The sequence below is a fragment of the Chionomys nivalis genome, chromosome 8 (assembly GCF_950005125.1).
Source record: "Chionomys nivalis chromosome 8, mChiNiv1.1, whole genome shotgun sequence".
In the NCBI taxonomy this organism is placed as follows: domain Eukaryota; kingdom Metazoa; phylum Chordata; class Mammalia; order Rodentia; family Cricetidae; genus Chionomys; species Chionomys nivalis.
In genome coordinates, this window is record NC_080093.1 from 43,725,788 (window position 1) to 43,797,876 (window position 72,089).

The window sequence follows — 72,089 nt, forward strand, 5'->3', positions numbered from 1 at the left end:
TGACAGCTTTAAAATGTCATGTAAATTAGAAGGTATATTTGGAAACTCTCTGAGTATTTGATAGTGATCTTTATCAAGATTAGTATCAAAATATTTTAAAATATCTTTGCAATGTGCACATTTTTCTGTGTGTTCCTCTAAAACCATTCCTCCATTATTTTACAGCCCCTGAAAATCCAAAATTTGCATTTTTCATCCTCATTATTTTATGGCTCTCCCAAGAATGCTTTCAAAGTTCACTCAAACCTTGTAAAGAATACAGTTGATTATGAATGCCTATATGACCTGCTTGTGGTCCTGATGTTGGGACCATTTGGAGTCCTGGCCTCCAGCTGCTCTTCCCTGCTAGAGACCTTTACTTTTCCTTCTGATTTGAGTTACTGAAAGCTGTGTCAAAGTTATTTACCAGCTCTGCTTCAAGAGCATGTGATGCCTTACCTTGAGTATACGAGGATAAAGTTTTCACCTCTTGGCCCACTTGACTGTTGGGTATATAAGCCTCCATGGTGCTATTGAATAAAAGGCTTCTTACAAGTGAATAGAAGTTCGTGTCTTTGTCTCTCTGTCTGTGTGAATCTTTGTGTGTTTCAACCTCCAGCACCTTGCCCGAAGGTCACAAACTGTAATGGTAGCACATAGAGCTCAGACAGGCGTTGTGCGCTGCAGTCCTGATTATAAACGTTGTTAATTACTGTCAAAGCAAGTTGATAAACATTTTGGTTACATCTATATTAATTTCTTCGAGGCAATAGGATATCTATCTCAATTGTTTCATATATCTGGCTCAGTGTTTGTCTTTGTTTTCTAATTTTAAACCCTATAACCAGGTTTTCAAATGCCATATTCAGGAACTATTTCTACACTCAAGTTATTTTATAATTAGTTTAGTCCATGGTGACTGTGACTTTTCTCTGTCTAATGATTATGTGGGTCTTTTTGTTTAGCACATACAGTAACTTAAGCCTTGGTTTCGATAGATTCAATTGATCAATGTTAAAGCTTTATAAAAAATTTAAATTTTACTTTTATGGAAAGAAAATAAATATCAAGAAATTGAAATCATTTAGATACTCTCACACTAATTTCAAATTTGTTTCATTCCATTAGGAATTAATTCTAAGGAAATTCACCAAAGAGAAAGTGAACTTTGCTGCTAAGATGTTGCTGCCACAGATGACTTTGGGAGGTCTCTCAGAGATATTTTTTTAATCTTCTTACAGCAGATGGTATAATGAGGGTCCACAAAGTTTTTGGTCAGCCTCATACAGAGAGAAGGAGACATTGTGTGATGCCTTCACAAGATCCACAAGACAGTAGGAAGTGTTTTTTATATGCTGACACTCAGGCAAAAAAAGGTTTCTAAAAATTGGTGTCTGGGATAGAAATGAGTGAAAAGGATATCCATCCAAGCCATACTATCATGGAATCATTCAAATTTAAGTTATGACTGGGAAGGCCTATAATTTTCTCAGTAATATAAAATATATTGTGATATAATTACTGAGTACTATCTTGCCTCATCTAGTGACATTTTTGAATGTCCTTAATGGGATTTCTTGAGAACTAATGAGTCTGTCAAGAAGAGGTATATCCTTAGTGGAACGCCTTAACCTTCATGTAACTGCAGAAAGACAAAAGTTAAATAATTTCTTCTATGTGGCCACTATAAAAAATTGCTGCCTTGGGTTTCAAGGCAGGTATCTTTAATGTCTGTCTTAAACCCAACAGGGACTTGCTGTTGTTACATTCCAGGTATGAAAACTCATGAGAACTCCTGAAAGCAAATATTTCAGCCATCTTTAACTTTGAAGTTTTGTGCACGTATACAACACTGGCCTTGTTCTGCAGATCTAATGTCTTAGTTGTGACTCTGGTATGTGGTGATTGCTATTGTCAAGTCTATAAAGAAGTACCTAAATGGGCTTTGTTATCCATGATAACAAATCATGATAGAAGATGTTGAATTATATGAACTCTATGAGTCCATTATATTTACAAGTAAATGGATTGTGATGTATTTGTGAAAAGCAATTTATGAAAGATTTTTCCATGAACATTATTTCTGGTGTTTGGTGAATTTTTCCTTATCCTATATATTTTCTTTTCTAGTCAAACCTCTTCTGCTAATTTTTAGCTATTTTCTCTCTCTCTCTCTACCTCATTATTTTGATAGCAACCTGGAGTTATACTTATGATCTGAAAACCCAATTATCATCTGTTCTCTGCCTCCCAGAGCACTGGAGTTATAGACATGCACGGTATGTCCAATTTTTCATGGGAATTATGGTATTCAAGGCAGTGTCTCAAGCTTGCACAGCAAGGGCTCTTATTCACTTAGTGATCTCCCTGAACCAATATCTGAGTTGTTAGTCACTGAAGCTTTTGTATTTTTCCTTTGGCTTTTAGAACTGATAACTATACCAAAACTCTTAGCTCAGCTATACTTTTATTTGTCACCTTTATTTTCATCTTTTTTCTACTTTCATATTTAAATGTATGTACTTACTTGTAGACAGAATTGTCTGTTTTGTCCAGTCCTGCAGCTGTTCAGTCCCAAATAAACACACAGAGGCTTTGGTTAATTATAAACTATTTGGCCTATTGCCAAGGCCTATTACTAACTAGCACTTACAACTTCAATTAACCCATAATTCTTATCTATGTTTAGCCTTATTGCTTGGTACTTTTTCTCAGTAAGGCATTCTCATCTTCTGCATCTGGCTGATGACTGCATCTCTGCATTTCCTCTTCCCAGAATTCTTCTAGTCTTGTTGCCCTGCTTATACTTCCCCCCTGGCTCTTGGCCAATCAGTCCTTTCTTAAACAGGAACATTATCCCACAGCATTTCCCATTTTTTAAAAACAAAAACCCCAAATCTATTCTTCTTTGTTTAGAATTTTCCTGGCTATTATCCGTAAAAACTTGTAAACAATACTCTAAACAAGACGGACATCCATAGTAGGTTTTTATTTCGTGTGTGTGCGGGGGGGAAGGAGGTCACAATTTTCTAGGCTAATTGGGACAGTGGTAATCTTTGGTGAAACCTGAGAAAAATTAAGATTATGGTCAAATCTTGACTGGAGTATTCTGTGAGGGTGAACTACCTCAACTAATCACCTCCAGGTTATTCTGGATGTAGAAATCAGAGTAAACTGCAACAGAGGTCTTTTGAGACATTCGATCACAAGGGCCATCTTTGCCTACTCTGGGGGTCTTCCTGGTAAAACCCTGGTTTTTCCTAACCCAGAATAAATTCACAGCATCTCATTTCCTGTGTAAATAAAAGAAGAAATTCTTTTCCAAAATAATATACTTTGGGCTTAAATTTTGAAATCAAGATATTTTAAAAATATATGTTAGTTTAATCTAGCAATATTTATAATCAAAAGTCTTTTAGCACCTGTTTTTCCTTTGTCAGCTGTCAAATAATTCAGAGACAATGTAATAACATTTATTATCTAGACCCTGTGTATATTTTACATCTTTCTGTGGATTTTTTTATTACTCCATTTCTTTTTTGAGAACTTTATCAGTTTTCTTTTATCTCCAAGATCTACAATATATTTTTATACACATTGTAAGCTGTTTAGAGGTTTTTTTTCCAACTGAATCTAATTTTTTTTGACACATAAAGCTGTTTAATTAGGTTGTCAGTAATTTAGAAAACCAGTTTATGAGGATACATCCCGTTCGTCAGAGAGAACCGAGAGCGCAGGTAGCCCTGCAGCTGAGGAACAGCTTTGATCTTTGGCAGAATCTGCGAGTCCACTGCTTTCTGATCAGCCTTGACGCTGCTCTGTAATTTCATATTTCTCCTTCTCTGTGTCAAAGATCTCGCCCTCCTGATGCCTGGGCTTACGCAACTGCTTTTTCTTGAAGTAAGCATCAGTCAGGTGTTTGGGGATTTTAACTGTGCTGATATCAACTTTTGTAGAGGTGGCGATGACAAACTTCTGATGTGTTCTTCTCAAAGGAATCTGTTGAGGGCAAGAGGTCCTGTCACAGCAGTAAACCACTGCCCAGCTGCTTCAGGAAAACCACTCTCTTGCCCCTGTGGCGCCCAGTAAGGATGATGAGGACAGTCCCAGGAGAGATGCTGGCACGCAGGCGTCTCATGTGCTGACTGAAGGGCTTTTTGCCATGGCTCAGCAGCTTCCGAGGCACATCTTCGGTAGAATAATACCTGGGCATTTTTCGAAGCTTAACCACCCGGGTACCACCATTCTTGTCACCACAAACTGGTTTTGTGACAGTGGCAAGGACCTTTTCCTTTTTCTTCTTCTTTTCAACCTTGGTTTTTGCAGTTGTGTATTTCCTTTTGTACATGGCCTTTTTGGAATACATAGCAGATCGGGAGTACCTGCCAATTCCTCTAACAAGGACTGGATTTCGGCTGCATTGGGGCTTCCCCTTCTTGAGCCTTTTAGCCTTAGGGTCACCCTTTTTGGCTGCACCAGCGGCAGGGGCATCACCGCCAGCCTTCTTGCTGCAGGTTTCTTCTCTTTTGTATCAGGTTTTTCGGCTTTTTCACCCACCATCTTGCAAGATCCAACTGAATCTATTTTTACTGTATATCTCTATCTTTTCTGAGCACATTAGTATTTAATTTGCTAAGTGACATGGCTAGCATTAAAGTTGCAGCTTTGGTTACTGGCTCAGCCCCATTCCTTGGCTTCCTGAGAGCAGAAGTGGTAGAGGTGCTGGCAGAAGCCATGTTTATTTCCACAATTCTGTGGAGTTTCTGGGTCCATGCTACCACCAAGAAGCATGCCACAGGCTGCTCATAAATACTATACAAGTATTTGGTATCAGGGCATATCAAAAGAGTCACACACTGTTTACCACTAATAGCTGATTCATGAAGTCTCCTTTAAAGAAACCACACTCTGCTTGCCTCTAGCAAACAGCACCCACCTGAGAAAATGTTGCTACCAAGAAGCCATTTTTTTTTACTATGTCCTTTTGAGCCTAGACTCCCTTCCCAAGCTCCCTCATGTTTTATGTGGATGTAGATGCCAAATATTTGGTGCCATTTGTAGATGGAATTTTCTGTATCACCTGGTTCTGCAGCTGTTCAGTCCCAAATAAGCAAAAAGAGACATATTTTAATCATAAACTATTTGGTCTATTGCTCAGACTTATTACTAACTGGCTCTTCCAACTTCAATTAACCTATAGTTCTTGTCTAACCACATAGCTTGTTACCTCTTCTCAGTAAAATATTCTTATCTTGCTTCCTCTGTGTTTGGCTTGTGACTATGTCTCTTCCTTTCCTCTCTCTAGGATTCTCCTAGTCTGGATGTTCCATCTATACTTCCTCCCTGGCTACTAACTAATCAAGATTTTATTAAACAAGAGCATTATTTCACAGCACTTACATATTGATACTATTAATTTTATACATGTGTAGTGACTCTATCTTATATCCAAAAGTAATTATACTTGCCTTTTTTAGTATTTCACAAGTATTTATTGAATCACTTTGTGGACCATTTGGTTCTCAAGGTTTGGATGTATTAACAAGAGCAGATTATGTATTGTGATTATATTTCTTGGTAGAGGAAGACAGGTAAGAAATCATAAAAAAGAATAGGAGTAAACAATTGCATTTCAGAAAAGGAGAACACAAGTTACCTGAGGCAAAATTCCAATGAGGAATGGAATCAGGGTGAGGTAACAGTAGCAAATATGGAAGGTACTAGTTCACTTAAGGTACTCAGAAAGGCCTATGAAGGAATAGTCTGTGATCTGAGTAAAGGTAGATGTAAACTGTTTTAAGACATGGGTAGGGCAAAGCAAAAACTCCTTCATGAAACTAGATATCAACATTTCAAATATACCTCTAAAAGAAAATGTCTCTCAAATATATGCAAGCAAAAATGGTTTACTTTTACATCCATGCTAATGACTAATCCAGAATCAATACAAGATCCCAGAACATGTACAACTGAAGGGTATTTTATTTCATAGGGTGGCTATGCCAAATTTATTTTTATTTTATTTAAGTTCTTTGATAATCTCTCAGTTTCTTGAGTTCTCTAGAATTAGTCACGACACATTCAAATTTATAACTAAGAATAGTTCATGGAAAATTGCGAAGATAGGTCTGAGCACAGTAGTCTGAAATATGTTCAGGTAAGTGATTATAAGGATAGGGCTAATTATGGAGTTAGGAAGAAACCTGGTTCCAGAGAATCTCCCAGGTATCCATAAGGATGACCCTAGCTAAGACTCCAAGCAACAGTGGTGAACTGGCTTTCTCTTGTAATGATATTAGTGACTACCCTAATTGTCATCATGTAGTCTTTGTCTAGTACCTGGTAGAAGTAGATGCAGAGATTCATAGTCAAGCACTGGGCTGAACTCCAGGAGTCCTGTTGAAGAGAAGGTGGAGGGATTATATGAACAAGGGGGCTGTCAAGATCATGGTGGGAATGCTCACAGAGACAACTGACATAAACTTGTAGGAACTCTGGACAGACATCTAGAGGGCCAGCATGGGCCTGAACTAGGACTTTGGCATATGGATGGCAGCTATGTAGCTTGGTCATTTGTGGGGCTCATAGTAGTGGAATCAGAACCTGTCTCTGATACATGAGATGGCTCTTTGGAACCTATTATATATGGTGCTATGCCTTGTTCATCGTTGATGGAGGGTTGAGGAACTTGGTCCTGCCTCTATTTAGTATGCCATGCTTTGTAGATTCCCATTGGAGGGCTTAATTTATCCAATTGAGAGAGAGGAGGAGTGGATAGGGATGGGGTAGAAACGAGGCAATGGAAGGGAGAAGGGGGAGTGGATGGGGGGAATGTGGTTGGTATGTAAAATAAATAATGATGAATAAAAAGAAGCTACCAGTTTCAAAGTGGGGAGTATGAAAGGTGGTGAAGTGAGAAGTCTTGGGAGGGGTGAATGGAAGAAAGGAGGAAATTATGTATTTATATTTGAATTAAAATGCTTTCAAAAGAATTAAAGGTCAAAACAACAAGCAAATACTGGTAGGACTAAAACCATTGTTGCCTGTTCAAATGATTAATCAATGCCATGTACATTTGATCATTTAGCATGTGTTAAAAATGCTGACACATCAGAATGGCTAAAACCAAAAACACCAATGATAGCCTTTGCTGGAGAGGTTGTGGAGTAAGGGGTACACTCATCCATTGCTGATGGGAATGCAAACTTGTGCAACCACTTTGGAAATCAGTGTGGCGATTTCTCAGGAAATTCGGGATCAACCTACCCCAGGACCCAGCAATACCACTCTTGGGAATATACCCAAGAGATGCCCTATTACAAAAGCATTTGTTCAACTATGTTCATAGCAGCATTGTTTGTAATAGCCAGAACCTGGAAACAGCCTAGATGCCCCTCAATGGAAGAATGGATGAAGAAAGTGTGGAATATATACATATTAGAGTACTACTCAGCGGTAAAAAACAATGACATCTTGAATTTTGCATGCAAATGGATGGAAATAGAAAACGCTATCCTGAGTGAGGTATCCCAGACCCAAAAAGATGAACATGGGATGTACTCACTCATAATTGGTTTCTAGCCAAAAATAAAGGACATTGAGCCTATAATTCATGATCCTAGAGAAGCTAAATAAGGTGAACCCAAAGAAAAGCATATAGTTATCCTCCTGGATATTGTAAGTAGACAAGATTGCTGGGCAAAAGCTGGGAACTGGGGGTGGGGTGGGATGGGGGGAAAGGGGAGATGGGGAGAGAAAAGTGAGAAGGGGAGGATGGGAAGAACTTGGGGGAATGGGATGGTTGGAATAAAGGAGGGGTAGATATGGGAGCAGGGAAGTATATATCTTAATTAAGGGAGCCAATTTTAGAGTTGGCAAGAGACTTGACCCTAGAGGGGTTCCCAGGTGTCCAGGGAGATGTCCCAGCTGGTTCCTTGGGCAGTTGAGGAGAGGGAGCCTGAAATGTCCCTACCCTATAGTCATTCTGATGAATATCTTGCATATCATCATAGAACCTTCATCTGGCGATGGAAGGATATAGAGACAGAGACCCACATTGGTGCAATGGACTTCACTTCCATGGTCCAAATGAGGAGCAGAAGGAGGGAGAACATGAGTAAGGAAGTCAGGACCACGAGGGGTGCACCCACACACTGAGACAATGGGGATGATCTATTGGGAGCTCACCAAGGCCAGCTGGACTGGGTCTAAAAAAGCATGGGGTAAAACTGGACTCTCTGAATATGGTAGACAATGAGTGCTACTGAGAAGCCAAGAACAAGGGCACTGGGTTTTGATCCTACTGCATGTACTGGCTTTGTGGGAGCCTAGGCTGTTTGGGTGCCTACCTTCCTAGACCTGGATGCAGGGGGGAGGACCTTGGACTTCCCACAGTACAGGGAACCCTGACTGCTCTTCAAGGCTGGAAAGGAAGAGGGAGGGGAGTGGGGGAGGAAGAGGGAAATGGGAGGCAGAGGCGGGAAGGAGCCAGAAATTTTTAATAATAATAAAAAAAATACTGACACAAAATGGGTTACTTAAAAATGTTATTGAAGGCAGAAAAACTAAAGTCCAGAATAGAGAGAACTCTGGGGTATCTTGTCATTTGAGTCTAGAATGAAGACATGGACTTACTAAAGGAGAGAGAGGGTGGCAATGAAAAGGTGGAAGGATTCCCTTTCTTTTAATTTTAAAAATAAATTTTATTGCATACATTTAACTTTTACAAAATAAATATTTGGGATACATATAAACTGGGATACACTTACATATTTGGGATACATATAAATTCATTTTCCTCAAGTATTGCATGGCAAGAACAAAAATTCCAGTATCTTATAATTTTATTAATTATATGAGAGGAATATTTAAATATGAACAATGTGCTGATGATTTCTGAATTGATTTCTGAAGCCATAACTTTCCTTATGCCCATTTGATCTAAATGTCCCAAAGTTTACAAACACAACACACACAAAGAATCAAATGCACTTCCTTCTTCTTTAATCATTGAAAACTGAATGTAACTCCCACCAAAAAAAGACATACTTTTTAGTTTTCTCTACTGAATTCTCTATAGGCTTCCTCATTTCATAAATGAAATATTGCCATTCATTGACCTCATACTCAGTACACATAAATTTCCATTGTTTAATCTTGAAAAACATCTGAACATTAGTACTTGATGTCAATGTGATAATGGGAGGCAAATTAATCATCCCTCTAAATTAGAAAATTTGCTTTCTGTTGGAAGATAGGTATATTAAAATGAAACCCTGGAAACCTATCTCTCCTCAAATTTTTCTGTGACTTTGCATTTTACTCTGAAAGAACTCAGTTTTCACTATGATATATATCACCAGTATCTTGATTCTGAGTAAATTACGACCTGATAAGTTACCATCCCACTGGTTTGTCGTCTGTCATGTTTTTGACATTCAAACAACACAGACTTCTTGCTGTACTTCAAAGAACAAAATAGAGCCGAAAGAATGATGAGATGCATGGGCATAGGTGCCTCTGCCTGGTTCTAGTTCTGACTAACCATTTTACTAGATTATTTCCTTGGAGAATTTTATGCTTTCTATATCTATCAGTCCCAATATCTATAAATTGATAAGCAATTTCCTCCTTCTGAAGGGTTTGTAAAGAAAGAAACAAACCATAGTATAAAATCATCAAATGTATTAGTTATCAATATCATTCAGGATCTGATCATCATCACCATCACTATAGTTATTATCTCCTCGATACAACCACCATTATCACCTCCATTGAAATGGCCATTAGGTAACATAACCTCTACTGGTAGATAACAACAACCACCAACACAATTAGTCTTAATCATTGGTATTTATCACCAAGTCACCATCATTCTCATTCTCCTTGTTTTCTTTCAATCCTTTTATCTTCTCTTCTTCTTTCCCTTCAGTTTGTGTCAAATGCACAGTGTGAGACAGGGATAAAATAATGGCTACAGTTATTCCTTTCCAAAAGCAATAAAACAAAAGAAAATATGTCTCCTTGAAGTTAATTAAGACAGTCTTTTGTTTCTAACATATGAAATTAATAGATGAATATGGGACATGGATTTGATTGAAATACATTATATACATCTATGCAATCATAAATAATATTTTTAATGAATAATTACAATAAAGTGTATCAAATTATGTGTGGTCTCATGAGCAATTCACATTTAAAATATGCGCATGTGTTTATTGCCCAAACATGCACATACAATGAAACATGCACAAACACATGTTTATATTAATACCCCCAAACATACATATACAAAGAAACACACAAAAACATTCATTGGAATGGAATTTTGACTATGTGTGAATTAATTTAAAATAGAACATGAGTTTTTAAATTTTGTAAATATTGTTATCCTTAAAATTATAAAATTCACAAGTAAATGAGCACAGCTAGAAAAAAAGTCTTCCAGGGTGAAGTAACATGGGTTTCAATGGACAAATATTGTATATTTTCTCTTACTGGTGCATCTTAGATATTAATCATTCTATCAGCATGCTTCAGTTTTTATAACCAAAGAGATTAGATATAGAGTAAATGAGTAGGTGAGCTATTTCCCTACAAAGGGAAATAGAATATATAATTATGGAGAGATGGTGGGGAAATGAGAGTGCTGACAACTTTAGTTAGACATCAACTTGAATTCTCCATGCTCAATGTGTTATGTAAAAGTTGTCTTCAGCAATTAAGTTACCTCCTAACTTTATGTTCAGTGTACTGAAATACACTCTGTATAGTACAAGGGAAGAAAGGTAACTACAAACCCACTTACAAACCTTATGATCTACAGTGGTGACCTGCCTGCATGATATGCTTGAGCAATAGTGGCATAAATGTAAGACTAACCAAGTACTCTGGTGGGATTTAAGGCCTATTTCATAAAATTAAACTCATTCCTGGCATTGTTCAGGTAGCTAAAAACCTGAGAATGATTATTTCATAGGCCTAGAAAAAATCAAATACTATTCTGGAAAGGTAGCAAAGCCAATAAGTCCTACTGATGTTCTGCTGTACTTGTTTATCAGTCTTGATCAGCCATCACCAGAGAAACTTCCTCTTGTAGTATGTTGCAACTGATACATAGACCCGCAGCTATGCAATGTGCAAGGATTGAAAGACTTAGGAACACTCAGTTCAATCTAAAATGGATGACTTCAAGAATCCTCTCCTTTTAGGTCTCGGGAAATTCTGTGAAAGAGGACGAAGAAAAGCTGTAAAAGAAAAAAGAGATAAATTGCTCCAATAAAAATATGGTCTTTCTGAAGCAACCAAACTAATGTACATATGAAACTACAGAGATTGTGGTAGCATGTACAGAGCCCACATAATCAAGCAGATGGGGTCCTAATGCTGAGAATAAAATAGACTCCTATCCCTAACCAAGAAACAATCTCCAATTGATATTGACTTGCAAAGTATTTAGTTATCTCTAAAGGAGGCTCATGGATTATATTTACTACTTTTAATAATAGATGTCAACAGAAGTTTCTATTCTGCCCAATCACAGCCATTTAGTACCAAATAAATATATAGAGGCTTATATTAATTCTAAGCTGTTTGGCATATTGCTCAGGCTTATTACTAACTAGCTTTTACAACTCAAATTTACTCATACATCTTGTCTATGTTTAGCCTCATGGCTCGGTACCTTCTTTCAGTAAGGAATTCTTTTTTAATTTTTTATTGATTTTTATTGAGCTTTACATTTTTCTCAGTAAGGAATTCTTATCTTGCTTCCTTTGCATCTGGCTGATGACTGGATCTCTGCCTTTCCTCTTTCCATAATTGTTTTAATCTGATTTCCCAGCCTATACGTCCCCCTGGCTACCAGCCAATCAATGTTTTATTAAACCAATATGAGTTACAAATCTTTACAGTGTGGAAGAATATTTTTCCACAGCAAGTAGGACCTATGTCTAGCATTACATGGCCAACAAAAAATAAACTCACAATAGACTTCTTGTTTTATATTAATTTTTCACCCTTACTAGTCTTTCATTTTGCAGTTTCTGATTGATTGTGTGTTTTAATGGACTTTGGGATACATGTGTGTTTGTGTGTGTGTGTATGTGTGTCTTGTGGGTTTACTATTTTATTAATATGTGTGGGAATTGCCTATATGTAAAACAGAACATAATTTTTATCCATTAATTTAAATACCATTTAACTTAAAAGTATAACCCATTTATGACTTGAGCAATATTATTATCAGAAGATTAATATTTAATTTTATAAAAGTAAGTAACATACAATATAGATAGACAATCACTTAAAGACAGAACATTAAAATGATACTATTACTTGGGAGTTGTGCCTCTTCTCTGTATTCTCAGTCCTTAAAAGTCTGAGATAGACAGATTGCAATTGCAAGTTTGGGACCAGTCAATGTTCACATGAAAAAAAAAAGTATAAAAAAATATACTAACAATATACTATTAGCTAATTTAAAGTTACAGCCATCCGCTGTGATCCTTAAGATGCATATTCCTTTTGAAGTCACGTGGAACATTCACCTGATTAGATTTTGTGTCATGAAGCACAACTCCATGCTCCAAACTGCAAATGATGCTAAGAATGGAGCACCTTGTAATTAGCATGTTCCCTGCTTAAATTATATACACAGCTCCACACAGAAAAGGAAGGAAAGGAAATCACTTTAGAAACCATCAGTACAACATTGACTCTATTAGAACAGTTTTCCAGCCTCCTAGATCTGGCAGTAAAGTACATCCCTTTATTAAGAAGAAATTATATTGTCTAAGACTTATTAACTAAGCTTAGTTATCTGAAAATATTGGGTAAACTCTTTTGATCATTCTACTGACAGAGTCTTTTATTATAATACTAGAAAGGACTTTTGAAAACTTACATAAAATATCTATGTTTCAGACATTTGTTACAAAATATGTGCATTATCTATATTTCTTGAACACTGAAAACACTTAATGATAACATTACTAGTACCCAGAACATTCAGATAAATACAAATTCCATTCCTAATGAAAAAAGTATTTAATAAACATTTTAAGAAAATTCAATTAGTAATGTTTGTTATTTTTACATATAATACTATAGTAAATAACTTGAGGCTTTCTGTTGGTTGATAACCCTCAAACTCCCTCTCACCACAGTTTACATCTCTCAAGAATGACCTTGTTATAAAATCACACAGATACAACCTTCTCTTGCCAACAGTTGGTTTCCAAAGTACAGGATTAAGCAAGAGATGCAAAAGACATGTGGTACTGCCCTCTCTGATTTCTCTTTGTGTCATTTTGCTGGTTAAAAGTTTCTTTAACTGAATCAAAACTACCATTCCTGGAATAGATTCTATTCTGAATCTTGTTTTCATTGTTGTTTTTTTTTTTTTTTTAAAAAAAAAGGTGTACCTTTTCTTACTTTTTAGGTGTCTTTATGATAATGTCCTCTTGCAGTCAATAAGGATTAAATGATTTTACATTCCCTGACTCCCAAGTACTGCAGACAAGCCCATTATTTTTATCGTTTTATCTAAAACTAATGGAATAAGCAACTACTATATACTATCTATCTAGTTATATAATGTCATATACTTTACTAGTACCAATATTTTGTGCTTATCTACATATAATCATATAAACCAATCACCCAGTCTAAAACTAGCACATAGTAAAGAATGTCACCATATAAATGAAATATTTTTGTAATTTAGGTTCCTTGCTTTTTAGGGACATCATTTCTACATCAGTTGAGACAATACTTTTGTAGAGACACAGGGATTTGATTTAGCTAAGACTAAATTTTGCTAAATTGGGTTTTTCCTATCATATGAGTTTTTGGGAAAGATAATTCCTGGTAAGAATTTTTCCTATGGCCCCTTTCATCTCACTGTTCCTCAGAGTGTAGATAAGGGGATTGAGGAATGGGGTTCCCAGTATGTACACGAGAGAGATGAATTGATCTTTCTTGGGGTGGTAGTTGGAGTTGGGGCGCAGGTACATGAAGGCACAGCAGCCATACTGCAGCAGCACCACAGTGAGGTGAGAGGAGCAGGTGTTGAAGGCTCTGCGCCGACCAGCTGCTGAGTGGAGTTTGAGTACAGCATTCACTATCAAGGCATAGGTGGTAGCAATGAAAAAGAAAGGCACAGCAATAGCTAGTGTGGCTGCCACTAGCACAGAGAGCTCGTGAATATGACTTGTGGCACACACTAGTCGCATGACTGGTGGTGCATCACAAAAGAAATGCTCTATTTCCCTGTTCTGACAGAATGGAAGACAGAAGATGAAGACCACAAGCTGTAAGGACAGGAACAGGCCAATGACTACAGACGCCACAACCAAGCGGATGCAAATAGTTACAGTCATGATGAGAGGGTATTGCAAGGGGAGACAGATGGCAACATATCTGTCGTAAGCCATGATAGCCAAGAGGAAGCAGTCAGCACTGCCAAGTCCAATAAGAAAAAACATCTGAGTAGCACAGCTCAACAAAGTGATAGTGTTCTCTGACTGTAGGGTGTTGACCAGCATGTGTGGTACCACCACTGCAGTGTAGCATAGTTCTATCCCTGAGAGGCTACCCAGGAAATAGTACATGGGTGTATGTAGGCGGGATTCTGTCTGGATGGAGACCACAATGAGGATATTCCCAGAAATGATTAGTGCATAAGCCAGGCTGATTCCAGTGAAGCAGAGGGTACGTAATTCTGGGACTTTGGGATAAGCCAGGAACACAAACTCCATCAGTACTGAGTGGTTCTCCCAGGTCATTGAATCCACAGGTGTTCTCTTCAGAGTGGAAAAATACCTGTCAGATTTCTAATTTATCTTATAGACAATTATTTTACTTTACTAATAAAATCTACATTTAAATGCACAACAGATAAATACCTGATCTTTTTAATTTTTATATTCATGAAATAGGTTCTCTCGAAAACCCACATGTTAATTTTTATCTTCAAAAAGTTTGGTAGTGAGATACTATTAAGCAAGAGCATCAGAGCAAATGTATTGGATACACAAAGGTATTTTCAGAAAGCATGGAACAGCAATTAAATTCTTTCAGTAAATTCATTAGTAAGCATCACAGAACTAATTAGTCAAATCAATTCAAGTGTGTTAGGAAAGAATTGCTTCAATTTATTCTTTCATACGCTTATTCATTATAGATTTAATTTATTTGTGTATGTATTTCATTGTCCTTAATTCAGTGACATGTCAATGTCATATTCACAGATTACTGTAAAATAGAAATTTAAGGAAAGAATAAAGCAATAAAGGAATTATAAGAGAAGTGATCATGGACAAAGTATTGTTCAAGTTAGACTTGACAGTGGTACAAATAAGATGCAGATAATGGTATACATTTTTTTTTTTTGTTATATCTAGGCTGATCCAATTAGGACAGCAATGACACCAGTACAACCTTATTTTATCTTAGGTTTCATTCTAACAGTAAAAACATGAACCAAACTATTGAATACCCTTGAAAAATATTCTTTGACTTTACACAGGGCTTTAGAAGGCATAACTAGTATCCTTTCCCACATTTAACTTTGCTTCCCAAGAGAAAATGTGAGATTGAAACTGGGGTATTGTCCTTTGCTAAAAAGTCAAAGCAAAGCAAAGAATATAAAGTGACCTCAAAATTTCAGCGACTATTGACAGTTCTAAAGAATACTGTTTCTGCTTCTTTTCTTAAATCTATATTTAGGAAGGCTGAAGAAAGGTATCCTGTAATGTTAATTCAAATTACTCAACTTTACTATTAGCCATTAGTCAGTAAGGTCTGTCAAAGAAATCTTTTTCCAAATGCCCTTTCTCAGCAGAAATATCATTTGCAGAAAGCAATGCTGCTGTCACATATATCTTAGTCATGGATGGTTCTCTATGTTATTCTTAAAGGTAAGGAATGGTCATTGCTTCATTCCTTTTTCTTCTTTCTCTGAGTTTCAAAATGCTTGAAATAATTTCTCATGACACTTAGCACTCTGTTTCACTACAGAGTAAGGAGGAAGGGTTAAGTGTGAATACAAAATTCATGCTGATTGTGCATAATATGACATGTATAATCCTACTAACTGGCACTACAATGCCAGGAAATTTAGAACCTCTCTGAATTTCAATTTTCTTTACTTGAAATAGGTGGATGATAATTATACATAAGTTAAAAGTATTATTAGGAATTTAAGAGGGATAGTAATGTAAAATATCTATCAGAATCTATAAAACATGATCTCTTAATCATCTGTTGGTTCAAAGATAAACACCTGCACTATTAATATTTTTATCTTTCTATGACAACATGAAAAATGATAAATATATTTATACATAATAATTACACATTTATAGATGAATATTCTTTCAAAAATTATAATTTTATTTTTATTTTGAGATTATTTCATAGTGAAATATTTTTCAGTATGCTTATTAAAATAACTTATATCCTATACTTGAACTGCACTCTGAAAACATTTAATTACTTAAATATTTATTATTTCGGTGTTTACAATAAACAGACATCTAAAGGTAGCCTAACACCTGTCTGATGATGGAAGGCTTTGAAATTCGTCCTAGAATGATGAGTTCTGAGAATGTTATTGAAATTCAGCAAAATTGTACCTTCTTAATAGTACAATTAACTAAATATTCACATGGGAATTATGTGAGGTCATGAGTTCTTAGTGTTGAAAGGAACATCATAAACTACCTTGTGTAGTTTTCACCAGATACATGAACTTAAGAAAGGATTAAAATTTAAGCACATAAGAATATCTTCACTAGACAATAAATTCACTAAATTTCTAATTCTTGATTAAGTATTGGAAGGGAGGATTCTCTGAAATTAAATTCTGTGCTTAGCTGAAACTGGCCTCTATGTGACTTCTATCTATTCTAGCTCTTTTAAACAGTGGTATATTTTCTTTACAGAAATATTTCAGACACTGTTACTATTCCTTTAGTGTCAAATATTCTTTCCAATTTATTTTTAATACATTTAACACCATGGGTTTGATGTGTGTCACAAGTTAAATGTTCCTCTCTGTCTTATATCTACAGAAAGCACAACATCATTAACCAGGAATTACGTGAGAAGGTTTTCTGTGCACTTTCATGAGAACCCATTAGTCTGCATTAGAACAGCATACTGCTAGTGTCTAGTTAGTGTTCCATAAAAAATAGATCATACATTTAATATTCAGAAGACCTAAGTTAGACACTTAACAGCATAATCCCTTGAGAAGTCTATCTCACAAAATTTTCTTTCTCCTTTTGCTTAAAGATTTAAATACTAATATTAACCTAATAGTTTGGAGCTTATTCCAACATGGGATTACAAACACTTGACTTGATGTATAAAACCCATGAAGGTGGGTAATGCCCATTTTCTTCTCTCATTTTTTGTATCTCCTTTAGGTATTCCATTAACACTATCCACTTAGCAGAAGAGGATTGATGGACCCAAAGAGGACAAGATTTCTAATAAATTGAAAATTACCAATTTTAAACATTTACTATATTAACATTTATTAAAGATTGGTTATTAATATTAAGTGAAAGTAACTAGACTGTGAAGAGAATTCAGAGGAACACTGAGTCCTGGGCTAAAGTATTTTTGACATCCTAGAATGTATTCGCGAGAATCTCAGTTTTCTAACAAAATCAATAGTTTGAATATCAAGGGAGGAAAAAGACTTCTCTTACCTTCAATGTGAAGAGAGAGAGGGCTTAATAAGTTTTTAGGTTTACCTGCAAGAGACAGGACCTAAAATATGGTGACTGACTATTCTTGTGAACTAGCAGGAGAAGACATCTTGGGGAAACTGTTCCTTTGGGACTGAGCCTTAATGTATCATCCCCCACAAAACCACAGAAGGAGCAAATTGCTTTGCCAATTCATCTTGTCTCATATGTTCCATCTCCCTGAAGAAAGCAGTTCAGTGTTTGCCCATCTATTTTCTTGTTATCAAAATTTCTGAGGAACTTACTGATTAACCTATTTAAATAGGCAAGAATAAAGTATGAGAATTCATAGTGAACTGTCAAATCAGTATCACCAAGCACTCCAAAGAGCACCATTTTCCTAATTGTGTGAAGCCTTCTTCCAAGACTGACACAGTATTAGGAAAAATATTCCAGGAATTAAAATGGAAAACTTAGAAAACTAAAGGAAAGAAGAGCGGGCCATGATGACATGAGAGATTAGTATGAAACTTAAATAAATGAACTGTATTTTTGAATCAAGTTTGTACCACTGGAACAAATCATAACACTGGAAAGTGCATCTTAATGTGTGTGAGAAGAACGTCTACAGTGAAAGTAGTGCCTTAGATATCTCTGAAAAACACTTATTAAATCTCTGATGGTAGAACAATTGATAAACTTGTAGGAAAAATGAATGTGCACTGTATTTCATGAATTATAAAGCAGTTTAGATATATCTAATGTCACGATTAACTCAAAACCTTTTGTTTCTTTCTCAATACATGTTTGAATATATATATTTCATTTCTAAAATTTGTTTTATTTTTGAGATTATAATACAATTGCATAATCTCTCCCTTCCATTTTCTCCTTTAAAACTCTTCCATATTTTCCTCCTTGCTTGTCTTTCAAATTCATGGCTTGCTTGGTTGTGTAATGTTACTTTAATGTGTGTATTCAGGACTGCTTAGTTGATCTTAGATAACAAATTGATGTGCTTTTCCCTGGACAAAACTATTTCTCCGACTCTCAACACTGCTTAGATATTTGTAGTTCTTTCATGTGCAAGAGTTGAGGCTTCTTGGATTTTGTCTGTCCCCATTAACATGCTCAAGTTTCTAGGTTTAGTAACATAATTGACTCTTAGGGCAATGTATTTTTAGCCTAAAATATGAAAGAAGTGATAAAATGTTTGATTTATTTGTTTATTTTCCATATGAAATGTTTAAAATTATAAATGTCAAAAACAATATATAAAAATATACAAGGCAGATGAAATAATTAAAAGGCATCTCTCCCATACAAAACCGACATGCTTTGGATTTATCTTCCATAGTCCTAGTTTTAGTTGAGTTATATTACAGTACATTACTGAGATAAATCCTTTGTATTTATAGTACCTTATGAAAACAAGGATTTATTTCTTGCCCATATTGTCAAAAGTGGTTTATTGATTCAGTGCATTATCATCAAAACTTCAATGACTCTATACAGAATAAGAAAAAGAACTCTAAAATTCATACGCAAATACAAAAGCCATAATAATGAAAACAGTCTGGGAATGACAAGAGAACTACAGAATAAACATCAAAATAAAGTATTTATAGGACTGCATAATAAAATCCATCAAGCTGTGGTCTAATAATTAAAAATAAAAATCATTAATTTTATAAAATAATGGGCCCACCACATAATTCTGTTTATAACACTTTTCTGTTTATTCTCAGATAAATACTAATAGCACACTACAGAAATATCTCCACACTCTTATTTATTACAGCACTATTCCAAATATCCAAGTTACGGACCAATTGGAGGTACTTCATGATGATGAAACATGTAAAGAATATTTGCTATATGTATACAATGGAATATTTTTATGTTTAAAAAGAATTATATAATATCATTTTCAGGAAAGTGGAATTTCCTGGAGATCATCATACTATATGACACAATTAAGGGTTATAAAAGCAAGTACTGAATGATTTCTTTCACGTGTAGAGATATAATCTGAAAGAAAAGACATGAAGTTAGAAAGGAGGGTATTTGAAAACTTGTAGAAGGAAGGTGGAGGTAACAAGGTGACAGTGTTTATAATATAATAAAATGCATTGCAAACATAAATAAATTCAAAATTTTGTAATTCAATATACACTTATTTAAAGCCACAAATAAAAGCAATGTATGGAGTACAGTCTACACGTACTTTATACTTTATGACAGAGCTTTAACAGCCTGCTTAGCATTTAGCTAGGTCCAGAAATATTAACATAGTTTTCTATGCCTGGAAATGTAGTTTCTTATTCCTATGTTTCATGTGCTTACTCTTTGCATTCCAATGAATTCTTAAAATAAATAACTTTTTAGCATAATGATTTTGTTTGAAAGGACTTTGTATAAATAACTTCAATATAATGATTTTGTTTAATAGGACTAGCTTGCAATTTGTAGAAAGTGTCATCAATAATTTAAGGTTTCTAATGACATCTTGATGCTCTTTATAAGCTTTAACACAACTGATACTTTAACTATAAATTTATCAACCCTGTTTTATTCTATACTTTAGTATCTGAAACTTCTCAAATGATAAAAATATTACTTTTGAAAACTTAATATATGTTTTCAACATTCTTTCAGAATAAACATACCTTTGAGGATTTAAATGTATTTTCCCTACTATGTGAGCTCAGGTTGAATATTTTAGTGTCCTGCACACAAGCTTTGATCCATCTACTTGGAGATATTATCATTACTGTTTTAGTAATTATTGGCAAGATAATTTTTTCAGTTAAATAATTATTTAAAAGAAAATAAATTTGGTTTCTTTTAAAATGTATAGTAATACATTTGATGGGAAGATAATTTTCCAATGGAGTATACAAAAAATTGTATCCATGGAAGCTTCCATATGTGTGAGCTTGATCTAACAGAATAAATGTCTGTTAGAATATGCTTCCTTCACATGTGGTGCTGAAGATGGTAAAGTCCTTTCACCAAAGAGAGGAAAAGCACTGGCATGGGATATTGTATATCCAATGACTTCTCGGCTTTGATGCTGAGAATGCTCAATTTTCTTGAATGAATATCTATCAAGTGAAGTTACTTTTTATCTTATTTCTATCTCTTTTTTTGCTGTAAATGTGGCAATCTGCGTGGGTTGGCTTGGAGATTTTCCTTCTGTCTAGCATCCTTGAAGTTACAATATGTACCAGCCTGAGAATAGGCTGTCTTATTTCCAAAAAAATCTTAAATTTGGGTTATGGGGTTTATGAGTAAAAATTATTATGGAAGATAAGTCTGTTTATCAATGATGACTAAACTTGGGTAAATGATTGTAAAAGATAACTCTGTTATATCACAGATTATTAATGATGAGTATACTTATGACCCCAGATGTGCAAGAGATAAAGATAACATGTGTCCAGAATAAAAAATGATACAGTATGTGTTTTGGAACACCATGACTCTATCCCTGCTTACTACATAAGTAAAGAAGCATTCTGACTGCTAGTTAGATAGGTTTCAAGATTCTTTTTTTTTTTTTTTTTTTTTTACTTATTTATTTATTTTTATTCTTTTTTAATTAAAATTTCCACCTGCTCCCCATTTCCCATTTCCCTCCCCTCCTCCCAAATATTGCCCTCCCCCCACTTCCCTCCCCCTATCCCCACTCCTCTTCTCCTCCCCCCACTCCATTCCCCCTCCCTCTCGATACTGAAGAGCAGTCCAAATTCCCTGCCCTGCGGGAAGACCAAGGTCCTTCTATCTACGTCCAGAAAGGTGAGCGTCCAAACAGGCTAAGCTCCCACAAAGCCAGTTCATGTATTAGGATCGAAACCTAGTGCCATTGTCCTTGGCTTCTCATCAGTCTTCATTGACCGCCATGCTCAGAGAGTCCGGAATCAACCCATGCTTATTCAGTCCCAGACCAGCTGGCCTTGGTGGGCTCCCAATAAATCAGTTCCACTGTCACAGTGGGTGGGTGCATCCCTCGTGGTCCTGATTTTTTGCTCATGTTCTCCCTCCTTCTGCTCCTCATTTGGACCTTAAGAGCTCAGACCGTTGCTCCAAATTGAGACTCTGTCTCTACCTCGATCCATCGCCAGATGAAGGTTCTAAGGTGATATGCAAGATATTCATCAGTATAGGATAGGGTCATTTCAGGTTCCCTCTCCTTAGTTGCCCAAGGTACCAGCTGGGGACATATTCCTGGACACCTGCGAACCCCTCAAGAGTCAAGTCTCTTGCCAACCCTAAGATGGCTCCCTTAGATAGGATATATACTTCGCTGCTCCCGTATCCATCCTTCCTATATCCCAACCATCCCAATCCTCCGAGCTCCTCCCATCCTCCCCTTCTCATATTTCTCATCCCATTTCCCCTTTGCCCCATGCCACCTCACCCACAAGTTCCCAGTTTTTGCCCTGGAATTTTGTCTACTTCCCCCTCTCCATGCGGATGACTATATGATTTTCTTTGGGTTCAGTTTCTTATTTAGCTTCTATAGGATCACACATTATATGCTTAATGTCTTTTATTTTATGGCTAGAAACCGATTATGAGTGAGTACATCCCATGTTCCTCTTTTTGAGTCTGGGATACCTCACTCAGGATAGTGTTTTCTATTTCCATCCATTTGCATGCAAAATTCGAGAAGTCATTGTTTTTTACTGCTGAGTAGTACTCTAATATGTATATATTCCACACTTTCTTCATCCATTCCTCCATTGAAGGGCATCTAGGTTGTTTCCAGGTTTTGGCTATTACAAACAATGCTGCTATGAACATAGTTGAACAGATACTTTTGTCATTTGATGTGGCATCTCTTGGGTATATTCCCAATAGTGGTATTACTGGATCTTGGGGTAGGTTGATCCCAAATTTCCTGAGAAATCGCCACACTGATTTCCAAAGTGGTTGCACAAGTTTGCATTCCCACCAGCAATGAATGAGTGTGCCTCTTTCTCCACAACCTCTCCAGCAAAGGCTATCATTGGTGTTCTTGATTTTAGCCATTCTGACAGGTGTAAGATGGTATCTCAAAGTTGTTTTAATTTGCATTTCCCTTATCGCTAAGGAGGTTGAGCATGACCTTAGGTGTCTTTTGGCCATTTGAATTTCTTCTGTTGAGAATTCTCTGTTCAGATCAGTGCCCCATTTTTTTATTGGGTTCATTAGCATTTTAAAGTTTAGTTTCTTGAGTTCTTTATATATTTTGGTGATCAGACCTTTGTCTGTTGCAGGGTTGGGTTTCAAGATTCTTACTACCAGTAATGGCCTGCCTCACTCATTCTCGCTCTTACTCTTTGCCTACAGATGAATTTTAGTTGGCCTTAATAATAAAAACCCAAGAGTCAGATATAGGGGTTAATGATGAAGATCAGAGAAGCCAACTACTATAGAAGTCAACTACTATAGAGTATTTTTACCTCTACCAATGTTCATACCAAAGTCGTGATCCTGTCTTCAAACTGTTTTGTCTCCACCAAACCTCAGACTGCACGACTCCTCAGACTCTTCCCACCTACATTTCTCTCTTTGATCCACTATATCACTCCTATTTCTACTCCCTAGTGCTGGGATTAAAGGCATGGAATCATAAATGCTAAGATTAAAGGTGTGTGACACCACTACCTGGCCTCTATAGCCATAACTAGTGTGGATTGCTTTGCACTCTGATATTCAGGTAAGATTTATTTGTTAAAACATAAAATATCACCACACTTGCCTCCTCTCGGAAATCCATCAGTCATCAGGATAGGCCCTGACAACAGGTATCAGAAATATATGAAGAAAGAAGTAACGACATATTTCTAGCAAACAACAGGGAACTATAGATCATATTTAGAAATTTCTTTAAAGTCCTAGGAAAAAACACCAAAATCCAACGAATACATTGTTTAAGGTCAGCTTCATTACCAGGCCACTAAACTATCATAATTTCATTACTAGACATAAATGTTAGGGCTAGAAACATGGCTTGTTGGTTAAGAGTTCTTTCTTTCTTTTTTTTTTATTGAAAAAAAAATTTTCCACCTCCTCCCTGCCTCCCATTTCCCTCCCACTCCTCCCGCCCCTCTCCCCCTCCCCCCACTCCTCTTCTCCTCCCTCTCCAGTCCCAGGAGCAGTCAGGGTTCCCTGCCCTGTGGAAAGTCCAAGGTCCTCCCCCCTCCATCCAGATATAGGAAGTTGAACATCCAAACTGTCTAGGCTCCCACAAAGCCAGAACCTGAAGTAGGATCAAAACCCCGTGCCATTGTCCTTGGCCTCTTTTCAGCTCTCATTGTCCGCCATGTTCAGAGAGTCCGGTTTTATCCCATGCTTTTTCAGTCACAGTCCAGCTGGCCTTGGTGAGCTCCCAATAGATCGGTCCGACTGTCTCAGTGGGTGGGTGCACCCCTCGTGGTCCTGACTTCGTTGTTCATGTTCTCCCTCCTTCTGCTCCTCATTAGGACCTTGGGAGCTCAGTCCAGTGCTCCAGTGTGGTTCTCTGTCTCTATCTCCATCCATCGCTAGATGAAGGTTCTATGGTGATATGCAAGATATTCATCAGTATGGCTATAGGATAGGTTCATTTCAGGTTCCCTATCCTCAGGTGGCCAAGGAACTAACTGGGGACATTGCCCTGGGCATCTGGTAGCCACCCCAAGTTCAAGTCTCTTGCCAACCCTTAGGTGGTTCCCTTAACTTAGATATGAGTTTCCCTGCTCCCCTATCCAACCTTCCTATATCCCCAATCATCCCGTTTCCCCAAGTTCCCCTCATCCTCTCCTTCACACTTTTCTTTCTCCATTTCCCCTTACCCCCATCCCACCCTACCCCCAAGATTCCAATTTTTTGCCCGGCATTCTTGTCTACTTCCCATAGCCAGGAGGATAACTATATGTTTTTCCTTGGGTTTGCCCTCTTGTTTAGCTTCTTTAGGACCACATATTATAGACTCAGAGGTCCCCTATCCATAGCTAGAAACCAATTATGAGTGAGTACATCCCATGATCTTCTTTTTGGGTCTGGGTTACCTCACTCAGGATAGTATTTTCTATTTCCATCCATTTGCATGCAAAATTCGAAAAGTCATTGTTTTTTACTGCAGAGTAGTACTCTACTGTGTATATATTCCACACTTTCTTCATCCATTCTTCCATTGAAGGACACCTAGGATGCTTCCAGGTTCTGGCTATTACAAATAATGCTGCTATGAACATAGTTGAACACATGCTTTTGTCATATGATAAGGAATCTCTTGGGTATATTCCCAGGAGTGGTATTGCTGGGTCCAGGGGTAGGTTAATCCCAATTTTTCTGAGAAACCGCCACACTGATTTCCAAAGTGGTTGCACAAGTTTGCAGTCCCACCAGCAATGGATGAGGGTACCCCTTTCTCCACAACCTCTCTAGCAAAGGCTATCTTTGATGTTTTTGATTTTAGCCATTCTGACAGGTGTAAGATGATATCTCAAAGTTGTTTTGATTTGCATTTCTCTGATCACTAAGGAGGTTGAGCATGACCTTAAGTATCTTTTGGCCATTTGAACTTCTTCTGTTGAGAATTCTCTGTTCAGTTCAGTGCCCCATTTTTTATTGGGTTAATTAGCATTTTAAAGTCTAGTTTCTTGAGTTCTTTATATATTTTGGAGATCAGACCTTTGCCTGTTGCGGGGTTGGTGAAGATCTTCTCCCAGTCAGTAGGGTGCCTTTTTGTCTTAGTGACAGTGTCCTTTGCTTTACAGAAGCTTCTCAGTTTCAGGAAGTCCCATTTATTCAATGTTGCCCTTAATGTCTGTGCTGCTGGGGTTATACATAGGAAGCGATCTTCTGTGCCCATATGTTGTAGGGTACTTCCCATTTTCTCTTCTATCAGGTTGAGTGTGTTCAGATTGATATTGAGGTCTTTGATCCATTTGGACTTGAGTTTTGTGCATGGTGATAGATATGGGTCTATTTTCACTCTTCTACAGGTTGACATCCAGTTGTGCCAGCACCATTTGTTGAAGATGCTTTCTTTCTTCCACTGTACACTTTTAGCTCCTTTTTCGAAAATGAGGTGTTCATAGGTTTGTGGGTTAAAATCCGGGTCTTCTATACGATTCCATTGGTCGACTTCTCTGTTTTTATGCCAGTACCACGCTGTTTTCATTACTGTAGCTCTGTAATAGAGTTTGAAGTCAGGGATGGTAATGCCTCCAGAAGTTCCTTTATTGTATAAGATTGTTTTTGCTATCCTGGGTTTTTTGTTTTTCCATATAAAGTTGATTATTGTCCTCTCAAGATCTGTGAAGAATGCAAGCATAAAGATAAGAGAGAATCAAGACCCTAACACTCACATAACAAAATGAGTGTACTGCCATTACCTAGAATTCCAGCTCTAAGGTCACCACAGCAGGAAACTTGCTCAGAAAACTCAATACAATGTCCAGTGCAAGATTCCTCCTCAAAGGAATAAGCAGAGCATACTAGAGAAAGTCAGCTGGTCCTCTGTTCTTTTTCAGCCTCTGCATATTCAGAGGTGAGCGTACCTACACACACATGCACACACACAGAGATGCATGCACGTAGGCATGGATAAATGAATGAATAATAAATAAATAGTCTTTGGAAAATTCAACCTAGGGCTCAAGATACAGATCAATTGTATAGTAGAGTAACTACCTGGATAGCAGAAAGTAGCATGCTTAATCACCAGAATGACATAAGCCAAGTAAAACTGATGGTACAAGCTGTAATTCCAGTAATCAGGAGATAGAGCCAGAAGGATAAGGAGTGCAACATTTTCCCCAATTTTATAAAAAGTTCTAGGCCAGGCAGTATTAATAAATAAAATCTAAATTTTGAATATCATTTTATAATATGATGTTAAAATACAGGGATGGGGGATATTGATACTGATGTCTGAATCTTGTTTTTTAAAAATAATATTAATATTTGTAAATTTCATGGATATACACAATGTATTCTGATCTTATTTATGCCTCATTAACTCACTCATACTGCTCTCAGGGCCTACGAATAAATCTCTCTCCCTCATGACTCTGTCCTTCTTTTTAGTTATTGTTATTATTAACAACCTCAGATGCCGGTTAGAGTGTGTGACAAACATATGAGTATGGAACAATCCATTGAGGCATAGAGATACATACAGCTAATACTAATGTGTACAAACTACCCTCAAATGATAGGGAAGCCTTGTTAACCAATTATCTTTAACAGGTGGGACCAAGTTAGGGTGAGGTTTTTCTGGGACCCAGAGAAAAATGGCCTGCAACCCAGGTGCGCTCTCTCTGTGAGTGTTTTCCTCATGGCACAACTGAGCTTAGACTTCTCATTCCTGTTTCATGGGATTTCCCCTTATAATAAATAAAAATATAATCATTTTATCTTTTTCTCCTCATGTCCAGTCTGTATGTTATTCATTTATTTTTTATCTAAACTTTTGTTTCCAAATTCCCACTCCCTCCCCTCCTCCCATATTCCTCCTCTCCCTCCACAGACCCTCCCACCCCACCCCCTCCAATCCTAAGAGAGGGTCATGCACCATGCCCTGTGGAAAGTCTCAGGCCCTAACTACTACATCTAGGTTGAGCAAGGTTTACATCCATACATATTAGGATCCCAAGAAACTGGTATATGCAGTAGAGACAAATACCAGTGTCACTATCAGTGGCCCCACAGTCTGGCCCAACTGTCAACTCTCTTCAAAGGGGCTAGGTTGTTCGCATGCTCATTCACTCAGAGTCCAGCTGGAGTTGGTGAGCTACCATTAGCTCAAGCAAATTGTCTCAGTGGATGACCCCCTCATGGTCTTGAATTCCTTCCTCATAATCTCCCTCCTTCCACTCTTCATCTGGATCTTGGGAGCTCAATCCAGTGCTCCAATGTAGGTCATTGCCTCTGTTCCCATCTGTTGTTGGATGAAGGTTCTATTTAAGGTGATATTTAAGATAACCATCAGTCTGACTACAGGGTAAGGCCAGATCAGACACCCTCTCCTCTATTACTTAGGGTCTTAGCTGGCGTCATCCCTGTGAGTTCTTGGGCATTTTTCCAGAGCCAGGATTCTTGCTTACTCCATAATGGGTTCCTCAATCATATCTGTTTTTCCTCCATCTCAACTATCCCATTCCTTCAAGTTCTCCTCAACCCCCCTCTCTCCCCTTATTTCTAGCCCCCTCTTCCCTCTGCTCTAAAATTTTTGTTTGAGTCCAATTTCCAGGTGGGTCTATATATGTTTTTCTCTGGGTTCACCTCATTACCTAGTTTCTCTAGGATCATGAACTATAGGCTCGATGCCCTTTGTTTATGGCTAGAATCCAATAATGCGTATACCATGTTCATTTTTTGGTATCTGGGCTACCTCACTCAGGAAAGTGTTTTCTAATTACATCCATTTGCATGCAAAATTCAAGATGTCATTATTTTTTACCCCTGAGTAGTACTGTAATGTGTAAATGTGCCACATTTTCTTTATCCATTCCTCACTTGAGCGGCATCTAGGTTGTTTCCAGGTTCTGGCTATTACAAATAATGCTACTATGAACTTTGTTTAACAAATGTCTTGGTAGAATGATTGAATATCTTTTGGGTATATGCCCAAGAGTGGTATTTCTGAATCCTCAGGTAGGTTGATTCCCAATTTTCTGAGAGTAGTAAGAGAGGCGAGCAGGCCTGCTTTTCATCACACCCAGCTCCCACACGGCTAGCTCAGCCCCAGAAATAATAACACAGAAACTGTATTCATTTAAACACTGCCTTGCCCATTAGCTCTAGCCTCTTATTGGCTAAATCTCACATTTTGATTAACCCATTTCTGTTAAATCAATGTATCACCACGAGGCTGTGGCTCACGGGGAAAGATTCCAGCCTACGTCTGTCTCCAGCCAGAGATTTATGTCATCTGTCTGACTCTGCTTCTTTCTCCCAGCATTCTGTTCAGTCTACTCCACCTATCTAAATCCTGCCCTATCAAAAAGCCAAGCCAGTTGTTTTATTTAACCAATGAAAGTAACACATACACAGATGACCCTACTACATCATCTGAGAAACCACCATACTGATTTCCAAAGTGGTTGTTCAAGTTTGCATTCCCACCAGCAGCGGATAAGTGTTCCCCTTACTTCCTATTCTCTCCAGCATAAGCTATCATTGATGTTTTTGATCTTTTCCATTCTGACTCTTGTAAGATTGTATCACAGAGTTTTTTTGATTTGCATTTCCCTGATGTCTAAATATGTTAAACATTTCCTTAAGTATCTTTTGGCCATTTGAGATTCTTCTGTTGAGAATTCTCTGTTTAGCTCAGTACACCACTTTTTAATTGGGTTATTAAGAATTTTAATGTTTAATTTCTTGAGTTCTTTATAAATTTTGGAGATCAGTCCTTTGTCTGAAATGGGGTTGGTGAAGATTTTTTCCCATTCAGTAGGCTGCCTTTTTGTCTTATTGACTGTGTCCTTTGCTTTATAGAAGCGTCTCAGTTTCAGGAGGTCCCATTTATTTATTGTTGCTCTTATTGTCTGTACTACTGGGGTTATATTTAGGAAGAGGTCTCCTATACCCATGAATTGAAGGCTACTTTTCACTTTCTCCTCTATCAGGTTCATTGTGGTTGGTTGGATTCATATTGAGATTCTCAATCCATTTGGACTTGAGTTTTGTGCATGGCCACAGACATGGATCTATTTTCATTCTTTTACAGGCTGACATGCAGTTATGCCAGCACCATTTGTTAAAGATGCTTTCTTTTTTCATTGTATCTTTCTTGCTTCTTTGTCAAAAATAAGGTGTTCATAGGTTTGTGGATTAATATCCGGATCTTCAATTTGATTCCATTGGTCAACATCTCTGTTTTTAAGACAATACCAAGCTGATTTTATTACTGTAGTTATGTAATAGAGCTTGATGTCAGGGATGGTAATGCCTCCAGCAATTCCTTTATTGTTCAGGATGTTTTGGCTATCTTGGGTTTTTTCTTTTTCCATGTGAAGTTGATTCTTGTTCTTTCAAGGTCTGTGAAGAATTGTGTTGAAATTTTGATGGGGATTACATTGAATGTTTAGATTGCCTTCAGTAAGAAGGCAATAAATAATTAAATAAATAAATAATTGCCATTTTTATTATATTGATCCTTCCTATTCAAGATCATGAGAGATCTTTCTATTTTCTGGCATCTTCTTCAATTTCTTTCTTCAGAGACTTAAAGTTCAAATAGGTCTTTCACATCATTTGTTAGTGTTACCCCCAGATATTTTATGTTATTTGTAGCTATTGTGAAAGGTGATGTTTCTCTGATTTCCCTCTCAGCTTCTTTAATCTTTGTGTATAGGAGGGCTACTGAATTTTTGAGTTGATCTTGTATCCTGCCACATGACTGAAGGTATTTATCAGCTTTAGGAGTTCTTTGGTAGACTATATATATATATATATGGCAGACTATATATATATATAGTCTATTTATTGTTGCATATGCACATTTATGTATACGTACATATACATACACATATGTATGTGTATGTATACACACATATAAATGTATATATATTTATGGTAAATGTATAAAAGAAGGGGAAGTCATAAATTTGAGAGCAAGGTAGGTGCAAGGAAGAAGTTGTCGAAAAGATGGGTAAAAATAATATAAAGACAGGACTCATGTATGACATTCACAAAGAAATAAAAATAAAATTTACTCTTATTTGACAAAAAGAACCAGACATTTAAAAAAAAGAAGTGTAGCAAACGCAGTAGGCTACCTTGGTCTCCCTCCACTCTAGTTGCCACAGTCTGACGGCTATTTTCCAGGGAGAGCACATTTCCTTCATCCAGTTAAAATTTCTTTGGAACTCACCAGATTCTGGTCACACTTGCTTTAAGGAAAAGTTTAGCCAACATAAGTGTTTCTGTTATCCCTTCCTGCTTTCATTCCAGTTACTCAAGCCATATCCAATCTCCAACATTTAGAAACGTCTTATATCTTGTGTACCATCTGATGTATCATCTTGACCCAGGATCATTTGCACTTTATCCAAATTTCAGGCCAACCTCTGTTTTTACATTTGTATGTAGATATAACTTTATAATTCCCTGGAACATTAATTGCTCATGCCATCCACAGCCCTCAAGTTTATAGAGGTCACACAATCTGAGGAAGTCTAGAATCTTTCAGAGTAGACACACAACCAACAAAAGAAGTCCACATGCTCATAACTCATCATAAAACAAAGATAAAGTGTAAGACCAAAACTATCTGTCTTCTAAAATCCCCTGGTCATGTAGAAATGTCTTCTACCAAGAATTACCTAGATGAATGCCAGGAAAGGGAAATTAAAAAAAAAATCATAACATCTGTGAAGGATTCAAAGCATTTAAATATGAAATGAATGAATAGACCAATGAACTCAGCAAAGAAAACAGTAACTACCTCAGCAATCCCCCAAAAAGCATTAGCATATGCCTGAATAAGATGACAAAGACAGCCTGGTGACTTGAAAGTTGATTTCATTAAATAGATAGAAGTATTGAAGTGAAGTGAATATGATATGAAGGTAGAATTAAAAAACTCAGTAACTCACTGGAAACCACAGAGTTGGGCATATAATCCTGCCAGTCACCATGAAGCTTTTAGCATTTAGCAATTACTGGGAGAATGTGACAGTTATCTTTAAAAGTGCAGCCATAGATAACTTTACAACACTCCAGTGGTAGACAAATATTCAAGATTATATTGAATACACAAATTATTTCTCAAAGTGAAGAAACCAAAGGGCAGAAAATTAGATGGGTAGAGAAGAAAAAAATTGAATGAGCAAGGGTGATTATGATCACATCACGTTATATGAAATAATAAATCAATAAAACTTTAAAGAATATTTGAGAATATGACTCTGGTATTTATTATCTTTCTCTATCCATTTACTTATCTATGTATGTATCTATCTATCTGTCATGAACTTATCTGTCTATGTTTTTCCATCATAGTAGCTGTATTTTAAGACTACCCTGAGATGTGTACATAGGCAGAGCCCTAGTGAAAGACCAAAGAAACTATTTCATCCAAATCTATCCTGCAGAATCAATTAGTTTGGTAGAGGCTGTGGCTTTCATAAGTATGGGTGAGAAGTTGCCTACAGTAACATGGGTGTCTCTAGACAGATTCACTTTTGAAAAGCCCACCCATCTTGGGTGACCACTCAGGAAGAAATCTGATTACCTATAACTCAATAAATAACTTACAAGAAGCTTGGTTTGGGAGTCTCTTCTTTCTAGTATGGCATTTTTTCCTATTACAGTTTTAAAATCCTGAGTTTGTTAGTCATGTACCTTTATAAGATCTGGAGGCAGGTAAGTTTCATTGACAGCCTGAATCTTTTAAGATTTTGACACATATTAGTGTTTAATTTTGATTTATTTTTTAAGTTTTATAGTATCCTTCCACTCTCAAGAACAAATGTTTCAATTCAGAGAAAATAGTTATAGGACAGCAACTCATATATGAAATGTGGTGTAATTTGGAGTACTGTTGGATTAGAATCTTGATTTTTAAAATTGAGCTGCCTTATTTTAATAATGAAATATATATAATGCATAGTAAAAATAAAAAGAATGAATAGAAAAGACTTCAGTCATAAAATATCTACTCACCCATGAAATATCTCTTAAGAGAAATTAAACTAAAAATAATTATAATAAAATATTTATAGGCAATATGTTTTGAAGTTTTATATCATTTTCATGTACTTTACACTTAGTAGACTAATTCTAGTGAAGACAATAATTTCACAGCAATTTTCTTGAATGTATTCTTAACCTCTTTGTTCCTCAGGCTGTAGACAAGAGGGTTTAGCATGGGGATGATCATTGTGTAGAACACAGATGCTACTTTGTCAGTGTCCATGGAGTGACTGGAGCTTGGCTGTAAGTACATGAAGATGATTGTCCCATAGAAGATGGTAACAGTGGTGAGATGGGATGCACAGGTGGAAATGGCCTTCTTCCGACCCTCAACAGAACGCATTCTCAGGATTGCAATAAAAATAAGTAGGTAAGAGTTCAAGACAACCAATATAGTTAAAGTAACATTGAATGCTGCCAACGTCATCAATACAATTTCATTATTAGAAATATCAGAAGAAGAAATAGCCAGCAATGGGGGAATGTCACAGAAAAAGTGATTAATTACATTGGAATGACTGAAGGAGAGGTGGAAAGTGAGGGCAACATGGATGGAAGATTGCAAGAGTCCATTGATATAAGAACCAACAACAAGCAGGGAACATTTTGTAGTCGTCATGGTGGTAGAGTAATGCAAGGGTTTACATACTGCTGCATGACGGTCAAAAGCCATTGAAGCAATAAGGAAAGCTTCAATAATTGCAAAGGCTATTAAGAAGAACATTTGGGCTGCACATGCATTGTAGGATATGACCTTGTGTTTTGTGAGAAACCCTTCTATTACCTTAGGAGTGATAGCTGAGGCATAAACACAGTCTACCAGTGAGAGGTTACTGAGAAATATGTACATGGGAGTGTGGAGTCTGGAGTCCAGGAAAATCAACAGTATCATCCAAAGGTTCCCAAGTAATGTGGTCAAATAAATGAGAGTAAAGATGATAAATAAAAGGAATTGCAACTCTGGGGCATCTGTTAACCCCACAAGGATGAATTCAGTCACCTCTGAAATATTCTGCATCTGTGTTATCTGGAAATTTTAACAGGTTCCTAGAATGAAAGGAAGAAATAATTATTCTATATTGACCATACCATAAAATTTGCCAGTGACCAATTACTCTAACTAAAATGTTAGTGTTATTTAATGTGAAGGAGCCTAAACAAGAAACTGGGGAGAAATGCTTATTTAAGTCACTTATCTGGGAGTAGACAAATGGAGACTGCCTCTTCTGCACTGTTTATTGGGTTTCTTATTATGAATCTATGGCTTCTTACAGTTTTCTGTCATACGATAATAATTACTTTAGTAACCCACATATAACTGATTTGTTATGTTCCACATCTATCAAAAACACTTTTCTAAAATATACAAAGTCAGTCAGCAATGTAAGAATATACATTGATATTCTTATAATGTAAGAATATACATTGCTACATGTTAGTAGCAAAACTTATCTGATGTATTTCCTGGCAATGATGCTTGCACCAAGTTCAACTCACTAGCTGTATCTATGCAGTGATTTTAGGTGCTGCTTCATGGATACTATGTTTTAACTTCAATTTGTCAAGGTCTTCCCTTGAATTCTCTTTGAACCACAGACCAGATGATAACTGCTTACTGTATGAAGCATACTATTTGTGAAGTTTAGATATGCAGCAATATACAGAAATTTAAGAACATAGTTTCCCCCCCAAAGTAGAAATAATTTTAATTACTTTCTTTTAATTTAATGGGTTTAATTTTTCACAGAGACTGATATTTTTTATTATCATCATCACACAAGTCTGTTTTGTTCCTGTTTGATGGAGAATAGATTAAAAAGGAATAAAGAGTTACATTTGTTCTGTCTACAGAATCTGTGTCATCAAGCAAAAGTATTTCATGTTGTACATTTTATGATTTGGATCAAGTAATACCTGACTATGCAGCTATCATTATACATGAGTGTACTTTAACCTGAGAGCCACTATTAACTTGGGAATCTCGGGGATACTCATTCCTCTACATTAATAACAACTTATATTCCAGGCAATAAAGGAGGTAATAATCTTATTCTTTTAAATGGCCATGGTGAAATTAATTCTTCTTACAAGGCTATATCTGCACTTCTATTACAAAGAATGTAGATGTTCTTGCAAATTATAAAAGAAACTAAAATTTTTAAATCATGTATTTCATACACGTTACCTTCCATCCCCTTTCTCATATTTTTGTAGTTTCCTCAGAATGTTCATCTGAAAGTACTATTTTCTAACACTTGGTGTCCTCAAGAAAAGGGACTTAGTAATTGACATGTCAAATAGATTTTTGAATGTCCTACAGCTTTCTGAAATTAAAAAGAAGCTATAATCTGTGGAGTGCCTTTCCTGTACATTACAAATATCAGAAAATTAGAACATGGTCTTCCTCTGGAATGAAACTATCATCACAGGATCTAAAAGTCCTTAATGGCAGGAAGTATGGCTTCTCTAGAACAGTGTAATAGTAAGAAGAGTTGTGATCCACCAGTGAAAAGATTATTAGTAATATTTTGTCTATGACTCATTCTCTTCCCATTCTATGCATTAAGTTGACTTTTTGTTTGCACTTATGAAATAAAAATGACTGGGTAATGTATCGCCATTTAAAGAACTGAATATGCATACATACACACACATATGTATATTATATATATATATGTAAATACATATTGATACTTACTATTATGACATGAATAGTCAAATAAGAGTAAAAATGGTGGCTGTTAGATATTTTATATCTAAAGCAATGACCTAGCATCCAGGAAAGCATTGTTGCTGTTCTCCTTCTCCACTAGTACAGCTCTGCTCTGAAATGGGGTCTAATCTTGTACTATATTGTCCAACAAAAGACGGGAGACCATTCCCAAGCAACACATATATCTCAGGGGGAGCAGTGGAAGTCCCTGGAGACTTATGAACATACATTGGTTCTTCAGCCTGATGTTGATGAAGAACAGCAGAGGACAGTGTTTATATTTTTTTCCAACAGCACTTATGAAAGTATTGGGAAGCTTAGAGGAAAGAGCACCCAGTTATTAATCATAGCTGCTACACAATAAGATTGTATACAAAAAAAATGAAAGCTTTACTAAAAGTTTACTTAGGTAATTTTAGGAACTTATGCAGATGTTCTGATATCAGATGCTCTCAAATCTTAAGAAATGGCCCCAGGACTTTTCATTCTCTCATTTAAACTTTATGAAGAAGAGATGACACATAGCCTCCCTCAGCTTTTTCTCACACTCTCTCTCTGTTCCTTTCTGTCACACACTGATCAGCAAAAGCACTCTCTACAGAGGAACCCACAGTCATCATAATTTCCTAAGATACAGAGAGGGTAACAGAAACTAAAGAACAGAACACTAAACAATGGCAAGGTCAGTTATAAGCTCTTAGAGTCACTTCAATCATCAGCACTTCAGATGCTTAAACACCAGTCCAAAAACAGTAAAATAAATAGTCATGATAAAATACCCCCATCAGAATCCAGCAAGTCTATTAAAGTATGCCCTGAGTAGTGCAATATATCTACGGCACAAGGCAAGGACTTCAACCTATCAATTATGAATATATCCAAGGTCCTCAAAGAGACTATGAATAAATCCATTAATGAAACATGTAAGAACACATACAAAGAATTGAATAAAATAATGAAAACTGTCCAAGACATAAAGTACAAATAGAAAAACTAAAATAACGCAAACTGAAAGGAAAAAGAAATGGGAAAATTTAGAAAGTCACATAATATCCTCACGGTTAAGCATTACCAATAGAATATAAAATACTGAAAACATAATCTCAGGCATTGAATACAAGGGAGAAGAAAAGGACACTGCAGTCAAAGAAAATATTAAATGAAAATGTAGGAAATCTGGGACACTTTAAAATTTAAAACTATGAATAATTGGAATAAATGAAGGAGAAAAAAGCCAATTTAATGGAACAGAAAGTATTCAACAAATTCACATAAGAAAATATTTCCCCAACCTTTCAGAAGGAGGTGATATCTATGTACAAGAACTATAAAAATACAAAGTAGAAGTAGAAAAGAGATTATTATGTCACATAAAAATTAAAACACTAAGTGTATTGAATAAATTGATGATCCTTTAAAATGAAAGGGAAAAATACCAAGTCATATATAAAGTCAAGTTCAATATAATAATACTTTACTTTCACCAAGGCCAGCTAGACTGAGACTGAAAGTGCATGGGATAAAACCGGACTCACTGAATATGGTGGACAATGAGAGCTGCTGAGAAGCCAAGGACAATGACACTCAGTTTTGATCCTACTCTAGCTTGTTTGGATGCTCACCTTCCTAGACTTGGATGGAGCGGGGAGGACCTTGGACTTCCCACAGGGCAGGGAACCCTGACTGCTCTTTGAACTGGAGAAGGAGGGGGAGGGGAGTGGGGTGTGGGGAGTGGGGAGAAGGGAAGGGAAAAGGGAGGAGAGGAGGAGGCAGAAATTTTTAATTAAAAAAATTAATAAAAAAATAATACTTTACTTTATAGTAAACTTTTACCAAATAGGCCAATAAGGATTTGCTACTTATTCTGAGACTAGAGATAGCAGCCCAGATATTACTATACTCAACAAAACTATCTGTTATAATGAAAGTATAAGATAAAACATGATTCTATGATAAAACAAAATGTAAGTAATGCCTATCTATCAATAAAACTCTAAAAAGGGTACTAAAAAGAAAAATCTATCCTAAAGTGGTAAACTACACTCAAGGATACACAAAAATAAATGATCCCAGAACATCAAATCAAAAGAAAAAATGCCACACCATTGTAGCAAAATAAAATCAATCAATAAATACTGCTCATTTATAACTCTCATTATCATGGTCATAATTTTCTAATAAAAAGACATAATCCAAAATATTTTATTGGAAAACAGAATACATTTTTCTGTTGAATACACAATATACACCTTCCCATCAAGGATAAACTCTGATTCAAGATAAATATTGGGAGAATATATTGTAAGCTAATGGTTCCAAGAAGTAAAGAGGTGTAGCCATTTTAATAGCAGACGAAATAGAATTCAAGCCTAAACTAATCAGGTTATATAGGGAAGGACATTATATTCCAATGAAAGAAAAAAATCCACCAAGAGTATATTAAAATTTATATCACAAACTCAGGGCTCCAAAACACATAAAAGAAAGTCTATCATGCCTTTAGTCGTATATTGATTCTTAGCATAGTAACAGTGAATGGTTCAGTACCCTACACTTGCTAATAAACATAGCATTCAGACAAAAACTGAACAGTGATTTTCTGGGCATAAATAATGACATAAATAAATGGACCTAGCAGATATTTATAGAACCTTTAATCCAAACACAAATGAATATTCATTCTTCTCAACAACTCATGGTACTTTCTCCAAAATTGAGCACATACTTTGACAAAATCCAATCTCTGGATAAAAAAACTTTTTCTACTTTTTTATTAAGTATTTTTAATAAATCTTTTCTCATTTTATTTAGCTTTTATATTTATCATATATACTTACTTACACAATATGCATAATACATACATACATATATATGTATATTTATAACCACAAACAAAGATCAACTCCAAATGCTTTAAGGAAATTAACATAAGACCAAATATCCTGAATCTGATAAGAGAAAAAGTTGAAAGTAGGCTTAAGCTTACTGAAACCAAAAAAGATTCTCTGAAGGAGACACTGATGGCATAATCAGTAAGCCCAACAATTATTAAATAAAACCCCATGATGATGAAAGGTTTACGTATTGCAAAGGACACCATCATTCAGATATAGAATTGGAAACTTGGGGGTGGGGATGGGGTGGGGGTAAGGGGAAATGGGGAGAAAAAAGTGAGAAGGGGAGGATGGGGAGGGCTTGGAGAAATGGGACGATTGGGATGGAGGCAGGGTAGATATGGAAGTAGGGAAGTATATATCTTAATTAAGGGAGCCATTTTAGGGTCTGAGAGAGACTTGACTCTAGAGGTGTTCCCATGTGTCCATGGAGATGTTCCCAGCTAGATCCTTGGGCAGCTGAGTAGAGGGAGCCTGAAATGGCCCTATCCTATAGCCATACTGATGAATATCTTGCATATCACCATAGAAACCTCATCTGGCGATGGATGAAGCTAGAGACAGAGATCCACATTGTAACACTGGACTGAGCTCTAAGGTCCAAATGAGGAGCAGAAGGAGGGAGAACATGAACAAGGAAGTCAGGACCGCGAGGGGTGCGCCCACCCACTGAGATGGTGGGGCTGATCTAATGGGAGCTCACCAAGGCCATCTGGATGATGGAGCATGTGATCAAACCAGACTCCCTGAACGTGGCTGACAAGGAGGGCTGACTGAGAAGCCAAGGACAATGGCACTGGGTTTTGATCCTACTGCATGTAATGACTTCGTGGGAGCCTAGTCTGTTTGGATGCTCACCTTCCTAGTCCTGGATGGAGGGTGGAGGACCTTGGGCTTCCCACAGGGCAGGGAACCCTGACTGCTCTTTTGACTGGAGAGGGAGGGGAAGGGGAAAGTGGGAGAGAAATGGGAAGAGGGGCGGAGGTGGAAATTTTAAATTAAATAATAAAAAGAAAGAAAGAAAGAAAGAAAGAAAGAAAGAAAGAAAGAAAGAAAGAAAGAAAGAAAGAAAGAAAGAAACTGCCATACAGCCTGTAAAACAGTGATGAGCTGTTTCACAAATAACAAAGCAGGCAATTAGTCATGTCACAACAAATGCATCATTTTGGGGAGGGTGAAAATTTCACTTTTGAAGAATGTAGAAAAAAGTCAGTAACTACTAATGAGATTAACTGGCACAGAGTTGAATATCTTTAGCTATCACTTTTGTCCAATGCCTCTAGATTATTTGAATCAAATCATTCAACCATGTGGGATACAAGCTGATACCAAGTCTGTAGGTAAATATTTGTTTATTTGTTTGTTTGCTTGCTTGTTTTGATTTCATTTTATGATTTCAAATCATAGTTCTCACCTTCCACCCACCCCTCCTCACCTCCTGCCTGCCCGCCCTGATCTACTCTTCCCAATGAATAAAAGCTCCCATGTGGAGTCAACAAAATCTTGCACATTAAGTTAGGACAGCCAAGCCCTTCTTTCCTGCAATAAGACTGAGCATGGCATCCCACCATAAAGAACTGGTTCCAAGAAGCTTGCTCAAGCACCAGGTAGTCCTACTGCCAGGGGTCTCTTGGAAAGTCAAGCTTTACCCCTGTCTCCCACACATGAAGAACCTAGCTCAGGTCCATGGAGGCTGCACAGCTGTCAATCTAGACTTCATGGGTTTGTATGAGCTTGGTTCAGCTCTATGTGTAGATTTCTCCATCATGATCTTGACATCCCGTGCTCACATATTTCCTCCCCCATCTCTATGATTGGATTCCTAAAGTTCAGCTTGGTGTTTGGTTCTACATTTCTGTGTCTGGTCCAATCAGTTGCTGGATGAAGGCTCTAAAATTATATGTGGGGTATTTAGCAATATGATTATAGGCGAAAGTCAGTTCAGGTACTTTCTCCATTATTGCTAGGAGACTTTGCTGGATTCATCCTTGTGGACTCATTGGAATTTTCTTAGCACCAGGTTTCTCCCTAACCCTATAATGGCTCCCTTTATCAACATCTCTCTGTCATTGCTCTACCATTCCATTGCTCTTCCAGTCAAACATTCCCTCATGTTCTCATATACTATCCCCTTTCCTTTATCACCCCAATCTCCAGTTTTTCCAAGAGATTTCATATAATTACCCTTCCCAGGGCAATACATGTGTCCCTCGTAGTGTCTTCCTTATTTGCTAGCTTCTCTGGAGCTATGGAATGTACTCTGGTTATCTTTTGCTTTACATCTGGTATATTCTTATGAGTGAGTACATACTGTGTTTGTCTTTCTGATTCCGTGTTACCTCACTAAGGATGGTTTTTTTATAGTTTCATCCAATTGCCTACAAATTTCATGATATCATTGTTATTTTCCTTTTTTTCAAAAAAAAACCATTGTTTTTATTTTACATACCAATCCAAGTTCCCTCTCTCTTCTTTCCTCCCTCTTCTCTCACCTTCTTCCCACCCTATTCCCCATCTTTCCTTTAGAGAGTGTGAGGCCTCTCATGGGGAGTCAACAAGTTCTGCCACATTGCTTGAGGTAGGACCAAGGCCCTCCTCTCTGTATCTATGCTGAGCAAGTTATCGCTCCATAGGGAATGGGCTCTAAAAAGCCAGTTCATGCAATAGGGATAAATACAGGTAACATGGCCAGTGGCACCACAAACTGCCCAAGTCACATAATTGTCACCCACATTCAGAGGGCCTAGTTCAATCCTATGCAGCTTCCCTAGCTATCAGTCCAGAATCACTGAGTTCCCACTAGCTCATATCAGCTGTTTCTATGGGTTTTCTCATCATTGTCTTGACTCCTTTGCTCATATTATAGCTCCTCCCTCTCAATGATTGGACTCCAGGAGCTTTGTCTAGTGTTTAGCTGTGTATTTCTGCATTTGCTCCCATCAGTTACTTGATGAAAGTTCTGTGATGACTATTATGGTAGTCATCAATCTGGTCGCAGGGAAAGGGCAGGTAAGGCAACCTTTCCATGATTTCCTATGTTCTTAGTTAGGATCATCCTTGTGGATTACTGGTAATTTCCCTAGTGCCAGGTTTCTCACTAACCCCACAATTCCATAATTACTCTCTCTATCATGTTATCTCCTTTCTTGATCTCCCTCTCTGTCTATCCACCATATTAGCTATCGCATCCCCTTGTGTTCTCTTCTCCCTACCCTTCTCTTCCCACTCACTTTAAACCCTACCTCTTTCCTTCCTCCATACTCCCACTTTACTCAGGAGACCTTGCATGTTTCCCCTTCTCAGTAGCAAGATCCATCCATTCTTGTCATTCTTAGGGTGATCCTTGTTTCTTGGCTTTTCTATGATTGTGAACTTTAGGCTAGTTGTCCTTTGCTTTATGTCTAATATCCACTTATAAGTAGATGCATACCATGTTTTTTTTTTCTTTTTGATTCTGGGTTACCTCAGTCAGGACAGATTTTTGCCGGTATGATGAGGCTGCTCCAGGTCTCTGGGACTTTGTTATGGGTGGATGTGCTGTAAGATCAATTGTTTTTGTTTGTTTGTTTGTTTGTTTTTTACAGATGAGTAATGCTTCATTATGCAAATGTACTACATTTTCTTTATTCTTTAGTTGAAGTACATATTCATTGTTTCTAGGATCTGGATATTATGAACATTGTTGAGAAAGTGTCTTTGTGGTATGATTGAGCATCCATTGGATATACCCAGAAGAATATTACTGGTTCTTGAAGAAGATTGATTCCCAATTTTCTGAGAAACCTCCATATTGATTTTCAAAGTGTCTGGACCAGTTTACACTTCCACCAGAACTGGAAGAGTGTTCCCTGCCTCCACATCCTCTGCAACATAAGCTGTCCTCATTTTTGATTTTAGCCATTCTCACAATGTAAGATATTATCTCAGAATTATTTTGACTTGCATTTATGTGATGATTAAGGATGTTAAGCGATTCCTTAAATGTCTTTGTGTCTGTGGATTAATCTCCGGGTCTTCTATTTAGATCCATTGGTCCGCCTGTCTGTTCTTATGCCAAACCAGGCTGTTTTCAGTACTGTAGCTCTGGAGTAGAGTTTGAATTCAGGGATTGTGATGCCTAGAAGTTCTTTTATTGTACAAGATTGTTTTGGCTCTTCTAGGTTTTTTGTTTTTCCATATGAAGTTGAGTATCCTTCTTTCAAGGTCTGCAAAGAATTTTGCTGGGATTTAGATGGGCATTGCATTGAATCTGTAGATTTCTTTTGGTAAGAATGCCATTTTTACTATGTTAATTCTGCCTACCCAAGAGCATGGGAGATCTTTCCACTTTCTGTTGTCTTCAATTTCTTTCTTCAAAGATTTAAAGTTCTTGTCATAAAAGTCTTCCACTTGTTTGTTTAGAGTTACTCTGAGATATTTTCTGCTATTTGTGATTATTGTGAAGGGTGATGTTTCTCTGATTTCTTTCTCAGCACTTTTATCATCTGAGTACAGGAGGGATACTGATTTTTTTGAGTTAATCTTGTTTCCTGCTACATTACTGAAAGTGTTTATGAGCCTGGAAACATCTCTCTGTATCGTGGAGGGAATCTGCCATGCTCTCCTGCCTGCCCAAGCCTAGTAGACCTGATCCTACCACCTGCCCAGGCAGGAAGAGCCAAGCCATGAGCATGGTCTTAGCTACATTCCTCCTGACCCTGAATGGGCACACAAGCACTTCATATGGAAAAGCAACAATAAATCAATGAATAGCTAAAACAATGCTGTACAAGTCCATATATTAATATTTTAACAACATTAATTTCTTTAGTATATGTTAGCATCCAACTTGTTATATTTGAAGTTGTTTACTTTATCACTCGGCATTTTAAATTTTGGTCTTGAATAATTGAGACTCCTGTTCCCAAAGCACGTGATTTTATGATTTCTTCTGTTGTAAGAAAGAAACTAAATATAACTGAGATTTCTATATTTTTTTCACAAAGGGCCTATTTGACTTCATTGTGAGTGTCGCATCAATGTAGGGAGTAGTTTTTACCTTTATCTCTAGTATACATGTCTATTTGGGGATGGATAGATTAGAATACAAATATACCCACATGACCTCATTTTGAAATGTTTGTCTGTTATACAATTAGGAAGGTCAGATGTGTAGGCCTCCCATGTCCCTGAAGGAGCCAGGAAACACATCCTCATATGTTTAGATAAGCTGACATACAGGTGAATATTACAAGTTTGATCATAAGGGGAAACTGTTTTTATAAGCAACTATATGCTAAAGAAGGTAAATGCTTACATTTCCATGGAGGTTCTAGAGTGAGCTTAGTGTCTCCAGATTATACTTTAAATTTTCTTTTGTGGGGTAGTAGCTAGGGTCATGGAGAGGTTGATCCCAGGTGTTTTTTCAGATGAATTTTTGACAGAAGGAATGGCCTTAGGCCTTCAGTTGTGATGGGCCACTTTTCTGGAAGAACCTACCAGTCTTCTGTCATAGTGTACCCTACTGTCTGACCCAACTTACTTCCTTCCTTGCTGGTGTATGTGGAACATTCTAGATGTGGCGTTGTCAAGAAGATGAGAATTGAGAAAGGGCTTAATATACACAGTGGCCCCACTGGCTCTATGATCATTCTTTTTGCTGTGTCAACAGAAAAATCCATTGTCTCAGGCTTGAACAGACTCCTCTTTTGGTGTCCCAGATAATAAATAACAGAAAGATTCTCTGATAACCGAATAGTTGCCAAGAGAGCAAAGATATCATCTTTTTCCAATGGAGTCAGACTGAGGATCAGGTTTCTTTTTTTTCTTCTGTAAATCTTTGGGCATTCATTTTTCCAGGCCCTTTCTCTTTACATTAAGCACATGGGCTATCCCTGACACTGAGTTGGGAAGACTAGGCTACCTGGCCTCCCTTGGGTCCTTCTCTGAATGCACTACCATTATCCTGAAAACTTTTCTATCTTTCCTCTAATCTGGATCTCTGTTTTTGAAAGTCTTCTAATCTATATCTGAATGCAAGAACCTATTCATTCCTTCAAATTCCTGAAATTTCTATAACTCTATGCATGTAATTGGATAATAAAAACAATGATAATGCCCCTTTGGGTTTGGGGTTGTCCAGATCAATGGAAATAAGCTAGTAAACCTCCCTGAGACACTGATTTCCCTGAAGTATCTTAGATACCTTTGTGAGATTTATTGGCTTTTGGGCCAATCCTCTCATTTCAATAAGTAGGGATAGGCCATAATTGACAAGAACTCTCCCACCTTGATCAGTTTTTTATTCCCAGTTTGGCAAGGTTGAGGGCAATATACAGTCACCTCTTATTTCTCTATCAATCCCCGTGTGCCTGGACTCATCACAGCCTTTGTGGTCTTATGATCCCACCCTTTTCCTTGGAAGTTAAAAGGGTACTTAAAAGTTACTTACAGTCAGTCCATGTAGGTTCAGGGTTAAAGAAAACACAGCAGGTTGATGAGGGCCTGATATTTCTCAGAAAAGGAAGGATGCTGGGTCTTCCAATTTTGCAGATAATTGGTTGAAAAAAAAACAAAGATTAGAAAAGATACATACCCATCTCTCCCCATAAATTCCTCTGTCCATACTGCCTTTCTGAGAAGGGGAACAGATAGGATCTGGCTCAAATGGGGTTGAAATTAACCCTACCTCTTCTCAGTGTGCAGAGGTAAGGACCAGTCAGGCAGAGGTGAAGAAAAATTCTGATAAACCCATGGGTCTACATGTACAGAGGCCATTTAAAACCAAATAAGTTCCTGGAATGGTTTAATGCATGGATTGTAAGGTGAGACAGAAATGGAGTAGATCCAGAAGGTAGATAAAGTGTGGAGGGACTTGGAGCAGTTCAGGGAGGAGAAACTATAATATATGACATTAGAAAAATTTTTCAATATAGAAAAGATTATCAGAATAGCATCTGGTTGGTTTATCTGGTATTCTCAAATTCTTAACATTGTTGTTAAAAGTTGTTGTGACTATGAGCACTATTTCCTTGAAATAATTTTTCCCTCCATTTCTTCCCACCTATTTATCTTTTCTTCTACATAACACTCTCAGCATTGACAGGCTCAGTTTGATGAAGACATTCCACATAGGACTGAGTGTTCCAAAATCTCTCACTCTCTGCACACTTTGCAGTTATGAATCTCAATGTCAATCCTCATCTATTGAAAGATAAAGCTTCTCTGATGACGAATGAGTAAGGCACTGATTTACAAGTAGCAGAACATCATTAAGAATCATATTACTGCAGTGTTCCATAGCAAAAAGGTAATATTTTATTTTCTCTAGACCCATGAGCAATCTCAGGAATGGGTTACATCTCATGCAGTAGGCCCTGAATACAGACATGTTTCTACCACTATCCCATCAACATATCTTATAGTCAGATCCCCTTTATAAGTTGCAGATTTTGTAGCTGGGTTGATTATTACCTTTATCCTTTGGTAATGTGCAGAATACCATTTAGGACAATGAACACTACTCAGTAGGAGAGAAGGTTGTAGATAGGCATCAGTTTTATTTCTCTGTGTCCAATGAGATACCTAAGTCATAGAGCCATATTATCATTTTTTAACTCAACCAATATCTTTGGGATTAGCCTAAGATGTTTGGAGCTTTCCAATGGCTGCTTTGGCTAATGCAAAAATAGATATAACCCAATCCTGGCTAGACATTTCACTTGATACTGAAATATGTCGAGTTGGTATGTTACTTCCTTCATTATTTGGTGCATCCATTTAGATTTCCTTCATATACACACATATTTTGGAAGTTTCAAAAACATGTTTTCATATGGCGCCTCAAAGGGACATTAGTGTTAGTTATGCCATCCTACAGCGTCTCTTACTAATCTCTTTGGTTTCCCTCTCTAGCTAATCCCCAACTCCAGTCTATCCACTTTGTCGGTAAATGTAAATGCTATACCCCCTTTCTTGAAAGATTCACAACACAGTTCCTACTAGATAACTAACATCTGTGGATAAATTATTATTGCATACCTACCACAGGATTAAAATCTATCACCCATTTGTGAATGAAAACATAATAGTTGTCTTTTGGGATCTAAATTAACACTCTCAGGTGTTTTTTCCCTAGCTTCACTTATCATTTATTCATTTACCTAAAAATTATTTATTTCTAGTGGATGAGCAATATTTTATATCCTAAATATACAAAATTTTCATTTTCAATTCATCTGTTTTTGAACATCTAGACTATTTCCCATTTCTGGTTAGTATGAATAGAGCAGCAATGAACATGGTTTAACAACTGTCTCTATGGAAGGATGAAGCATTCTTTGGGTGTATGTTCAAGAGGGATGTATATAGCTGGATCTTGAGGCAGATCTATTCCTAGTTTTCTGAGGAAATGCCACACTTATTTCTATAATGGTTTACTATTTGCACTAATGCCTGCAATGAGTAAATATTCTTCTATTCCCAAATCCTCATCAGCAAGAGTTGTAATTTGATTTATTGACCTTAGCCATTATGACACTATTTAGATGAAATCTCAAGACTGTTTGAATTTGTGCTTCCCATGAATATTCCCATTAAGAACATTAAATACTTCTAATCTCATCCATCTACATACACTATTCAAGATGTCATTTTTTTTTACCACTGAGTAGTATTCTAATGTGTAAATGTGCCACACTTTCTTTATTCATTCTTCAGTTAAGGGACATCTAGATTGTTTCCAAGTTCTGGCTATTACAAATAATGCTGCTCCGAACGTTGTTGAACAAAGGCTTATGTAGTATGATTGAGTATCTTTTGGGTGTATTCCCAAGAGTGGTATTGCTGGATCCTGAGGTAGGTTGATTCCCGATTTTCTGAGAAACTGACATACTGATTTCTAAAGTAGTTGTACAAGTTTGCATTTCCACCAGCAGTGGATGTGTGTTCCTCTTACTTCACAACCTTTCCAATATAAGCTATCATTAGTGTTTTTGATCTTGGCCATTCTGACAGGTTTATGATGGTATCTCAAAGTTGTTTGGACTTGCATTTTCCTGCTAGCTAAGGATGAGCAACATGTCCTTAAGTATCTCTTGGCCATTTGAAATTCTTCTGATGAGAATTCTCTGTTTAGTTCAGTACACCACTTTTTAATTGGGTTATTTAGAACTTTAATGTCTAGTTTCTTGAGTTTATATATTTTGGAGATCAGTCCTTTGTCTGATGTGAGGTTGATGAATATTTTTTCCCATTCAGTAGGCTGCCTTTTTGTCTTATTGACTGTGTCCTTTGCTTTACAGAAGCTTCTCAGTTTCAGGAGGTCCCATTTACTAGATTATTTGTTTCTTGATGTCCACTTTTTATTTCTCTCTATATATATATGATAGGAATACTGCATTCAATATGTAATTTATAAAGATCATTGCCAATATTATATCCTGCTACTTTGTCTGAATGATGGTGTCCTTTGCAATACACGAACTTTTCATCATCATGAGTTCCTATTTAATAAATTTTGGTCTTACTGCCTATGCTTTCAAAGTCTTCTTCTGAAAATCTTTTTCTGTTTCAGTAAGTTCAAGCCTATTCTCAACTTTTTCTTCTATCAGATTTACGATATTTGTCTTATGCTAATGTCCTTAATGTATTTGGAGTTGATTTTGTTTGTGGTTATGAATATGAGGAGTAAATATATGTATAATAAATATGATGATATGATAGCTAAATAAAATAAGAATAGTATGTATCAAAAATTCTTAATAAAAAAGTAGAAAAAATACTTTTATCCATAGTTTGGTTTTTGTCAAAGTATTACTTAATTTAGAGAAAGTTCCATGAATTGCTGAGATGAATGTATACTCATTTGTGCTTTTTTAAGATGCAGAATTTTCCACATTCTGTTAAGCACCCTCAAGACTCCCCTTCCCTTCTGTCCTCTATTTCCCCCACTCCCACTCACCTCTCAAGCTCTTCAAGAAGAAAAAAGAATTATCTTGTGCATTATAGCTCATTTGTTTCAAGAAGGAATCAACAGATCATATTCAGGTTTAGAATAAATTGCTCTATTTTGATATTAAAAAATATATAAGTGTTGTTGGACAAAATATAAACACTGTCTTCTGCTGCTTTCATCAGCATCAGGTTGAAGAACTAAGTCTCCAGAGATATCCACTTAATACATACTGCTCCCCCTGAGATACATGTACTATATCTAAATATATATATTTATATCTCTGCCTTCTCACTGACAATAGTACAAGATCAGATCCCATTTCACAGCAGAGCTATACTGGTGAAGAAAGAGAACAGCAAAATGCCTTCCTAGATTTGCATGTTAGGTCACTGTCTTAGATATGAGATATCTAAAACCCACATTTTTACTCACATTTGTCTGTTCCTGTCTTAATAGTAAGTATTAATATGTGTATACATATGTGTGTAGTCAGATTTTTAAATGGTGATAAATTGCCCAGTCATTTTTATTTCATAAGTGCAAAGAAAAAGTCAACTAAATGTATAGAAACTAAGTCATAGAGACAATATCATTAATAATCTTTCCACTCTTGGACCACACCTCTTCTCACTACTATGCTATCCTAGAGCAGCCAGACTTCCTGCTATTACAGACTTTTAGATTCTATAATAATAGTTTCACTCCAGAGGATGAATGTGTTCTAATTTCTTGATATTTATAAAGTGGTATGGGATTGGAACTTTACAGATTATAGCTCCTTTTTAATTTCAGAAATATGTAGGACTTTCAAAACTCATTTGACACGTCACTTACTAGGTCACCTCTCTTGGGGGCACCAACAGTTAGACAATAGTACTGGCAGATTAACATTCTGAAGAAACCAGGAAAAGATGCGAAAAAGGATGGAAGATAATGTGTATGATTTACATGATTTAAAAATGTTAGTATCTTTTATGACTTGCAAGAACTTCACATTCCTTTTATTATAAGTACACATATAATTCTTGTAAGAATGAATTTCACCATGGCCTTTTAAAAGATTAAGATTATTTACATGCTCTGTTTCCTTGAATATAAGTTGTTGTTAATGTAGAGGAATGAGTATCCCAAAGATTCTAAAGTTGAAAGTGGCTCTCAGATTGAGGCAGACTCATATATAAGGGTAGTTACATAGTCTGGTGTTACTTGATCCACCATGGAAGTGGTATAAAACACACAATGAAATATTTTTGTTTGAGGACAAAGATTCTGCAGACAGAACAAATGTAACATTCATTGTTTTTTAATCTGTTCTCCATCAAACACAAATATAACAGATTTGTGTGATGGTAATAGAACATATCAGCCTCTGTGAAAATTCGAACCAATTACATTTAAAGGAAATAATTAAAATTGTTTCTATCTTTGAAAAACTATGCTCTTAGATTTCTGTGTATTGCTGCATATCTAAAGCTCACAAATAATATGCCTCATAAAGTAATCAGTTACAATCTGGTCTGTGGTTCAAAGAGAAGATTTCAAAGGAAAACCTTGACAATTTAAAGATATAACAGAGTACCCATGAAACAGCACCAAAGTCACTGAATAGTTATAGCTAATGAATTGAAGTTAGTGCAATTACCATTGATGGGAAATTCATTAGATAAGTTTTGCTCCTAACATATAGCCAGGTTAAATGTATACTCCTACATTGATTTTGCTGCTCACTAACTTTGGATATTTTAGATCAGTATGCTTTTTATATGTAGCAAATAGCAAAACATTTATTTGTGGGTTATTAAAATAGTTATTATAGCATTACAGAAAATTGTAGAAAACCCTAGATTCATATGAGAAACCCTATTAACAGTGCAGAATTGACAGTCTCCTTTTGTTCCACTTTGAGATAGTAGACTTAATCCAGACCATAGCTAAACATAGTTTTATGTTTAGACTCCTTTACATTAAATGATGCTAATATTTTAGTTAGAGAAATTTCATGGAAACCTCTATATTGAATAATTATTTCCTCCTTTCCTTCTAGGAACCTGTTAAAATTTCCAGATAACACAGATGCAGAATATTTCAGAGGTGACTGAATTCATCCTTGTGGGGTTAACAGATGCCCCAGAGTTGCAATTCCTTTTATTTATCATCTTCACTCTCATTTATTTGACCACATTACTTGGGAACCTTGGGATGATACTGTTGATTTTCCTGGACTCCAGACTCGACAATCCCATGTACATATTTCTCAGTAACCTCTCACTGGTAGACTGTGTTTATGCCTCAGCTATCACTCCCAAGGTAATAGAAGGGTTTCTCACAGTACACAAGGTCATATCCTACAATGCATGTGCAGCCCAAATGTTCTTCTTTATAGCCTTTGCAATTATTGAAGCTTTCCTTATTGCTTCAATGGCTTTTGACTGTCATGCAGCAGTATGTAAACCCTTGCATTACTCTACCACCATGACGACTACAAAATGTTCCCTGCTTGTTGTTGGTTCTTATATCAATGGACTCTTGCAATCTTCCATCCATGTTGCCCTCACTTTCCACCTCTCCTTCTGTCATTCCAATGTAATTAATCACTTTTTCTGTGACATTCCCCCATTGCTGGCTATATCTGGTTCTGATATTTCTAATAATGAAATTGTGTTGATGACGTTGGCAGCATTCAATGTTACTTTAACTATAATGGTTGTCTTGAACTCTTACCTACTTATTTTTTTTATTTTATTCTTTTTTACTTAAAATTTCCAACTGCTCCCCGTTTCCCATTTCCCTCCCCCTCCTCCCACACATTGCCCCCTCCCCCCGCTCCCCTCCCCCCATCCCCACTCCACTTCTCCTCCCCCTAGTCCACTCCCCCTCCCTCTCTTGCAATCCTGAGAATGCGTTCTGTTGAGGGTCGGAAGAAGGCCATTTTCACCTGTGCATTCCATCTCACCACTGTTACTATCTTCTACGGGACAATCATCTTTATCTATTTGCGACCCACCTCCAGTCACTCCATGGACACTGACAAAGTAGCATCTGTGTTCTACACAATGATCATCCCCATGCTAAACCCTGTTGTCTACAGCCTAAGGAACAAAGATGTCAAGAATGCATTCAAGAAGACTGCTGTGAAAGTATTGTCTTCACTAGAATTAGTCTACTAAGTGTAAAGTACTTGAAAATGATGTAAAAATTTAATATTTATTTTCTGTAAATATTTCAATTATAGTTGTCTTTTAGTTTAATTTCTCTTAAGAGATATTTTATTTTGACTATCTAGTTAATTTATTTTAAAATAAGACAGCTCAATTTTAAAACTCAAGATTCTAATCCTATGTATTACAGTACTCCACAATACACTACACTTCATGTGTGAATTTCTGTCCTATAGCTATTTTCTTAGAACTTAAACATTTGTTCTTGAGCGTGTAAGGAGAATATAAGACTTAATAAATCAAAATTAAAAATTAATATATCTCCAAAAACTTAAAAGTTTCAGACTGTCAATGAAATTTACCTACCTCCTAAACTTATAAAGATACGGGTCTCACAAAGTCAGGATTTTAGAACTATAACAGGAAAAGTGGCATACTAGAAAGAAGAGACTCTCAATCCAAGCTTCTAGTAAGTTATTTATTGAGTTCTAGGTATTCAAATTTCTTCTAGAGTGGTCACCCAAAGTGAGTGGGCTTTAGAAAAGTAAATATGTCTTAGAAACACCCATGTTACTGTAAACAACACCTCACCCATACCCATATGAGTCACAGACTGAACTAAATTTATTGATTCTGCAGGATGGATCTAGATGAAATAGTCCTTTTAGTCTTTTACTAGAGTTCTGTCTAGTTTTACACCTCAGAATAGTCATAAAGTAGAGCTACTATGATGGCAAACCATGGACAGATAAGTAGATTATAGATGGATAGATAGATAGATAGATAGATAGATAGATAGATAGATAGAGTAGGTGGACAGATAATAAATAAATACCAGTCATATTATCAAATATCTTTTAAAATTATATTAGCTTCTTGAGTGTTCTTATAATGTGATGTGATCATATTCACCCCTGCTAATTCAACTTTTCCCTTCTCTACCCATCCTATTTATTGTCCTTTGGTTTCTTCACTTCTAGACAAAATTTGTGTATTCCATATAATCTTGAATATTTGTCTTTCACTGGAGTGTTGTAAACTTATCTATGGCTGCACTTTTAAGAGGACTGTCTTTCTCTTCCAGTAATTATTAATTGCTAAAAGTTTCCTGGTAACTGGCAAGATTGTGTATCCAACTCTGAGATTTCCAGTGATTTATTAAGTATTTAATTCTAATTTGCTCAAGTAAGGACAGCACATCTGGTACAGGATCTGCAACCAGAGTAACTATTTGATGTACTCAACTGTCATTCTCCATGAGCCATCTCGCTTCTCCACTGGCCATAGAGGACAATTAATGGGAGGTGTGGTAAGAACCACCACTCTTGCATCTTTCAAGTCCTTGATGGTAGCACTAACTTTTTTAATTCATTCAAGGATGCAGTACTGGCTTTTTTCACTCCTTTCCTTGGCACAGGCAACTCTAAACGCTTCCATTTAACCTTCCCATCATAATAACTCTAACTTCATAAGTCTGGGGACCAATGTGGAAATTCAGCCAACTTCTAAGTATATTTATATTACTTATACATTCCAGGCCCTAACCACAGCATGAACTCAGAAACCCTCTAGACCTACTGTAAGTCAGACTTCATAAAATACTACATTAACTAACTGACCTCCTAATCCTCTACTTTAACTGGAGGAACATAATGTTTCTTAGGATCCACTAAAAATTAATTTGGTATTAATTGAAAACCAGTATGCAATAGACAGTGGAAAGTCTGATTGTTTCCATTCCCCCAAAATACAGTTAACCTTGTAAAAGGCTATGGGTGAGGACTGAAAAAAAATAGAATAAAACTTTCAGGTGTTTTATTATTGTTCTTCCTTCCTTCCTTCCTCAGGGGAACTTGGAAGTCCATTTATTCAAGTGTCTCAGTGTTTGCAAAGTAGCTCATGTTTAGAAATTGATTTATGGGCCAAGGTCTCTCTAGCCACAATTCAATGTAGCCTTTCTTTAATTTGTTTGAGAATTTTTCTGCTTATACAAACCAAATAAAAATTCAATTGGCTTTTTATCTATCACATATTGGAAATCCCATGGTTAATTAGTCAGTACCAAATGCCCATGTGTGTTAGGGCACCTTATAACTCACTTTGCCTCTGCTGATCATTATGGGTTAGGTCATTAGGGATATTTGTTTGTCTGTGTTGCCTGTTATGATAAGATTGATCACCTTGCCTTTGGAGATTCAGTGTTGACACCAGGCTACTGCTTCATTGGAGCCTAATTAAGCCAATTGCACTTAATTATTCCAAATAAGCAGCAGTATTTCTAACCCTAAAGTCTAACACAAGAGAAAGGATAATAACAATACACTTCAAATTTGCTATTTCCCTGTTATCATTTTGTGTCGTATAAGAGTAGTAAAGTGCATGTGCCAGAGTTGTTCCATAATCTTCCTCCATACATGATCCCATATGTCACGTCAATATCACAGTTCTCGTACCAATTTGCCTTGGATATGGTTGTTAATGCTATGATAAAATACCATAAACAAAAATCAAGTTGGAGAGAAGAGAGTTTATTTGGCTTACACTTTAGCTTTGCTGTTTATCATTGGAAGAAGTCACGCTAATCAACATAATCGGGACAGGATCATAGAGGCAGGAAACGTTGATGAAGATGTAAGGATTATTGCTGGTGAGCAGTGTTGTAGGGAGGAGCGGCGGGTTGCGTATGGGCGATCTGGCCGAGTCCCGCCACCCGGCTAGCTTAACCCGAAATAATTACACAGATCTAATGGGAGCTCACCAAGGCCAGTTGAACTGGGACTGATGGAGCATGTGATCAAACCGGACTCCCTGAACATGGCGGACAATGAGTGCTGACTGAGAAGCCAATGACAATGGCGCTGGGTTTTGATCCTACTGCATGTACTGGCTTTGTGGGAACCTAGTCTGTTTGGATGTTCATCTTCCTAGACCTGGATGGAGGGGGGAGGACCTTGGACTTCCCACAGGGCAGGGAATCCTGACTGCTCTTTGGACTGGAGAAGGAGGGGTACGGGAAGTGGGGGTATAGGGGAGGGAAATGGGAGGAGGTGGAATTTTTAATAATAATAATAATAATAAAAGAGAAAGAGAAAAAAACCTTTATTAATTTAAACACTGCCTGGTCCATTACATCTAGCCTCTTATTGGCTAACTCTCACATCTTGATTCAACCCATTTCTAATAATCTATATGTCACCACGAGGTAGTGGCTTACAGGGAAAGATTCAGCATCCTGTTCTGTCTACTCCGACCACCTAATTTTCTGCCCTTTCAAAAGGTCAAGGCAGTCTTTTTATTGAACCAATTAAAGTAACACATAGACAGAAGACTCTCCTACACCAGCGCAGAACAGTAAACGTCAGGCTGGATTTCACAGTAGCTATCTAGTTTGGCAACAGCCCAAGAACAGGGTTCAGGAAGAACCCCAACTCATGGTGGAAAGAGATAGAGTGACAGGAAATAGAAAGAGAGAGCAGTCTGAAAAACAAACAGGGGGTTATTCTGAAAAGCCATGTGTTGGGATTTACCCGCAGGTTACAACAGAAAAATCTCAAATATGCTCAGAGGCTTGGAACAAAAAGCAAAGAACCTTAGCTGCGTGGGGTTGGGGCCTTAAGCATAGCCCTACATACAGCTCTTGCCTGCACCAGTCATTTTTTATGAATTTGTACCCCAATGTTGGGCACCAAATGTAGCACAAATAATAAAAATACAGATAGAGATATTCGAGTTCAAGCTATAGATTAGAAAATCAAAACAGTCAAGTTATTATAAAAGTCTTACCTCTACCAAGGCTGGACAACAACAGCCAGAGATCAGAGCCTCTGTTTCCTCCTGTCTTTCACTCTCCCTTAGTGTTGGGATTAAAGTAGTGTGACTCATTAGTGCTGGAGTTAAAGGTGTAAGCTATCACCCCCTTCATCTGTTTCTGCATTGATCTTGTATAGCCCAGGTTGGTCTTGAACTCATAGAGATACATCTGCCTCTGTCTCCCAAGTTCTGGGGATAAAGTTATGTGACACCATTGTTTGGCCCCTAGTGGGCTTAGATATACCCTCTGATCTTTAATAAAACTTTGTTTATTAAACATAGATAAAATACTACTATAAAGTCAAGGTTTGGCACCATGAAGAGAGTCTAAGAGAAGCTGTTGGTAAAAGTATAGCCCATTTTCAACAAGGAACTCCAACATTTTAAGGATGCCAGTATCACAGGAAGACCACCAAGAACTTAAGTAACAGTGAAGTGGAGCCAGCCAGAGCAAAGAAGGTAAACTGTGTGTGCTGCACATGGCAGGGCCAGAGAAATGAACCCAGCCCTTTGGAGGAATTCAGAAGATAGTGAATCCCAGATATTTCATGGTGGGTATCTTGTTTTGATTTGATTTGATTGTAACTGTGCCCTGATTATTTCCTCTTGAAGTAAGAAAGTATTTTTGTCTAGCCCACACTTGGGAGAGTTGAATTTTAAAAGACTCCGGATTTCTAAAGAGATTGACTATTTAAAGGAACTGACAATTTAATGTGTTTAAATATGTAAAGACTTGGAATTCATGAAGTTATTTAAGATCTCAGAGATTAATAAGAAAGGAAAGGTTATGCCTTACTAGTGATGTGTTCCAAAAGAGCTGTACAATTGTCTATCCCCAGAAAAAAAAAAAAAACATGTTTCCACTCTTTTCTTCACATCCTACCTGACACTTGCTGTCATTTCTTTCATTTATCTTGAGCAATTTGTTCAAAGATGAAATCTCAAAATAGTTTTAATTTGAAATTCCCCCTGATGACTAAGGATGCTGAACACTTCTTTGAGCATTCTGTTCAGTATTGTTTATTTGTAATTGGGTTGTTTGTTTTCTTTCTTTTGCCTTCAGAAAGAGTTTGAAATACATTTTGAAAAAAAATACACACCATGAGTTGAATAATTGGAAAAGATCATTCTAATTCTGTATAATGTCTATTTTTTCAGTGATCATGTACTTTGATATACAGAGGCATTCAGTTTCATGAGACAGCATTTATTGTTTGTAATTCATCTGTGCTATTGGTATTCTATTCAACATTCTTTCTTATGCCAATGAGTTAATAAAAAGGCAAAAACAGATACTAAAAGGGACACAAGAAATTTAAAACATCACTTACTGTGTCTGAGTTTTTAAATTTATGGAGCCACTATTGAAATCAGTGTGGAGAATTCCCAGAATGCTAAAAATTTATATGTTCAAGCTATGCTATTCATATGATCAAGATATAGCATTCCTTGGAATAATTCCAAAGGACTCAACATAATATTCCACAGACACTTTCTCATCTGTGTTGATTGATCCTCTATTTACAATAGTTAGGAAATGAAAGTGTTAAAATTTCTTCAACCAATGAATGAATAATGAAAATACTGTAGATATACCCTGTGCAATACTATTCAACTGTAAATCAAAATAAAAACTTGAACTTATCCATTCACTGGTTGGGGGGCATTTAGGTTGTTTCCTTATACTGGCTATGACAAACAATGCTGGTATTAACATAGTTGAGTTCATGTCCATATGGTACAATTGAGCCTTTTTTGGATATATACCCGTGTTATTGCTGGGTTTTAAGGAAGGCTGTATTCTAATATTCTGAGCCATCACCACACTGATATCCAAAGGGTCTGTACCAGCTTGTCCTCCCACCAGCAATGCAGGAGTGCTCCCTTTACCCCACAACCTCTCCAGCATAAGTTGTCTTCAGTGTTTTTGATCTTGACCATTAGTACAGGTATAAGATGGAATCTCAGAGTTTTTTTGATTTCATTTCTCTGAAGGCTAAGGATGTTGAGCATTTCCTTAAGTGTCTTTCAGCCATTTTAGATGAGAGTTCTCTGCTTAGATCGCTACTCCATTTTTTATTGGATTATTTGTTCTTTTGATGACCAATTTCTTGGAAAATGTGTTACATTTACAAAACAGAGTACTACACAGCAGAAAAAATAATGACATCTTGAAATTTGCAGGCAAATGGATGGATCTAGCAAACACCACATTGAGTGAGGTAACCCAGACCTAGAAAGACAAATATCATATCTACTTACTTATAAGTGGTTTTTAGGCATAAAGAAAGGAAAAGCAGCCTGCAAATCACAATCCCAGAGAACCTAGGCAACAATGAGGACTCTAAGAGGGATATATGTGAATCTAGACGTATAGGGGAAGTAGAAAAAAGATCTCCTGAGTAAATTTGGAGCAGGGGGACCATGGGAGAGGGTTGAGGGGGGGGTGAGGAAGGGAGAGCAGAGAAAAATGTATAGCTCAATAGAATCAATAAAAATAAACCCAAAAAGCTTGAACTTTACTAATAAATGGTTAAACTAGAAACAATGTTGAATGAGTTAAGCTAAAATCAGAAAGATAAATATCAAATATTCTCTATCATTGAGGTCTTTGTCTCCAAATTTTCAAATGTTAGTAAATACCCTTAGTAAATACAAAAATCAGGATACTAAAAAGATAACATTTTGGGGTAAGGAAAACGTGGATTAATAGAAAGAGGAGTAACATTGTATAAGAGATCTCATCTGGGAAATGGGAAAGGCAGTGTCTTAGATGGTGGGCATGGAATAAACAAAGAAGTATGATAGAATATATTCATGCTTTTAAGGCATTTTATCCCAACTCTATGGAGAAGTATGTGATGCTGAGGCTACCTGGAATAATAATTTTGGTCTTGAACTGAATTAAATCATGTGTTTGGTAAGATAATCACAGTTTACTCATAATTATATTCACCAAAAGGAATGATGAGGTTTCATAAAAAATTCACAGATAAATAAGGAAATTGAAAGTATTCTTAGACAAGAGAGGCCAATAAATGTTTTACATGGCTTAGAAAACATTAGCTAATTGATTAGGCCCAGGGAAGTCAGCATTTTTCCAGCAACCTTCTTGAATGCATTCTTGACTTCTTTGTTTCTCAGGCTGTAGACTAGAGGGTTCAACATGGGTATTATCATGGTGTAGAACATAGATGCCATTTTGTCTCTGTCCATTGAGTGATTGGAGTTGGGTTGTAAGTACATAAAGATGATTGTCCCATAGAAGAGAGAAACAGTGATGAGGTGTGATGTACAAGTTGAGAAGGCCTTTTTTCTGCCTTCTGCAGAGCTCATCCTCAAAATAGCAATGAAAATAAGAAGGTAAGAGTTCAGGATAACCACAAGAGAAAAACTAACATCATATGTACACAACAAAAACAGTATAATCTCATTAAAGTGGATATCAGAACAAGACAGAGAAAGTATCGGGGGAATGTCACAGAAAAAGTGATTAATCACATGGGAATGACAAAAAGAGAGTTGGAAAGTGAGAATAACATGGGTGGAAGATTGGAGAAATCCATTGATGTAGCAGCAGGTAACAAGTAGGATACATGTGGTCCTTGTCATGGAAGTTGAGTAATGTAGGGGCTTACACACTGCTGCATGACGGTCAAAAGCCATTGCAGCGAGGAGGAAGCTTTCAGTAGTGGCAAAGGCTATCAAAAAGAACATCTGGGCAGCACATGCATTGAAGGATATGATCTTGTTTTCTGTGAGAAACCCTTCCATTACTTTGGGAGTGACTGCTGAGGCATAAACAAAGTCCACCAGGGAGAGATTACTGAGGAAAAAATACATTGGAGTATGGAGTCTGGAGTCCAGTAGGATCAGCATGATCATCCCAAGGTTCCCAATCAGTGTGATCAAATAAATGAGAGTGAAGACGATAAACATAGGAACCTGAAGCTCTGGGGTATTTGTTAACCCCACAAGAATAAATTCAGTCACCTCTGAAATATTCTCCATGAAAGTCATTTGGGAATTTCTTTGAGATATGCCTAGGAAGAAATGAACAAATAAAATTTTTGTTAGATGATCATTACTGTCAAATAGAAAATATGAACACTTTCTTATGCCTATACTTTTTTCTTTCTGTGCAGAGCAGAAGCTACATGCAAAATAATATACTGAAACTGGATGGGAACACACAGTTTTTTTCATAAGGAAATGTTACAAATAATAATTCAAACTTCAGTATAGGCAGTGACTACCACAGGTGTGCCATTTTAAATTTGTGGGTCTCAATTTCATTTCCTGCTACATAGAGAAGTATAGTCTCTTCTAAACTAAACTGTACAATATCCATTATAACTATTTGTAATAGCTACAAACATTCTTGTTTAAGATAAATGTTGAAAACTTAACAAGCAGAGAGCACAGTGAAGGACAGGTCATCAAGATTTGCTAGTATATAATGAATTTGAAAATGTATTTCCATTCACCAAGATATCCTTCCACTTTAAATATATCCAGTGATCTGTCACTTTCTCCCAGGGATACTTGAGTCTAATAAATTTGTCACAAAATAATGAGGACTTTATTGGGTCATTTCCTTCGTATATTGTCACCTTTAGAAAATTGTATATATAATGGCATACATTCTTAGTTAAGTGTTGATATATTAAACATGTCAAAATAAAAATGTTTGGTCAGTCAGATGGCATAGTGAGCAAATGGCTTTTTGTCACATTGTGAAAAGAAAGAAATAACTGCCCTATGTTCTCAGAATCCCCATATACATTATAGCATATTTATTTACCACAAATATATACACTCAGATAAACATATTAAAAAGAAAAACAGTTGGGCCTGGAGAGATGGCTAAGCAATGAAGGACACTAACTACTTTTCCAGAGGACCATCTTTCAATTCCCAGCACCCACATGGCAGCTCACAACTGTCTATAACTCCTGTTCCATAGGACTCAACACCCGCCCATTGACCTACATGCAGGCAAAGAATCAATGTATATAAAAAACAAATAAATAAATTATAAAAAGAATAAATTTAAAAAACGATCAAGATCTAAGGTTTAAAAACATAGATCAGTGGTAGAGAGCTTGCCATCTTAAAAAATAGCCTGGGTTTAATCCTTAGAGCTAAATTAAAAAATAAGTAAAAGAGAGAGTTTTCAAAAGGCAGGAACAAAGATTTGTTGCTTTCTCTTCATATAAATTTTGTTTTCCTACAGAATAATGTTTGTTTTTCTCAAAAACATCAATATATTGTCTTTATGTTTCAAAAATGAAAAAAAAATAAGATGGAAGAGTTTCTCTTACTCTCCCCTCTATTCTTAGTGCTGATGACCAACCCATATTTAAAAATGCCTCAGCCTGTATTCTCCTCCATGGTGGCTGAGATAACAAATGGCGGTGCTATTGTAACTTCAATAGGAAAGGTCTCTCGTACCCTGAAGACAGGTTTGACAATGAAATGTTGGTCTTACTTATTTCTCTGAACTAAGCATCCTTCTTATTCAAAGCAGGAGGTGCTGACCACTCATCTTCCTTTATAATTATCATCCTGACCTTTTCTAAAAGCACCAAATTTTCTGATCTTAGAAATTTGTATATGGTGGTGATATTGAAAGGAATGAAAAAATGAACCCAGAGTGAAATGACTTCTAGAATTTGTATGTCTGTTCTGTAGTGGTTTAAAACTTCTAGAAACTATTTTTTCATTATTTTTCTCATTAGTAAATTAATATAGTTGGGCAACGTGTCCCCCACTCCAAGTCTAACTTACTATGGATAAGCAATTGCTTGTATCTTTTATCATTTAAAACTGTTTTAGATAAATTTGCATATATATTTCATGAAAATCAATCATTCTCAGGCCCCCTTTCTGCCACCCCTTTTAAATTTCCATATCCCAACAAATCTTTTTCTTACTTTCATGTCTGTCATTTTGTTTTATGACCCACTGTGATTAATGGCACTACTTGTACACATATAAATTTGAAGTAATCTATTGAGGCTTGGTGGTCTAGCAGTAGGTAGAAAACTAAAGAGAGCCATTTGTCCTCTTCCAGAATTTATAAGTAGCCAGTACTTCAGGTGTAAGGTTTTATGTCCTGTGAAAACCTTGCCATTCACTGACTAAGTTTTGATAGTTTTTTTTTAGAGTCCCAGCATAGGTAATTACTGTTCTCAGGAGTTACCAAGATTTCAATAGTTTCTTTTCGTAGAGTTTAGAATATGTAATTTTGTATTACTTTAACCCACCTTACTGCTCCAACATAATTTTTCACTTCCTCTAAAATATTTCCCCAGCCTCAGAGAGGGAAATATGAGTGCCTTCTTTCGAATGTGTTTTAAAATACTTACTACTGTCGTCCTAGGAAATGACAAGTAGTGAAAAGAGGGCTGCACAGATTGGATATGAATGTCTAAAACTTTCACATCTACAGCATTGGTCCAATGTTCATATCCAGGAAATCATCTTGTTATGGGGTCTTCTTCTGCATCTGAAACTTTGCTGTGAGACAACATCTGGACTAGGGCTTAAAATTTTCAAGTTATAGGTGGCAAGCTTTGCAAACGTCTAAGGGACCAGTGACATATTATTTTGTCTCTCTTGAGGCCTATGATCTAAACAAGCACTCCAGAGGGCTGTTATCACATTGGCTGAGAGTCTTTATGAAGATGTTGGGGAATAGCAGTTCAGGGAAAAGAACCTACAATTATCAGTCAGTTAGACTACAGCCAAGTAAGGCAGAAAAATAACAACAACAAACTTAAATGAAGTCTCTGCACACATCATTGAATACTTGTCTGCATTCATTATTTTTATATTTTCCATTATTTAAAATAATATTCAAATTTAAATATATTGGTCTTATTTTGCACCTTCCATAATATATAGCTTTGTAACAAAAACCGTGGTATGACTTCAACATAAACTTTTCTTTCAGTTTATTTTATTGTAAAGAAAATATCCATTTTTTTTATCTCAAGTCCCTTATGGAACTTTCATTGGTCATAGGAATGAAGATTTTTAACACATTGGAATCTGCCTGGATAGTTCATTTTCAAAGATCTTTACTCAAGAAAAAGTGAATTTGTATCTTTAATGTAGAAATAAGTTTCTTTGTTTCCTTTTCTTTTTTTTTCATTTTTTAGGACAGGGTCTCTTTACAGCTTTGGAACCTATCCTGGAACTAGCTCTGTAGGCCAGACTGACCTTGAACTCAAAGAGATCCCCTTGTCTCTGCTTCCTGAGTTTTGGCATTAAAGATATTTACCACCACCACCTGGCCAAGAAATGAGTTTCAAGGAGAGAAAATTTGATACACAGTTAGGTATATGAGAAGCAGAATGGAAGGTACTCTAATAATTCTGCGATAAGAATCATGACATGACAAGTAAGAATTTCTCAAAAAAGAGTCATATTAATGTGTATTAATATATATATGTACATGTGTATTCTTCCCTGCTTTATCTCTAAAGGGTACTTATATGCTAACACACACATGCACACACAAACACACACAATTATTTTTTTCCTATGCCATCCTAAAATGTAATGTTTTACAATTATAAATGTTAAAATAATTCTGTTCAAGAAAATAACTTTGGCAGGTGTGTTTATTAGGAGTATCATTAAGAATATTAAGGTCTTAGGGACATTAGATTATACATCATATTAACTCTAGTTAAGCATGTTATGGTTACTTTCTTTGACAGCCTTTATTGAAGTGTCTTTCTGAAAGAAACATTTATATCTAAGTGAGCATAATTGACTTACTGTCTTTCTGACAAGATGCCTTCGAAAAACACATTCTGTATCAGACAGCCATTGGTTCTTATCAGTGGCATATGAAGTCCCTTGCCTTTTGTCAGCAACAAAAACAGGTTAGATCATAGAAGTAGAACTTTCTACCTCTCTCAAGGTCTTTCCTCATTTCTGTAATTCCTTATATTTATACCCCACCTGAGTACACTCTTTTATCAATATAGTTGTATTAATTACTTTCTGGTTGCTGTGATAGAACTCCATGACCAAACCCAATTTATAGAAGACATAGTTTGTTTAGATTTATGGTTTCAAAGGCTTAGGATCCAAAATGGTGGGGAAAACATGGCAACAGGTAGAAGCATTAGGAAGCTATCTGATCACATTTTTTCCCAATAGGAAGAAGAAAAAGTAAATTGGAAGAAGGATGAGGCTGTAAACTTTAAAAACCAACCCAAGTCTTCCAGCATTTCTGTGCGGCCTACTATTTTTATGACCTCCTCAATTGTCACTAACATCTGGAAACCAGGTGTTCAACTACATGAACCTCTAGGGATAAATTTCTCATTTAAATACTAACCAAACTCAGATTAGAATCTTGATTTGTGTGATCAAGTGGTCTAATTTCACGTCCTACTTTGATACCTACTGGAATATGACCTCCCTCAAATTATTTATATCAAAAAATTCAGTAAAACATGTAAAAATAACAATGATGTGTATTATTAGTGGGTGAGTCATAATGGTAAAATGAAAAGTTTCATGTTCAGAGCTGAAGGTAAAATGACGAACGAACATGTCACAAGTTCAGCAAACCTAAGTATTACATTGAGGTCTTTAATCTATTTGGACTTGAGTTTTGTACATGGTGATAGATATGGGTCTATTTTCATTCTTCTACAGGTTGGCAACCAGTTATGCATGCACCATTTGTTGAAGATGCTTTCTTTCTTCCATTGCATAATTTTAGCTCCTTTGTTGAAAATCAGGTGTTCATAGGTTTGTAGTTGATATCCAGGTCTTCAATCCGATTCCATTTTCTGTTTTTATGCCCAATACTAAGCTGTTTTCATTGCTGTAGCTCTGTAATAGAGTATGAAGTCAGGGATGGTAATGCCTCCGGAAGTTATTTTATTGTATAGGATTGTTTTGGCTATCCTGGGTTTTTTTTGTTTTTCCATATAAAGTTGATTATTGTTCTCTCAAGGTCTGTGAAGAATTTTGTTGGGATTTTGATGGGGATTGCATTGAATTTTTAGATTGCCTTTGGTAGAATTGTCATTTTTTACTATGTTGATCTTACCCATCCAAGAGCAGGGGAGATCCTTCCATTTTCTGCTGTCCTCTTCAGTTTCTTTCTTCAGTGCCTTAAAGTTCTTGTCAAATAGATCTTTCACTTCCTTGGTTAAAGTTACACCAAGATATTTTATGCTCTTTGTGGCTATCATAAAAGGTGAAGTTTCTCTGATTTCCCTCTCTGCTTCTCTATCCTTTGTGTATAGAAGGGCTACTGATATTTTTGAGTTGATCTTGTAACCTGGCACATCAATGAAGGTATTTATCAGCTGTAGGAGTTCTTTTGTAGAGTGTTTGGAGTCACTAATGTACACTATCATATCATCTGCAAATAACGAAAGTTTGACTTCTTCCTTTCCAATTCAAATCCCCTTGATCTCCTTATGTTGTCTTATTGCTATTGCTAGAACTTCAAGCACTATTTTGAAGAGATATGGTGAGAGTGGACAACATTGTCTTGTTCCTGATTTTAGTGGAATTGCTTTGAGTTTCTCCCCATTTACAACTTAGTGGTGTTATAATAGTCCTGGTGGAATCATGGTTTGGGGGCCCCGTTCTTTTTTTGGAAACTTCAGATGTCACTGTTAGACATGGTCTTGGTTCACTGCAGAAAATTTAAACATTTATCTGCCACGTGCAAGAGATCTCAAAAAGGTTATGGAAAAGCTTCAAAGACTCATATTTAACCAAAAGATTATTAGCAATAAAATAGTCCTTTAATTTTTTCTTCTGTCCTATATCAGGTGGCTCTTCTGACATGAGGCAGAGATTTTGGATTTTACTTTAATAAGTATGCTTTGACTTAGAGAAGTAGAGAGTCACATTCCAGTTTCAAAATCAGCATTCATTTTTAATTGGACTGGGACTAAAAAAGACAGTTTTAATTATATATCTGTAAAGAAAGCAGAAACAAACATCTGCAAATATTTATGAAATTTTATTCTGTTGTAAATGTGATATACCAAGAGGCCAATTTACTCTTTTTCTTCAAACATTTTTTTCCCTGAATGAATTGTTCTTTTTCTTCAAATGTCCCATTTCTCCAGTTGTCCTCAAATTCTTTAGATGGAAATCATTTTTCTTACAAAAGACAAAACCAAAATCCTTCTCCAACCCTAATTTTGGGTAGGTTCCCTATGGCAAGTTGAATCTGATCAAATGAAAAGTATTTGTTAGTTTTAACATTATTTTAGATTGAACAGCTATGCTGTTTGATTAAATATTACCTCTTCTAATCAAGGGGTGTCTCTTGTAAAAAGCTAATCTTTATCAATTTTGATTGTATCTGTAGATTTTCTTCCCCTGTGGAAAGAAAAGGAAAACTGCTTCCCCAATGTCTCATATGTCTAGGTTACCGTTATGAGGACATCACATATTTAAAGTATACTAACAGATTTAATTCTGCAGTTTTCTCTACTATCCAATGTCTCACTACAGCTGTTGTTCCTTTATCATTAGCATTTAGAAATTTTAAAGTTAATAAAACATTATTAAATCTATTAATTTGCATCTTCACAATCCCTTTATGCTTATTTAACACATGTTTTAGAGTTCAATTTGAACTTTCTATAAGTTCCTGCCTTGCAGGATTGTGTGGTATACCTGTTTTATGCTTTATATTATAATTAGAAGAAAACTGTTTCATTTTCTTAGGGATATATGCTGTAGCACTGTTTGTCTTTATTTATACAGGTATACTCATGATGACCATAATTTATAGAAAATAAGTGATTTCTAAATCAACCTTTTCCAAACCCAAAGAAGTTTCTAATTGAAAACGTGAATATGTATCAATTGTAAGGTGTACATTTTTTTTTTGTTTTCAAAATTCTATAAAATCCAACTCTTCAATCTACCAGATTTCACTTTATTAAGTACCCTTTTGGTTACTTCGTGCAGGTATTAGATTTTGGTTGTACAAAGAGCAAGTAGGACACTTTGTTAAAATATCCTTGGCTTATTGCCATATGATTAAAAAGTCTTTTTCTTAAGCTTTGCTATTAACATGATATTTTTATGCTGAGGCATCCAGCACATTTCCAATCAATAATTGATCAATTTCTCCATCACCTTGTGCTAGAGGACTGGGCAGACCTTATGAGTTTGGCTGTGTGTTATGTATATGGGACTATGCCTATTACTGATTATTTTTTGTAACTGAATAAATGATGAAGTTGATTCTGTATCATCTGGGAAAACCCGTCAGTTAATTTCCCATATCTAAGTGGATTTGTGTTTTCATTTATTTTTTGATACTTTTTTTGGGAGGGGGTAAACTCAGTGACTTGATATATTAGGCAAATGTTATACCACTGAACTAAAGAGAGCATTGGTATATCTTTTTTCTATCAATAGATAGGTAATGATTTGATATTCTCCATAGAGACCTATTTTTTTAAATCTTTTGACCAGACATTTCCCTTTCAACACTGATGAGTTGAAATATAGAATCTTTTATCATTTTCTTACTAGTGATACTTTCAATATCTCAAAGACTAAAAGACAAGTTTTCAAATCATTGTAGTAAAAATTCAGCTATTTTAGCTTCATGAAATCTTCACTTTCCACTTAGGTTACTATTTTGTATATGAAGGTTGTGAGAATAGGGAAAAAGAATAGTTAAGCTTTTAATTTGCTCAGTTTTGGTACCATCAGTCAGGCTGTATTAAGAGTATATTCTAGAACTGACTTATATGCTATCTAGGATGACATCTCTCAATAATTTTCTGGATGATAGCTTATGCTGGAGAGGATGTGGAGTAAGTGGAACATTCCTCCATTGCTGGTGGAAATGTAAACTTGAACAACCAGTCTGGAAATCACAATGACAGTTTCTCAGAAAATTGGAAATCTATCTATTTCAGGATCCAGCAATATCACTCTTGAGCATAATTTTTCAGCAGAATTATCACCAGCATATAAAAGTTCCCACCCTGCGTGACCTGTATGGAGGGGAGGACCTTGGACTTCCCACAGGGCAAGGAACCATGACTGCTCTTCTGACTGGAGAGGGAGGGGGAGAAGTGTGGGGGAGGGGGAAGGAAATGGGAGGCGGGGAGGAGGCAAAAATTTTTCAATAAAAAAATAAATAAATAAAATCATGAAAAAAACATTCTGTATCTGAGAGTCATTGGTCCTTATTAATGACACATAATGTCTCTGCTTTTGTTAATCAAAAAAAGAAAACAGATTAAGTCATGGGAGTATAGCCTTTTAAACTCTTCTTCCTATTACTATAATCCCCTATCTTTTTGCCCTTCCTGGGCATACTTTCTTTTATTAATGAAGTTGTATTAGTTATTTTCTGATGCTGGGAAAAAACACCATGACCAAAAAATGACTTATAGAAGAACAAGTTTATTTAGATTTAAGGTTTCAAAGTATTAGACTCCATAATGGTTGGATAAAAAACAGCAACAGGTGGCAGGATCAGGAAGCTTACTGATCTCATTTCTTCCCATACAGGAAGCAGGAAAAGTGACCTGAAAGAAGTGTGAGGCTGTAAACTTTCAAAACATTCCCCCAGTCCTCCAGTAGAGCTGTACCATCTACAGATTCTATAACCTCCCCAAATGCTATTATCATATGTGGACCAAACTCAAGAGCCTCTGTGATATATTTTTCATTTAAATGAAAACCAAGGTAAAATAGAGTGAATATCTTGATTTGTGTGTTTAATGTATTTCCTCAAGTTATTTATATCTACAAATTTCAGTAAAATATGTAAAAATAAAAATGATCCGATTTATTCTTCAATGAATCATGCTAAATGAGAAGAGTCATGCTCAGTGGTGAGAATAACATGAGGAATAACATGAGGAACATGGCACAAGTTCAACAAACTAAAGTATTATTCATACTTGAAACTGATATTACCTATGGAAAAAAGAAGGGCATTTAAATATTATACTGACTGCCAATGATTCTGAAAACCTTAAAATTTGTAGAATTATACAAAATGGATTAAAAAGAGGCAGGTATATCAGCTCTCAGCATTCTAGACAATTGTACTTGCTGCTAGAGTTGGTCGACTCTGTGACAGCTCTGCATTGCGGTTCTTGCCTTCTTGCAGGTCTCTCTATACTGATGAAATCAGGAAAGACTGGATAATCATTCTCAATCCTGAGTCTACTTTCTTGCAGATAAGAAATTCATTTCTGGGGAATAATTGTCCACCTCCCATGACAAGATTAATTTTTTCACCTAAAATATATTTTTTCACTCATAATTGTTTAGAATTATTTCTAACATTTTCAGGCATGTCTGTCTTTTTGACATTGTGATATAATGTTTATATCTACAAAGTTTAATGTGAAGAGTACACATCTGAACTAAAAACCATTCACAAAATAATTTCATATAATTTTAGTCAGAATATGATTTTCTATATAGCCACATTTAGACCAATCTCAAGGCATAAGAAGTTCTAAGGATGATCATGCCTAAAAGCTTACTAGCACATTGCCTTTCTAACAAAACTATTCTCCTTGGTAATTAAAGTGGACAAACACCTTGTCAAATTCAAGGACCAGGGAAGGCTCTTTGGGCAAATTATTTTTTAAATCCTGTTACATATTTTAGTTCTTTACTAGCTGAATTTACAAGCTCCTAAATGTTCTTCAAAACTCACTGAAGGCATTTCTACTGCATAAAAGTTGAATATTCTATGAGACTCAGGAAAAGCACTGTCACAAGATCACTGCTCATGAAATCATGCAAACTCACACATAAATACATGTAAATACAAATAAATGAATAAATTATTATATTTGAAATAACATTTTGTTTATAGTAAAGGAAATACAACTGTTTCTTTAGCCTTATCATAAGAGTATATCAAATGGGCAGCCCTGAAAACATATAGGCAACTAATATACAGACTGCACAGATTATATTCAGGATTATGTGAAATATATACATATACATATGTGTACAAAATAAGTAAAAAAGCAATTAGTTTGAAAGAGGATAAGGAGGGATATATGAGAATATTTGAAGGGGAAACGGTATAATAGTAATCTCAAAATAAAAGAACTTAATAAAATAAGTTTTAAATATAAAATAAGGAGATATTTAGAAAAGTATGAAACAAAATTTATATTCAGAAAAAAATGTAGTTTTAAGTAATTATAACGTAAACTTTCTTGGATGACAGAAAACGTATAGAATTTTCTTGTAGCCTATAATTTTATTAATTTGCTAAGGATAGTAAAGACTTTGCTTTTCCAGGAGGCTTCTTGCCTACACTCTTAGACTCTTGTTCTTTACAACATTGGTCAGAGGCTCAACATGGGCCTGAACATGGTGCAGAATGTGGGTACCATTTTCAATGAAATGACTAAAGTTAGCTTGTAAATACATAAACATATTGTTGTATAGAACATTGCAACAGCAGTGAGGTGAAATGTACATGTGGAGAAGATCTTCCAGTTCTCAACTAGTGGAAAGGTTTTTCAGTCCTCAGATATCCAATACAATGAAAGCATCATTTATTACTGCCAACATGAACATTACCCATCTTATTTGTATGAGCAATAATTAGTCAGTAGTGATGTAATGCCACAAAGAAACAACATTGGAATGGCATAAAGAGAAATGGAAAATGAAAATGGCATTAATGGAATATTGTAACTACACGGATAAAAGAACCATCAACAAACAGGAGACATATGATACTTCTCATATAGATGGAATATTTTAGAGATTTATTCATTGATGCATGATGGTCTTAGGCTTTTGAGGCAAGCATGCAAGTTCCAATAGTTGCAAAAACTGGAAAGAAGAGCATTTTGGAATCACATGGAGAGTGACAGCTGAAGCATAGATACAATTCATTGGGACAGATTATTGAGAAAAAAATAGGTGACACTGTGGGCTCCTGAGTCCAATAGAATCAGCACAACCATCACAATATTCTCAATCAGAATGATCAAATAAAAAGAGAAAATACATAAATAATGGCTCTTACAATTCTGGGGTACTCTTAAGTTCACATGAATAAATTCATTCTCCCCTGAAATGTTCTCCAGAACAATCAATTGGGAATGATTATGATTTGCTCTTTGGATGTGATGATACAAAAACATTTGAAGCATGATCAAGCATCATTACTTTTGTGAAAAACCTACATAAAATTGCTATTTCGGTAGGTTGCAGGGGGTCATTAATATGGGAGTTGTATAAATTAACATTGGAACTTTATATTTTAGGCTCATTTCAAATTGATTGGTAATTGATATTATGTATTATAGTAGGGCAAATCAATATGTTATTTTACTTACATTTTTTTAAGTGGTTTTATTTTTTATTTATTTTTTTTTATTTTTTTTTTACTTATTTATTTATTTTTATTCTTTTTTAATTAAAATTTCCACCTGCTCCCCATTTCCCATTTCCCTCCCCTCCTCCCAAATATTGCCCTCCCCCCACTTCCCTCCCCCATCCCCACTCCTCTTCTCCTCCCCCCACTCCATTCCCCCTCCCTCTCGATACTGAAGAGCAGTCCAAATTCCCTGCCCTGCGGGAAGACCAAGGTCCTTCTATCTACGTCCAGAAAGGTGAGCGTCCAAACAGGCTAAGCTCCCACAAAGCCAGTTCATGTATTAGGATCGAAACCTAGTGCCATTGTCCTTGGCTTCTCATCAGTCTTCATTGACCGCCATGCTCAGAGAGTCCGGAATCAACCCATGCTTATTCAGTCCCAGACCAGCTGGCCTTGGTGGGCTCCCAATAAATCAGTTCCACTGTCACAGTGGGTGGGTGCATCCCTCGTGGTCCTGATTTTTTGCTCATGTTCTCCCTCCTTCTGCTCCTCATTTGGACCTTAAGAGCTCAGACCGTTGCTCCAAATTGAGACTCTGTCTCTACCTCGATCCATCGCCAGATGAAGGTTCTAAGGTGATATGCAAGATATTCATCAGTATAGGATAGGGTCATTTCAGGTTCCCTCTCCTTAGTTGCCCAAGGTACCAGCTGGGGACATATTCCTGGACACCTGCGAACCCCTCAAGAGTCAAGTCTCTTGCCAACCCTAAGATGGCTCCCTTAGATAGGATATATACTTCGCTGCTCCCGTATCCATCCTTCCTATATCCCAACCATCCCAATCCTCCGAGCTCCTCCCATCCTCCCCTTCTCATATTTCTCATCCCATTTCCCCTTTGCCCCATGCCACCTCACCCGCAAGTTCCCAGTTTTTGCCCTGGAATCTTGTCTACTTCCCCCTCTCCATGCGGATGACTATATGATTTTCTTTGGGTTCACTTTCTTATTTAGCTTCTATAGGATCACACATTATATGCTTAATGTCTTTTATTTTATGGCTAGAAACCGATTATGAGTGAGTACATCCCATGTTCCTCTTTTTGAGTCTGGGATACCTCACTCAGGATAGTGTTTTCTATTTCCATCCATTTGCACGCAAAATTCGAGAAGTCATTGTTTTTTACTGCTGAGTAGTACTCTAATATGTATATATTCCACACTTTCTTCATCCATTCCTCCATTGAAGGGCATCTAGGTTGTTTCCAGGTTTTGGGAACTACAGGCCAATCTCACTCATGAACATCGACGCAAAAATACTCAATAAAATACTGGCAAACCGAATCCAAGAACACATCAGTAAAATTATCCATTATGATCAAGTAGGCTTCATCCCAGAGATGCAGGGCTGGTTCAACATACGAAAATCTATCAATGTAATCCATCATATAAATAAACTGAAAGAAAAAAACCATATGATCATTTCATTAGATGCTGAAAAAGCATTTGACAAAATTCAACATCCCTTTATGATAAAGGTCTTAGAGAGATTAGGAGTACAAGGGTCGTTCCTAACTATAATAAAAGCTATTTATAGCAAGCCGTCAGCTAACATCAAATTAAATGGAGAGAAACTCAAAGCTATTCCACTAAAATCAGGAACACGACAAGGTTGTCCACTCTCTCCATACCTCTTTAATATAGTGCTTGAAATTCTAGCAATAGCAATAAGACAACATAAGGGGATCAAAGGGATTCAAATCGGAAAGGAAGAAGTTAAACTTTCATTATTTGCAGACGATATGATAGTGTACATAAGCGACCCCAAAAACTCCAGCAAAGAACTCCTTCAGCTGATAAACACCTTTAGTAGTGTTGCAG

The 72,089-nt window shown here is 36.4% G+C and overlaps 4 protein-coding genes and 1 pseudogene across 5 annotated transcripts; 1 reads left to right on the forward strand and 4 right to left on the reverse strand.

Annotated features, from left to right (window-relative positions):
• Window positions 1-3,659: 3,659 nt before the first annotated feature.
• Window positions 3,660-4,539, reverse strand: LOC130880443 (60S ribosomal protein L6-like; annotated as a pseudogene).
• A 9,281-nt stretch (window positions 4,540-13,820) lies between these two features.
• Window positions 13,821-14,768, reverse strand: LOC130880780 (olfactory receptor 10W1-like). The gene has a single exon (XM_057779984.1). The coding sequence runs from the start codon at window positions 14,766-14,768 to the stop codon at window positions 13,821-13,823; it is 948 nt and encodes a 315-aa protein (XP_057635967.1).
• Window positions 14,769-32,436: 17,668 nt separating this feature from the next.
• LOC130879515 (olfactory receptor 5B12-like) lies at window positions 32,437-33,384 on the reverse strand. The gene has a single exon (XM_057778130.1). The coding sequence runs from the start codon at window positions 33,379-33,381 to the stop codon at window positions 32,437-32,439; it is 945 nt and encodes a 314-aa protein (XP_057634113.1). The 5' UTR covers window positions 33,382-33,384.
• A 16,590-nt stretch (window positions 33,385-49,974) lies between these two features.
• On the forward strand, window positions 49,975-51,071 carry LOC130879452 (olfactory receptor 5B12-like). Of its 2 annotated transcripts, none has more exons than XM_057778011.1 (2): window positions 49,975-50,641; window positions 50,791-51,071. In XM_057778011.1, exons 1-2 carry the CDS (start codon window positions 49,978-49,980, stop codon window positions 51,069-51,071), a joined length of 945 nt encoding a protein of 314 aa, XP_057633994.1. In that variant the 5' UTR covers window positions 49,975-49,977. The 2 variants fall into 2 exon arrangements, with proteins under 2 accessions (XP_057633994.1, XP_057633995.1); XM_057778012.1 differs by having other exon boundaries at window positions 49,975-50,636; window positions 50,786-51,071.
• Window positions 51,072-57,938: 6,867 nt separating this feature from the next.
• On the reverse strand, window positions 57,939-58,892 carry LOC130879484 (olfactory receptor 5B12-like). Its single transcript, XM_057778069.1, has one exon. The coding sequence runs from the start codon at window positions 58,890-58,892 to the stop codon at window positions 57,939-57,941; it is 954 nt and encodes a 317-aa protein (XP_057634052.1).
• Window positions 58,893-72,089: the final 13,197 nt, after the last annotated feature.

Coding starts and splice junctions, on each gene's coding strand:
- LOC130879484 (XM_057778069.1), bottom strand. CDS start 58,892: ATGACTTTCATGGAGAATATTTCAGAGGTGACTGAATTTATTCTTGTG.
- LOC130879452 (XM_057778011.1), top strand. CDS start 49,978: ATGCAGAATATTTCAGAGGTGACTGAATTCATCCTTGTGGGGTTAACA. Junction 50,642..50,790: donor TTACCTACTTATTTTTTTTA/TTTTATTCTTTT, acceptor CTCCCTCTCTTG/CAATCCTGAGAATGCGTTCT.
- LOC130880780 (XM_057779984.1), bottom strand. CDS start 14,768: ATGACCTGGGAGAACCACTCAGTACTGATGGAGTTTGTGTTCCTGGCT.
- LOC130879515 (XM_057778130.1), bottom strand. CDS start 33,381: ATGCAGAATATTTCAGAGGTGACTGAATTCATCCTTGTGGGGTTAACA.